The sequence below is a fragment of the Equus przewalskii genome, chromosome 13, assembly GCF_037783145.1.
Source record: "Equus przewalskii isolate Varuska chromosome 13, EquPr2, whole genome shotgun sequence".
Taxonomy (NCBI): Eukaryota; Metazoa; Chordata; class Mammalia; order Perissodactyla; family Equidae; genus Equus; species Equus przewalskii.
In genome coordinates, this window is record NC_091843.1 from 26,679,751 (window position 1) to 26,748,669 (window position 68,919).

The 68,919-nt window shown below is 53.6% G+C and overlaps 2 protein-coding genes across 7 annotated transcripts; one reads left to right on the top strand and one right to left on the bottom strand.

The window, feature by feature from the left end:
• Positions 1 to 1,407: 1,407 nt before the first annotated feature.
• Positions 1,408 to 10,653, top strand: CD74 (CD74 molecule). 2 transcript variants are annotated; one of them, XM_008517245.2, is made up of 9 exons: positions 1,751 to 2,066; positions 5,536 to 5,708; positions 5,920 to 5,999; positions 6,545 to 6,607; positions 7,400 to 7,495; positions 7,816 to 7,903; positions 8,940 to 9,131; positions 9,658 to 9,720; positions 10,019 to 10,653. In XM_008517245.2, the coding sequence occupies exons 1-8, from the start codon at positions 1,990 to 1,992 to the stop codon at positions 9,705 to 9,707; spliced, it is 819 nt and encodes a 272-aa protein (XP_008515467.1). In that variant the 5' UTR covers positions 1,751 to 1,989; the 3' UTR covers positions 9,708 to 9,720; positions 10,019 to 10,653. The 2 variants fall into 2 exon arrangements, with proteins under 2 accessions (XP_008515468.1, XP_008515467.1); XM_008517246.2 differs by lacking the exon at positions 8,940 to 9,131 and having other exon boundaries at positions 1,408 to 2,066.
• Positions 10,654 to 11,806: 1,153 nt separating this feature from the next.
• TCOF1 (treacle ribosome biogenesis factor 1) lies at positions 11,807 to 52,087 on the bottom strand. 5 transcript variants are annotated; one of them, XM_070570482.1, is made up of 30 exons: positions 51,823 to 52,087; positions 49,383 to 49,438; positions 46,408 to 46,553; positions 44,223 to 44,296; positions 43,366 to 43,444; positions 42,552 to 42,625; positions 40,475 to 40,705; positions 38,402 to 38,611; positions 37,971 to 38,186; positions 37,618 to 37,812; positions 37,285 to 37,467; positions 36,868 to 37,122; positions 36,592 to 36,789; positions 31,638 to 31,775; positions 31,249 to 31,443; positions 30,978 to 31,169; positions 30,711 to 30,902; positions 30,429 to 30,635; positions 30,143 to 30,349; positions 27,417 to 27,527; positions 23,003 to 23,189; positions 21,309 to 21,436; positions 19,540 to 19,653; positions 18,788 to 19,016; positions 18,209 to 18,294; positions 17,308 to 17,488; positions 14,583 to 15,116; positions 13,789 to 13,886; positions 13,028 to 13,071; positions 11,807 to 12,326 (listed from the first exon to the last, which is right to left on the bottom strand). In XM_070570482.1, the coding sequence occupies exons 1-29, from the start codon at positions 51,928 to 51,930 to the stop codon at positions 13,045 to 13,047; spliced, it is 4,851 nt and encodes a 1,616-aa protein (XP_070426583.1). In that variant the 5' UTR covers positions 51,931 to 52,087; the 3' UTR covers positions 11,807 to 12,326; positions 13,028 to 13,044. The 5 variants fall into 5 exon arrangements, with proteins under 5 accessions (XP_070426583.1, XP_070426582.1, XP_070426581.1 ...); XM_070570481.1 differs by having other exon boundaries at positions 13,028 to 13,068; positions 22,988 to 23,189; positions 51,823 to 52,042; XM_070570480.1 differs by having other exon boundaries at positions 22,988 to 23,189; positions 51,823 to 52,042.
• Positions 52,088 to 68,919: the final 16,832 nt, after the last annotated feature.

The following is a 68,919-nucleotide window of genomic DNA, read 5'->3' on the forward strand; positions in this document are numbered from 1 at the left end:
CGGGTGGTGCAGGCATCAGTAGTCTCCCTTTTTCATGGTTGATTAGTACCCATTGCATGGATGGACCACAATCCACTTATCCAGTGACCTGTGGATGGACATTTGGGTTGCTTCCAATTTTTTGGCTATTATGAATAAAGCTGCCATGAACATTCATGCACAAGTTTGTGTGGATATATGATTTCATTTGTCTTGATTAGCCAGCAAATTTCTTAGCAGTAAATATGTGAATAACAGTTTCATTTCTTGAGCATCTTCTCGGGTACCAGGCTCTGTGCTATATGCTTATTTAATCTAACAACTCTGCGAGTTTAGTGTCATTGCCCTTACTTTACAAAGGAGTGTTAACCAAAACGAGCAGCTTTATAGGCAAGGATAAATTTTAGAGAAAAGAGAGGCTTTATTAAAAGGTTTGCAAACCCGGGAAGTACACCTCAACCGGCAAGTTGATAGGTGAGCCCCCATCCCCCGGTATTGGGGTGGCTGGTTTTAAAGGCAAAAAGTGCAGAGTGTGCAAGGTTGAGGCTGAGTCCAGTTCTGATTGGTCTCCCTTTCCAGCTACACTTTCTCTTGTGTCCAGGGCTTTTGAAACGGCCTAACAATTGCAGGGAAAAACTATTGCATTGTTCTCTGGCTATCTGGCGACAGTCAAGGTTAAAATGTAATTTTTCATTTTTGTCCATAGCTCAGCCTTGAGGTGGTCATGGTAACCATCACATCGATTCTGGCCTTGTTCTTCTCTCTTTCTTCTATTAGGAGAGAACCAGTTCAGAAAGGTTGAGGGACTGGCTCAAGTCATACAGCTAGGATGTTTCTGACGGGATTTGAACTCAGGTCTGGCTGCATCGAAGGCTGTGTCTGCTTTTCTCCCCCCCTGGAAAATACATATCCTCTCTCCCTTGGCTCCTGACATCTAAGACTTGTTGAATCTCAGAACCACAGAGCCTTTTAAATTAAAAAAAAACTTATTAATGCAAATTTAGAAACACACAAAAGACGCAAAGATTAATAAAAGAAATATGGTATACAAGCCATAGATAGTAAGAAATAAAACCTTGCCAACACAATTAAATCCCCATGGGGCCCCTTTCCCGGTCCCTCCCCCGCCCCTCCTTGCAGAGGCCCCCACCCTCCGCAATTTGAACCCCACAATTTGAGCATCAGGAGGCAGAGAGTAGAGTGGTTAAAAACACGGGCTCCACCAATTCCTGAAGGCACGGGCCTGGGCAAGCATGTGGCCTCTCAAAGCCTCCGTGTCCCTTTGTGTAAATGGAATAATAAGGTAAAACAGTCCTCAGAGGGTCTCTGTACAGAGGAAATGAAATGAAGCCTGTGACTCGATTAGCACAGTGCAAAGGAGGGCTTGGTCAGTGGGGGCAAATATTAGGACCCGAGGCTAAGAACCACGGAGTCAGGTTCACTCAGTGCTCGAGTTAGAAGGGAGCAGAGGGAGCCCTGACTCCAACCTTCCTCCCCTGTTTTGAGGCGACATAACTGAGCAGAGAGAAGGAGAGGGACTTGCCAAAGCTCAAGCAGCCCCTTCCTGAGCCCACTCATCTATGGGTGAGAAGGGGAGGCAGAAGAAGGCATTTTCTGTGTCCAAGTGATTTCCTATCTGGGGAGTGAATATTTGCCTGTTTCTCCAACATCCTAAGAGCCTTATGAATCCAAAGGTCTGCCTGGAAACAAGTGATGAGGGCCCTGGATGGCCAATGGAAGCATGCTGGCCTTTCTACCTGCCTGGGGAGCTCCCCCTCCTCATCCTGTCCCATTAAAGGCAGCTTTGCCCAGTGGGGGTATTTCCAGCTTTGTGGCTTTCACTTCCACTTCTACTAGGTGGGCGGAGTGGCCTCCTGTGGACGAATCAGATTCTTCCTCAGCCCCAACTTCAAGAGGTGAGCCAGGGGTTCAGGGTCCCAGACACGCAGGCGGCAGCAGCAGCAGCAGCAGCAGCAGCAGGAGGCGTGGGGAAGATCCGGAGCCAGAACCATGGAAGACCAGCGCGACCTCATCTCCAACCATGAGCAGGTGCCCATCCTGGGCCAGCGCCCCGCGGCCCCGGAGAGGTATGTGTGACAGCACACAATCCTGGACCACGCAGACAGGCACTGGTGCTGTGGAAGGAGCACTGGACCGGGAGTCACAGGAGGCTCGGGTTCAGGCTCTGCTCTAACACAGCTGTTTGGGTGAATTTGAGCAAGTCTCTGGCCCTCCCGTAAAATGAGGGAGCTCCTCTAGGGCAGGGGTTTTAACTTTCTTTGCATCACGCACTTCCCGTCTGAGAATCAGAAGAGAGCTTTGGATTCTCTCCCTAGAGTTTCACACAATATCAGGGGCTTCACGGACCCCCCGAAGCTGGGCCATGAACACTGGCTTAGAAACCTTGAGCCAGATTTGGACAATGTTATGGATCTTAGATGGAGAAACACAGTTTCTAAAAGAGGATGGTAGAAGCAGCTCATCAGAGAGGAGTTTGCTCCTCATTTCCACGGGCAGGTGTATGTGTTTATATCAGGGGAGTTACAGTTGCAGGTGTCTGTAGAGGAGACGGAGATGTCTGCCATCGCAGGAGGGATTGAGAGATGTGGGAATGGGGTCAAGAAAGGGCGAGGGGGCTCTGGCTAAATTTCTAGAAGGGGCTGAGTGTTGATGTGGGTCACACCCTGCCTGTACCCCTCTTCCTTGCAGCAAGGGGCCAGCACAGCCATCCAGAGGATTCTGAGCTCCCTCTCCCAGCCCCGAGATGGTCTCATTCATGTGTGTCCTTGGAAAAAGAAGGGGGGGGGGGCGGTTAGAATGCAGCTACCCCATTTTCCCCGCTCCCCCCAGTCTCCACAAAGTAATATGCAAATCATGGGGATTTACAGCTGTGATGTCAGCTGTTGCCAGGCAGAAAGTCGTTTGAGAGAGACACTCAGAGAGGTCATGAGGAGCTGCTTTCCGGAGACAGGTAACCAGATACGCACCATGAGAGCAGTGGCCTGAGAAAATCCTGAGGAATCCCACGGCTAGGACTCTTGTGAGGGCTGGATTCTGGTCCAGGTTCTGCTACTGTCACGTATGACTTGGATAAATCACTGCTTCTCTTTGGGTCTCAGTAATAATAATAATCATCATCATCATGACAACAATAGTTATGATAATGGTTCCCGTTCACTGTATACCTGTCACCAGATGTCAATCAGTTAGTAATGACTGAGATTAGTTATGTGCCAGACACATAAGTAAATGCTAAACTAAACCCTAATTCTTACAGTAACTCTCGGAGTCAGGTCCTTCTATTATCCCCATGTTTACATCAGAGAAAATGGAGGCTCAGATTAGTAACTAATTTACCTATCATCACAGCTAGTGAATATTGGAGCCAGAATTTGAACGCAGGACTAGTCTGATTTCAAAGTTTGAGCTCACTCTATACCATCCGGCCCCCTTCTAGAGGCATGATTTGTGGGAGGGGAGGTGGGACTCCTCTGAGCTCAGGCCACCCGGTGAGTGGCAGACCCTGCGTAGGCTCAGTGTACAGGTGTGTGCCCTCGTCAAATCCTCATCTGCTTTTCTTTTTAGTTAGTTGCTGCTTCTAAAACTGGCCCACCCCGTGTGCTCAGGCCATTCCAGACCTGAGCCTGTTTCGGACCCTTTCGTGAACACTTCTGCCTGGCAACACTTGTCTCATGACTCCTGCTGGTTCTGGTTGGCTCTTGACTTTGGTCAATAACTTTTTTTTATTCAAGAAGGAAACAGTGGAAAGGAGGAAATGAAGGGAGGGGTGTGACAAGAATTGGCACTGATCCAGCACCAGAGGACAGGCCTTCAAGATGTATAAAGAGGAAGGAAACCAGATGCTAAAGTTAATTATTAGCTCCCCTGAGAATAGTACACAGTGTTACTTACGGCATTGCTAACTGTGTGCTAGGGACGGAACGAGAGTGTCACGCTTGTGATCTTTTTAACATAACAACCCTTTGAGTAGATGTTCTTGCTTTGTTACTCAGAGAGTTGACTTGCCCCTGGTCCCCAAGCTCAGGGAGCAGCAGAGCCAGGATTCTAGTCCAGGCTACGGTCTCATCTCCAATATGACTCTCTAGATTTTTAGGCCTTCTGAGAAACTGAAGTTCAGAAAAGGGTGGTGGGAGGTGGAGCTGGGACTAGACGGGGTATGGGGGTGCAGAAGGGGTGCACAGTTAGGTCATGAGCTGGAGAGCTTGAACCCAGGCAAGACCCAGGCCTGTTAGGAGTTTTTACCACTTTTTGAGGCCAGGCCACCCCTGTTCCTTAGGACGTCCAAGAAGCAGGATTTGTTTTCCTTTCCTGTCTGGTCTCCGCTTTTTCCCCACACAGGGTTTTTGTTTTCTCCTTACAGAATAACAATCCCTTGGGCTGGGCCTTGGCTGGGAAAGCTCAGAGGCTGGCAAGCAGAGAGCCAATGAGAATAAGCCATATTTGTGATGTGATGAGTTACTAGGCAGAAGTGTTTCCTGGAATTTCCTAACCGGTCCTTGCAGGTTGCTGGAGGAAGCAGGGTGCAGTCTCATCCTGACACTTTCCAGTGGGTCCTAGTAGTCCCAGCCCTGAGCGCAGTGGGAAAAAACAGATCAGGAACTCCCAAGGTCCTGGCGCAGGATCCTTACCTTCCCCCAAACCACATCCAAGGCCGACAGCTGCAAGGGCTCCCTGAGGCCTGGCCACCCTTCCCTGTGCAGTCAGCCAGTCCAGAGAGGGTGAGAAATTCTCCCAGGTCACACAGGCTCAGGCAACATACTCCTGCTGAACCCCGCCCCCTACACAGTTGCATATCACCATTTGAAATACTTCTGATCTTACTTAAAGTGAGATCACAGTCTGATCTCACTTCAAAGAGGAAAACCATCAAATCCTAGAATTGCTGAGGTGAGAGGGACCCATGTGACAGGCCCGAAGAATGGCAAGGACTTACTCAAAGACACACGGAGAGCCTGGGCAGAGGATGTGCCCCCAGAGGAAGTGGTACCTGGCCCTGCTCCCCTCTGACATTGTCCACTGCCCCCAACCCACTCCTAAAACGTCAAGGCCTCACTTCTCTTTTTCAGGTGGTCCCCCTGCTCTGCTGTCTGGGTCCCACTTCCTTCCCTTTTCTCTGATTTCACTGCAGGGGTTGGGTAGGTAGGGGGTGAAAGCTCCCTTCCCCTTTAAGGCAGCCCTGATCCTCAGGAGATCCCCTGACAGAGGGAACCTGGGGAGACCCTCCACCGTTCCTCATGGCACAGGTGGGACCGAGGCCCTGAGAGGACAAGGCCTTTGTCCCTGGCTCTTCCCGGCTCAGCCCAGGCCCAGGGCAGCTCCAGGCCTTCTACTCGGGAGGACGGCAGGGGCAGCAATGGTTGGAAGTAGGGGCGGGGGAATGTCTTCAAGCTGCGTGACCAAAGGCACTTGTTTGTGCTAAAAGTGTGTGTCTGTTAAGAATAGCTTGAGGGGGGCCCACCCCCCACTTCCAGCCAGTCCTTGGGGTAGCCACCTCCGTGGACTCTCCTCTGACCTATCCTCTCTCCCCTCCAACAGAAAGTGCAGCCGTGGAGCCCTGTACACAGGCTTTTCTGTCCTGGTGGCTCTGCTCCTGGCCGGCCAGGCCACCACCGCCTACTTCCTGTTCCAGCAGCAGGGCCGGCTGGACAAGCTGACCGTTACCGCGCAGAACCTGCAGCTGGAGAGCCTCCGCATGAAGCTGCCCAAGTGTGCGTGCCCCACCTCTGTCCTGACACCTCCCAGAGCCTCTGTCCATCACCTCAGAGACCCCCATTCCTGCACCAGCTGGGCCCACTGGCCTCTCCCTCTGGTCTGGAATTCCAGCCCCTTCTCATCAGAGCCTGAGACCTTTGTCCCCAGATCTGAGTACCTCTTCCCTGGGCACTGGGGTCACTCATACTGTACCTCCTGCCCCCACAGCTGCCAAACCTGTGAGCAAGATTCGAGTGGCCACCCCCATGCTGATGCAGGCGCTGCCCATGGAAGGCCTGTCCCACGGGGTAAGGACAACCCCAGGATGAGGAAGGGGGAGGTGTTATCTGGCTCTGATGGAGGGCAGGTGCCAAGAGACAAGGACGACAGCTGACCCAGGAAAAGTCCAGCTGGGAGGGGGTCCTGATTGCTGGGGGAGGCCAGGGCCCACCTCAGGAAGAAGAGGGCTCCCAGGTGTCGGGGAGGAAGGCCTCTGGGAACCACCCTTGGAGGAAGGCCCTGCCCTCCACCATTCCCACAGTGCTCCTTTCCCATGGCTTCTCAGTCCCTCCCTTCTCAGTGCCCCGATAGCACACATGGGGGATGTTCCTGTTCACACAACTATCTGCTGCCCACAGAGCCCTGGGCAGGACAGCTGATGCAGATGTGACCGATAAGGACATTGAGGCAGGAGGGAAAGTGATCTGCTTGAGCTCTCACAATTGGAGGTGCCAGAGCTGGGCCCACTGTGCACCTGGGACTCAGACTCTGACCTAGACCCCGGCTGCTGGCTCCGCTCTAGGGCCCCTCCTCCGTGGGCCAGTGCTGGTGACCGCATTCCTTCCTTCCACAGCCCATGCAGAACGCCACCAAGTACGGGAACACGACACAGGACCACGTGATGCACCTGCTCCTGGTGAGTGCGACCCAGTGGGCGGCCCTGCCTGCCCTGCAGGCCCCTGGCCCAGCCGCACCCCAGGGCTGCACCATGCCAGCTCACAGCGGGCGTTCCATACAGACTCACCAGATTAGTGAGGGAACGCAAGCGTGGCCCTTCAACGTTATGTGGAGTCCAGCCTCACCACTCCCTGCTTTTTTGTGTTTGAGATGGAAAAACTGAGGCCCAACGCCTGGAAGAGACTTGCTCGAGATTACCATTTTTTCCTTCCCAATTTTTTACTGCATGTCTGCTTGGTGCCAGGCACTGTACAGGCTCTGGGCCCACCGTGGGGAACAATCAGAGCAGCTCCCAATCCCATGAGACCCCAGGCTAACATGGGAGACAGATAAATGACCAGGTGATGAGGGACGTGCAGGGGCTTTGTGAAGAAAGAGGCAGAGGACCCAACCTAGCTGGGGGGTGGCAGTGGGGTCAAGGAAGTCTTCCTGGAGGAGGTGAGACCCAAAAGATGAGTAGGAGTCTGCCAGGTGAGATGAGAAAGATGAGAAGACTGGGGGTTATTGGTAGAACTAGGCCTGGAAGTTGGGTCTTCCGGCTCCCAGCCCTGGGCTCTTGTAGCTGAGCAGCTGGACTGCTCTTACAGCCTGCCCCTCCCTCGCTCCGTCATGGCTGAGGTCCACGGTCCAAGCTTGGTGCAGCTTGGTCCCACCCTTCAGAATGGAGGACGAGGGGAACATGGGCCGCACATCTCACGTTGCCTGCTAGGGAACTCTCTTGAACCTTCCTTCTTGCCTTGCTACCCTGCAGAGGGCCGACCCCCTGAAAGTGTACCCACAGCTGAAGGGGAGCTTCCAAGAGAACCTGAAGCACCTCAAGAGCACCATGGATGGCCTGGACTGGAAGGTCGGCGGGTTTCCCGCACTCGCGCTCTCTCTTTCCTGACGTCCAAAGCAGGGCCGGGAAGGGGTGGGGTGAGGCGTGGCCCAGGGAGGCCGTCCTCCCAAAGCTGGAGGAGGCTGACCAGCACTTACACAGACACGGAGTGCTTAGAGTTGAGGAGCCACCTCGACTGAGCCCCGTGGGTCTCTAAGGGGAGCCAGGCGGTACTGGCCTCTGGGGTGTTGGGACCCTGTCTGGCCCTCCACGTCTCTGTCCCCAGGAGCAAAGCCAGGCAGGGTTGCAGAGGGCTATTGAGCCTGACCCCCTGCCTCTATCCCCATTAGGTCTTTGAGAACTGGATGCATCAGTGGCTCTTGTTTGAAATGAGCAGGAACTCGCTGGAGGAGAAGCCCACTCAGGGTCCGACAAAAGGTACAGGGAGTGGGCGTGGGTGCCGGCTCTGGGAGCTCCCTCAGGGCTCCTGTGGAGCTGCACAGGTTGGGGCCCGGGGCACTTCCCCATCCAAGCACTGGACTCTCCAGCCACGCTCACCGCTCACTCCTGTCTTTCCCACCTGTTCCTTCTGGGCTCGGCTGCCCCTCAGCCCCATCCTGTCTGAGGCCCCATAGGGCAGAGGCATCCCTGCAGGAGGTGACCTCCCTTATGGAGGATCGCACTGCACAAGTGGACTGGAGCAAAAGCCACCCGTCACACCCCAGGAGTCATCACAATGGCCTTCCCCGCCCTGCACTGCACTCCACGGATTCCAGCGAGGGGGCTGGGTTCAGAGAGACCTCCTCGAGGTCACACAGTCAGTGGGTGCCAGACAAGGGGGCCTTGGAGTTGTTCCATCTGGTGGACAGTGTAGACCAGGATTTTCAGCCCTAAAGCCTTTAAGAGTGCCGTGTCCTCCTGGTGCTGTCTGATGTGCTGTGCAACTTTGGACAAGTCTCTGCCCTCTAAGCTTTGGGTTCAGAGATGGCAGATCAACGGCCCACCCCGCCATGGGCCTGACTTTTCTATCTCAGATTCATAGAAGGCACCTTGGATGCTATCTCCACCGACTCCCAGCTGATGTTTGAATCCCCTCTACAGCATCCCAAAACAAACCCCCATTTCTACTTGGCTACCCCCAGTAACAGAAGCTCAGACTTACCAAGGTGTCCATTGCTTTTCCCTAGAAATCAGAATCATAGGTGCAATTCCAACCTTTAATAGGCATTGAGTATCAGAAGAAATCAGCAAACTCTGAGATGAATTAGCCGCACAGCTCTTCCCTTCCTCTTTGATCTGGGACCCTGTTGGTCCAGACCTCAGTTTCCCTATCTGTGCAATAGGTAGAGCGAGAGTACAGTCACTTGGGCAGAAGGTATTGGACCCAAAGCATTGGTATGTGGATCTCTGGTTCTGCTGAGTCCCGGGCCCAGAGCCCGCTCACTCACTGTGTTCGCCGTGCCTGTCGCTTCAGTACTGACCAAGTGCCAGGAAGAGGTCAGCCGCATCCCTGCCATCCACCCGGGCGTGTTCAAGCCCAAGTGCGACGAGAACGGCAACTATATGCCGCTCCAGTGCTATGGGAGCACCGGCTACTGCTGGTGCGTCTTCCCCAACGGCACCGAGGTCCCCCACACCAGGAGCCGCGGGCACCACAACTGCAGTGGTAAGCAGTGGCCCCGTGCCAGGGAGCATCGGAGGAGCAGGAAGGAGCAGGAAGGCCGAGGGGCAGTAAGATCCCTCCTGGGGCACTTGGGACCAGGACATTCGAGGGGGCAGCTCCCAGGGGGCAGCCACTCTGCCATGTGATCCCCCCTTTATCCCTCCACCTACCTGCGCATTCTTCATCTGTTTGTCCGTCTGTCATTTCTCCCCTTACATCCACGCTCATCTACTTATTTACCCTTCGATCCTTTCACGGTGATTTGCACCATCCGTGCCCCATCCACTCATGCCTCCAGGAGCGCTACAGATCCACCCTGCTCATCTCATCAACTGCTTCCTTGGCCTTGCTCACTCACTTCCCCATACTTCAGCCACCACCCAGCAAGCATCTTTCCATTTGATTTGGCACCTGCTCTGGCAGGCACTAGGCCTGTGGCTAGGTTGGAAAGAACTAGCCCCAGGCCCCTTGCCAGTGGGTGCGGTAGGCTGGATGGTGAGTAACAAATGGATTTGCTGCTCCTTTGCAGAACCACTGGAAATCGAGGATCTGTCGTCTGGGGTGGGCATGGCCAAGTAGGATCTCAGCCAAGGTAAGGGCCCCTGCGGGGAGACTGATCCCCAGCAGCTCATCCCTAGAGGGGCTGACTCCCTCATGGGTGGATGGCCAGCGCAGCATGACCCCGGGCCATTCTCCAGCCTCCCTGGGTCATCTGTTTCATAGATGAGGACTGGGGGTTGTGGGGGGCTATATGATGGTCAATACTTGCACCCGAGCAGGCGGCAGTGGAGGGTGGGGAGTCCTCGACTGCTCTGAGGCCCCAGGATGCTGGGAAGGGGTAGGGACATAGGGCAACCCCAACCGTAACCTGCTGCATTGTCTCTCCGTAGTCATCCTATGAGAACAGCAGACGCAGCCGCCAGCACCCAGCCAGCCCTGCATGGCCGCAACTCCCTTGTGCCCTTCTGTCCCCCAACCCTAGGTCCTCTCCTGCCCTTACACCCAACCCCCTGCACCTGCCGTCACCCACCCTGCACCTCATTCCCTGAGACTCTGGTGCCTGGCTCTCCATCATCCTGAGACGAGAAATCACCTCAGAACAGCACAGATTAACAACGCAGGGTCCCCAACACTGCCCATCAGCAGGGACACCACACCCAAGGAGGTGGGCCAAGACCTGGGCTGACCCCCATTTCTGACGCCACAGCAGCCGCTAGCATGGAGCTCCAAGATCTAGGCCCCTGGACGAGGCAGGCAGGTGCAGGGAGAGGGGGCGACGCTCCCCCAAGTCCAACACATTTGCTCTCCCTCCCCTCTGGCTTTTGGCCTCAGCATTCCAGCCTGTTTAACTAGGGGGATGAGCCACCCTTTCTGTCCCCAGCATCACTCGGCCAGGAAGAACCAGCCTCTCCACCCACAACCCCTCCTCACTCTCTGCCAACCCCTAGTTCCCTCTGCTCAGCAAGCTTGTCACCAGCCCCTAGGGCGGCGGCTCCTGTAAGAATAAAAGGTAGTAAGTAGACCATTTCTGGCTCCTGGCTGTTCTGTTGGGATCTGGGTCATTTACCCCAAGGAGGTAACTGAAGACCTTGAACCCAGTGCTCTGGGTGGGAGAATGCAGTCCAGGGAACCCAAACACAGATGCCTGGGGGGCCGGACTGCGGGGCTTGTAGACTTCAGACACAGACACACTTGATTTCCACATTTAACACAGAGGAACACTGGTTACTTTCAAAAAGAAATAGGCTCTTGCCCATAGTTTTTTAAGCTCAAGCTCCTCTGGGTCCAGCTTCCATTGCCCCACGTCCCCATTTCCACCTCTCCTAAGAACAGTACAAGCATGACGACCAACAGCAACGACACAAGGGCCCAGCCGGCTGTTGTCAGGATGGAGCAGAGGCCCCTGCTGGCAGGCTTCTTGACTTTAAGAGGAGCCCAGAGTGAAGAAGTTCAGTGAAATCGTGCTCCACTTCTAAGTATAAAGACTTACTGTGGGTCAACGAAGCCCAAGAGAACACTACCCTGCAGCCTCTTGTAGACCAACGCTTACGGGAGAGCGAGGCTCCCCAGGGGGAGGGCAGGGCCGGGTGCAAAGCTGGGTCTCCAGCCCTCCAGCCCAGCGCTCTCTCCACACGGCCTCCTGCTGTCTCTAGCAGAAGGCTAACAGCCTCGGAGGGGATCTCCACGGCCTCTGACTGCTGGCCGTCACCGCGGCCCTAGACTTCACCCTGACACATCTTCAAGTTGGTCCACTTCTCTTCATCATCACAGCCCCTTTGTTACCCGGACATGAGGGCAACTCAGTCCTAACTGGTTTTCCTGCTTCTACTGTGCCTGCCACAGCTATTCTCCACCAGGTACCTCAAGAGGGCCTGCCCTAGCTCAGGCCTAACTTCAAAAGGGGGCTCGGAAAGCCTCCTTCCATTTCTTGCCTGGCCTACCCCAGCATCTGGAGACTTGAGCTCCCCCTTAGCTTAGATGCTACCTCCTCCAGGAAGCCTTCCCCACCCCAATTCAGCACCCTGGGCACTTCAGAGTCTCCTTCTCTGGCAAACTGTCCCACTCCCTATGGTGTCCACAGCCTCGATACGCAGTCAAGAACAAATCCTGAGTGATGTTTGTTCTGCTCCGACTATCAGCCAGACTCTCCCTTCCAAGAATAAGTCAACTGCAAAACGTTTGCCCCAGTGTACCAGGAACTTGTACCTTTCCTTCAAGTCTTTTATTTTCTGAGTTCTTACAAAAAAAGAAAAACACAAACAAAATGGGGAAGAACTGACAAACGGAGGATAAGGCCTCAGCAGGAGCTGGAGACCAAAGACATGGAAGGAGCCACAGGCTGGGCCTCGCTGGGTCTGCAGGCCAGACAGGTGGAAAGTCCGGAGGGGGCTGAGGGGGCAGGTTGGGCTGGAGGGGCGAGGGGCAGATCACTTAAAAAAATATATATATACTGTACACATCTATACGAAGCGTTGTGTGTCGGGAGGGGGTCAGGCGCGGCGTCAGTGAGTGCAGGTCACGGGAGCGGGGGGCACTTCCTCCTCCCGGCACCAGCCTCTCTGCAGGGCTCACTGGCTCAGCCAGAGCGGACAGTGTGGCTAGCTGTCTTCTTCTGGAGAGGGAGGGGAAGTCACAAATTCAATTCCAACCCATGGTGGGCAGAGGCGTGGGGCTGGTCACTGCTTGTCTGAGAAATCCCTGGGGGAAGGAAACACAGCCCGACGTAAGATTTCCCGATCAAAGAGAATAAAATAAACTCATAAGCTGGCATCTCTGAGGCAGGGGAGGGCATTAACCACCCACAGCGGACACTTCCGAGCACTGTCCATGTCCCAGGAACCGGGCTGCGAGCTCTAGCGCTTCCCTTCCTCTAGCCCTCACAGCAGCCGGGCGGTGGCGCTGCCCCAGTTACAGGAGGCTGGGGGCGGGCGGGCCACCTAACCCTTTACCCCACCCGGGAGGCACAGGTCCATGGGGATGGCTTGTTTGGAGCAAACCCTCTTCTCCCCATAGGAAATGTCCTCAAGGGACAAAATCATAAGGAAAAGGAACTAAGCTGTGGGGGAGACAGAGCTGTACCCGACCTCAAGCCTTATCCTCATCTACAAGGAGGACTAGACCAGTCCCACCTCCCTAAGGACGGGCAGCACGTGCACCTGGCGCTCAGGGTCAGCCACTGCCATCACTGTCCTGGATCCTTCTACTTCTGCAGCTCTGGCTCCCGCCATCACCCCCAGACCTCGAGGAACGGAACCTCTTTCTCCAGCCTCCCCTTCCCCTTGGGGCCTACCTACCAGGCCCTGCCTGGCTCCCTGGGACCACAGCAGATGCTGGAGCTGCCCTCCCACCCTCGCCCGGGAGAGGATGGTCAGCAGGGGTTCCCGGGCTAGGAAGCGTACCTGCCGCTTTGTGCCCCTCAGACAGTCTGCTCTGCCGCCTTCTTCTGTGAGGAGAGAAGTGTGAGAGGCTCTTGTACTTGAAGCACCTCCCCACCCATGGTGCCCCCACCAGGAGGGGATGTGACGGTTCCCTCCTGAGGATTCACGGCTCCCCCAGAACAGATATTGGGTAGAGACCCCCTACGGCAGGGACGGTGTCCTGTGTGCCCTCAAGGAAGGAGCCCAGGACTTTGCAGCAAGAGATGTTCAGCTTTTCTGAACACAGCCGAGGCCCTGCTGGCCACAGTGAGAACTGCTTCTGGATAAGGTGCTGAGGCTCCCTCTTCAGGCCATCACCGTGAAGCACACAGGTGTGTGTTTCTGCGGTGGGGATACCCTGCTGTCGGGGCACACACATCCCAGGGAGTATCTCCTCTCACCTGGAAACCCGCAACAGCCTCCCTGCCCCTTGGGGATCTCTCCTTTCTTCACCCATCCCGAGAACATCCTTCTAGCTCACAGACAAGACAGGGTCGCTTCCATGGCTTCCACACGCTCAGATCTTGTCCCCCCTCACGGCGCACATCCCCCTGGCTCTTCTCTCATGTCACAACTCATAAGCCCCCTGCACTGGACCCCAAGAATGGAAACGGCGCAGGGACCAGGCCTGTCTCACCCTGCCCTGTACCCTGACACGCACAGGATGGGGCTGATCACAGTCACCCTGGGGACAGGGTCTGGGCCCCTCTTCTGGCGAGTGACCCCTCAGGCACTCACTCTACCTTTTTCTTCCTTTTCTTCTGGATTAGTGAGTCAGGAGCTTTGGTGGAGGCCTTCTTTGCTTTCTTCTTCTTTTCCTTCTTTTCCTTGTCTTTTTTTCCTAAGGAAAGAAAGTAAACTTCTTAGACACCACGTTTTAATCTTAAGCATTGGGGTCAAAGTTGGAAGACACACAGGCAGGTCTCCCCCTGGAGAGGAACTAGAACTCACTCCTTCTGAAGCCAGGACTCCAGCTTGCCCCACACCCCGGGGAGCCATCAAAACACAGGCCCACATGCCTGTGACCACCCACGCTGGTCTGAGAGCCCCCAGGGCCAGCCTCATGACTCCTGCCCTGTCGGTGGACCACCTGGACGATTACTATTTTTCTTTAACTCACTTTTTAAAACTTCCACACATTTATTTAAAAAAGACACTTTCTATGTGTAAAATGGGAAGAAAGTATCACCTATTGTCAAGGGCTGGTGTGAGGGTGAGATGAGGCGCCCCTGCACGCAGTCTAGCACAGAGCTCAGGGAGGGGCCGCTATCACCTCTGAGGAGAAACTGCCCTCCGGGGGCTCGAACCCCCGTGAAGCCTGAAGCAGAAGTGGCTGTGCCTGCTGGCCGCTGTGAGTGAACTCTGGGCTCCAGGGGAGGCCACGCCCTGAGCCACAGGCGTCTCCCCGGCCTGCAGGCCCTGGTGCTCTAGGACCTGGCTCTGGCCCCCACGGCCCGCACAGCCCACTGCTCAGCCTCTCCCTTCTGTGCTGGCCGAGGGCTGTCCAGGCGCACTCCAGCTGCAGCCGGCCACTTACTCTTGTCAGTTTTCTTCTTCTCCTTCTTGCTCTTTGGGTTGCCTGGGTCTTCACCCACAATTGACACCATCGCCGGCTCCCCTTCTGGCTTCTCCTTGGCCCCTTGGCCAAGAGACTCCTTCTCCTTCTTCTTGATGTCACCACTTGCTCTGTCTTTCTTGGATTTCCCCTTGAGAGTCCTGGGGCCCTTTTCTGGGGAAACAGCACCCTCCCCAACCTCCCCGGCCGCGAGCTGCTTTTTCTTCTTGCTCTTGGGGGTCCTGGCAGCCGGCTGGTCTTCCGACAGCTTCCGCTTGCGACCCACCCGGCCCTTCCTGCTGCTCTCCTTGGCGGCATCCACGGCCTTCTTCCTTTCCTGCTCCAGGAGCTCTGTCAGGACCTTCACCACCGACGCCTGGACCTGGGCCTCGCTCAGGGGCCAGGGTTCGCTCAGGAGGCGCCGAGTGATGTCGCTCTGCAGTGCCAGCATTGAGGCTTGGGGGCTCCCAGCCCCGTTCCTGGGCTTCTGAGGTGTGGTGCCAGGGTCTCTTCTGCCTGCAGAGAGAGGACTTGGGGTCACGGATCCCGGAGAGTCGGGAAACAGACCTCTTGTGGGATAAGAGCCAAGGGGGTCCAGGGATAGAACTGACCTCCTCTGACAATGGTACATCTGGGGGAAGCGAGGCCCAGGGGTCACTCTGCTCCCACTGGGTCTCTGAATCACACCCTTCTGCCAGCTTCTAACTTAGAGCTCTTCTGTCTCCTCACATTAAGAACTCAAGTTCAGGTGGGGGATAGAAAATGACTCAGAATGTTAATGAAAGGGCCTGAAATCTACCAACGAAATGAAAGGTCAGAAAGGAGGGAGATGGTGTTGTCTAGAAAGGAGCCCAGAGGCCTGAGTTCTAGGTCTAACTACCACCAACTTGCTAGGTGACCTTGTTCCTCCCATGGCCTCAGTTTCCCTGTTTGCAAAATGAGGGGTTAGATAGACAGTGAGGTCCCCCATTCTAAATCATAGATTCATAATAAAAGTGAAAGCCACACAGCCATTCAACTCATGCCCGTCTACTCACAGTGGGCCCACGGCCCTCTGGTAAGGGGTCCAGGCGGTTTGGGGTGATGGGTGCGGTGCATACGCACGTGGCGGCTGACTAAGCAGGTTTACTGCCTGCCAGAGGGACTTCTGGTGCAGCCTTTGTTTAGAATTCTCCACGCCTCTGCTCTCCTTTGATAATTGTGTGCTGACTACACGTGTGAAAAAACCTTCCACAGCCCCCTCAAAACGTCTCCCTGCCGCACCCGCCTCTCACAAAGAGAGCACCAGGAAAGATAGCGAGCCGCAACTCCCTGCTGACCCGCGCCGGGCAAGTGCAGCTAAAGCCTAAGCACTGGGTGGGGGGGCATCAGCACCTGTCCCAAGGCTGCCCCTAACTTCCCAGGTGACTTGGCAGGTCTCCCCTCCATTCTGGGCCTCACAGGCACAAGAGCTCCTACACGCTGGGCTCTGAAAGGTGCCCAGGGGCTTGGCCCTGCTCCATGTCGCGAGGCTGGAGACTGTCCCCTGCAGCGTGCAGCGGGCCCCAGGGTGGGGTCTGAAGCAGCTCTGGCGAGCTGAGGGAGGTAGGCAGGGCAGGCTAGGCAGGGGGGTCCCCAGGACAGAGGGAGGCCCAGGTGAGCCCTTTGGTGCTTCGTGCAAGGGCAGAAGCCAGCTGGAGAGCGAAGCTGAGGAGGTGCCATTTGCCTTGGCAACCTCTTTCCTCGCAGCCCACTTCCCTACTTCCTGTCTACAAACACCCCAGAACACCAAGGCTGGGAGACCCTGAGAGCTGTCCCAGGTATGCCCATCTGAGATACCTGTCCCTTCGTGCTGGTGGAGTCAGAGATGGCTGATGCCCCAGGCCAGGTGATCTGAAGACTCAAGTCTGCCCTCCACATACCATGTGACTATTTTCTATGTGTGTTATGCCTCGACACCAACTGGATGCACCAACCCCTGCCCTGTATGGTTAAGACACAGGGCCCAGAGTGGCCAGGGGCTTGTCTGAGGCTTTAGAGTAAGTCAGTCCATTGCCTTGGGTCTTGGCCATGTAATGAAGACTTTTCCAAATGTGGCTCCTGCCTTTTGTCTGAGCTCCCCTGAGTTCCTACGCCCCATACCATCCCATTTGTTAGGAGAAAAGTTAACAGATACAGCTAGAGAGAGCCAAGGCCTACTCCACAAGTCAAGGTGCACCTCCTCTAAGGCAGGGGTCACCCTACCAGGTATGCTAGCATCTCATAGGGCTGGATAACCTGAATTCCAGGCTGTCCCAGACCACGGGAGCCAGACACTTGGGCGTGGGCCCCCCTGCACTTTTTTTTTTTCTTCTTATTCTCCAAAGCCCCTCAGTACATAGTTGTATATTCTAGTTGTAGGTCCTTCTAGCTCTGTTATGTAGGATGCCACCTCAGCATGGCTTGATGAGCAGCGCTAGGTTCGTGCCCAGGATCAGAACTGGCAAAACCCTGGGCCGCCGAAGCGGAGTGTGTGAACTTAACCACTCGGCCACAGGGCGGCCTCCGCCCCCTACACTTTGATGAGCACCTCCAGGTCTGACGTAGGGGTACCAGGCCTCACTCGGAGAGGCCCTGGTGACAGACAGGACCATGTTGGTGGAACTGTTCCTGAGGGAGGGAAAGAAAGGGCCCACTGCCTTGTCCCTCCACACCCTGCTGTTGTCCTTCCCTGGGGCCCTCAACTCACCTGTTTGAGGGGACATGGTGGCAGCTGGTTGTTGGGGCTCCACTTCCCGCTTGCCGTCTAGGGCATCTTTGGTAGCCGGAGTAGAGGAAACTGAGGGTTTGGGGTCTGGCCTGGGAGTGGCCTTTGAAGCCTGGGAATTGGCTGGAGTCAGCCCAGGGGTTGCATAACCTGAGAGGAGAGACTGAAGAAACCCAGTGTGAAAGAGGCCGGGACCCTGCACCACCCAGGCCCTGACGGCATGGCCTGTGTGAGGAAACCAGCTAGACCCCTAAGACCAGGCACAGCAGCCTCCCATGTGTACGTCCTGCACTATTTTAATTTAACACGTATTTTAGACAGGCACATTTAAAAAGAAAATTTCTTATTACTAATGCAAATGGAAAATCACTAGCACTTGCCATGTACAGATGACAACCTTAAGAGAAATCCCATCTGTTAAACAAAGTTTTTTTTTTTTTTTTTTTTTAAAGATTTTATTTTTTCCATTTTCTCCCCAAAGCCCCCCGGTACATAGTTGTGTATTCTTCGTTGTGGGTTCTTCTAGTTGTGGCATGTGGGACGCTGCCTCAGCGTGGTCTGATGAGCAGTGCCATGTCCGCGCCCAGGATTCGGACTAACGAAACACTGGGCCGCCTGCAGTGGACACGCGAACTTAACCACTCGGCCACGGGGCCAGCCCCTTAAACAAAGTTTTTATCTGGGAATCACCCAAAATCAAGGTAAGCCCTTTCTATAGACTCTAAGAGTCCGCTCCTCATGGGGCCTCCAAGAAGGACAGAGCCTGGCTCCACACAGACAGGACCCCGCCCAGAGCCCCGGGAAGAGGCAGGTGGGCAGGAGCTGGGCCTGGGGCTCCTGCCCCTAAACCCCTGAGGCCGCCGGCCCTCTCCCTTGCAGTCACCTGGGAAGGCGCCACCACCTCCTCCTCGCTGGACTCTGCTGTGGTCTCCTCCACCAAGGTCTCCCTCCTGGAAAGGGCTGCACCTACTGGAGAAACAGAGGGGGCCTGTTGGGAATGCCAGGTAGCCCCTGGCAGCTGGGGCATGGCAGAGCCCTCCAGGAGGGCCCCCAGGATGGCCTGATCCATCTGGATGCGCCTCACCCTCCCACCCAAGGCTCATCTGCTCCCAGTGCCCCTTTCCAAGGTCAACCGCTATTCACAGCATTCCAGGTGGGACGCCTCAAGGCCAAAACCTTTTGCTCTCATTCCTGAGGCCTCACTTATGCTTCCTCTGCTTTCTTGTGTGTGGGGTACGGCCCTGAGATTTTGGGTCAGTTATAGGAGCCTGATATCAAAAGGCAGTCAAACAGCAGAGTCAGGAGGTCTCTGATGTTATTCAGACCAATTTCCTCATGGGGCTGTACAGGGGGACCCTAAGGCCAAGGTCACTGCATGGGTAGGAGGCTGAGCCTAGGGCTCCACCAGGCCGCCTCTCCCCTCCTCCAGGCGCACCCAGACGTTTCCTCCCGGGACCCTCACCCAGCCTCTGGGTCGCCTCAGCATCCTCCTTGCTCCCTGAAGAGCAGCTGCTGCTGTCCTCACTGTCATCTGAAGTCCCAGAGGCCTTGGCTTTGGGGCGTCCCAAGGAAGTGGCCACGGCCCGCTGGACCTCAGGAACCTTGGGCTTTCCAAGCCTGTTGGTCACTTTGGCTGGCACAGGGGTGCTCTGGGGACTCGTCACAGGGAGAGTTCCCAGAGCGCTGTCAACCTAATTTGGTGAAAGGAGAAAGAGAGGAAGGAGAAATCAGGGGAAATAAGATGTGCTGCTTACCGCACACCTCCATTAAGGGCCAGGCCCTGTTGGCTGCTTCGCACTCAGGCCTTGTTAAGTCCTCCCACAAATCTCTAAGATGGGCAGCTGAGGCCCGGGAGGCAGGTGCGTGTGCTAAGGTCACAGGGCAGGGAAGTGCTGGCACTGGGACTAGGCCCCTGCCTGGGCCCTCCCTTCTACCCTCTGTGGTCTTTTTTTTTTTTTTATTTTTTCCCCTGAGGAAGATTAGCCCTGAGCTAACATCTGTGCCAATCTTCCTCCCCTTATATGTGGGTTGCCACCTTGGCATGGCTGACGAGTGGTATGGGTCCATGCCCAGGATCCAAACCTGCGAACCTGGGCTGCCAAAGCAGAGTGCACCAAACTTAACCACTATGCCACAGGGCTGGCCCCAACCCTCTCTGGTCTTTGATCATTGTCCCCCCAGATTGGGGCCTGGGTCCCCAGCTCCCCAGCTCACCCCACTTGAAGATGGGGTCCTGGCAGTAGGAGGCTGGGCCTCACTGGCTTTCTGGACAAGGACCTTCAGGGCGGCCTGGGTCAGCGGGAGATGAGCTGGGTTCTTCTTTGTCACCTGTGGACAGCCAAAGGCAGCCCTGAGACTCCTGGGTTCTCAGGATGCCATCTATGCCATGCCCTGGTCAGAGCCTGTCTGGCTGGGGTGGGAGGGGACCTGTATCTGTAAGAGGAGCCATGGGGCTGGAGTCGGGGACTGAGGGGTGGTCAGAGGGGCAATGCCACCATCTGGGCAGAAAATAGTGCCAGGCTTCAGGTTATGAGTTAATCATATCATTCTCAGAGGGTCCAAAGATGGCTCCCAGCCCAGTGAAGGGAAGCCGCTCTGGCCCCACCACTCAATCTGAGCCTTCACTGGGGATAAGTCTCCAGCCTGGTGGCTGCAACAGCCTCCTCCATGGTCTCCCTGGTGCCACTCCTGCTTCCCACATCCACCAGCAATCAGGGAGAGAAAACTAAGAACAGAACTGGGTGTGACTCCTTGCTGAAAACCGCCAGGCCCCCACTGCCCTTCAGTGGCTACGCAGCAGCCCTCAGCGTGGCCTGCTGGCCCGACCCCCTCCCCTTCCCACTTTCTCCAGCTGCCTCATCTTCTTCCAGCTCTCTCGCCCCCAAGCACTTCCCCAAATGGACCCCGCCCCTGGATTTTCCTGCCTGGAGTGCTCCCTAGTTCATCCTGGCGTGGCTGCTTCTCTTGCTTCAATGTCACCTCCTTGGGGAGGCCATCCTTGCCCATCCTTTCTGAAACAGGTCACTCCATTACTCTCCAGTTTATGCTGTTTCCTTCAAAGCGCCCACCAGTTGGTGAGTACTTTAATTGTTGGTTTCCTTGTTTAGTGGCTGCCTCCCCACTCACTTGGGGACTCCGCAAGAGCTGGGACCCTCTCTGTCTTGCTCCTGCTATATCCCCACTGCCTGGCATGGACAGATGTCAGCACCATCTGCTGGTTGAATGGCCCAGTAGACACGGGTTGTCAGGTGCAATCACCATAGCCCAGATGCCCACCCAGCAGCACGTCCTGGGAAGCTCCTCGGGCTGTAGCTTGTGGTGAGCCCTCTGAGCCGGGGGTGTCCAAGGCCCACCCGGGCCTATTCAGCTCTCTCTGCCCTCTCAGAAAAAGGGGCAGGGAGCAACAGGACAGGAAAACACACCGATGCGGCCCAGAGCACAGGGTACTAGGGGTCAGGAGACCTGAGTTCTGGCCCTGCCTAATCTGGGACAAGGCTCAACCCTCTAGCTGAGGGGTGGAGCTCAGTTTTATCGTTGGAACAATGACCCATTAACTCTATCTGCCCAGGGCTTAGATTCAGGCAGGACCGAATAAAAAATGCACTGAAAATGGTGGAGGCCGGAAGAATGCTCACAGGCACCACCGTGAACACTAAAACAGGGCCACTTCCATTCACGGCGTTTCAAATCTGAGAGGAAACCAAACAAAACAGAAGCCTAACCACGCTGGAAACGCTGATGAGGGGCTCAGGGAGCAGCACTGGCTCTGCCGGGCGCTGCGTTCCCAGCCACTCAAAGGTCATTCGGAGCTCGGTTTGGGGCTGTAGCCAGAAGGCCAGGAATGGCTCCGGCTGCTGGGGCAGCTGCTTCTAGGGGCTGGGTGAGAGCAAGTGCAGTCCAGCCCAGCAGCACGTGTGGGGGAGCAGGGGAGGGCAGGGGCCCCCGACCCGCTGGCCCGAGAGCCCTCGCTTCCCGCCAGGTACCTGCGCCTCCTGCTTCCTGCCTTCCGACGCCCGGCCGGCCTCCTCACCGCTGCTGGCCCCAACGGCGCCGGCTCGGAGAGCTGTCCGTGGGTTGGCCGGGGGCACGCTCACCACATTGGTTCTCACAGCTGAAATGGGGCAGGATGGGGCACATGTCAGGGCACAGAAGCCCCCATGGCCCTCCCAGCTGCGCAACACCTAATTTATCGGCCCTTTCTAGGGACACAGCGCCGCGCTCGGGGCTTACGAGGTAGACGCCTGCTGAATGCTCGCCCCAAGTCTTCCAGGCAGGAGCTGTCACTATCTCCCCAGTACAAGGCTCGGGGCGGTCACACGGCTGCTGCGGCAGTGACCCCGGGCTTTCTCCTCAGCCTCTCCCCACACTCGAGTCCTCCGCGGCGTTCCCCCTCAGCGGGCCAGGCTGCCACTCCTGAGCAACAGGCAGGAGCGCTGGCACCACATGAGACTCCCAAGTATTTGAAAGTCCCTCGTGAGAATCACCATGGTCATCTGCCAAGGTCCAGTGACACGATGTGCACGGAGCACTGTCTGTAACAGCCAAAAACCTGCCCAGACAACACCCTCAGCTGCTTCCAACACAGCGCCAGCTAAGTGAACTATGCTGTGTCCACCCAAAGGACGACTTTGTAGCCGGCAGGAATCATGCTGGGAATGCATGACGTCACAACACATCAAGTAGAGATCACTGAGCAGACCTACGGTATGGTCTTACTGAAAACATGGGCGTAACTTAGGGTTTTGGAACGTTAACAGTCATGAAAATGTTAACAGTAACTGTTCCAGGCAGTGGGATTACAGGTCACGTTTTTTTCTTTTGTGCTAATCTGTATTTCTTCCTTAAAGATTAGCACCTGAGCTAACATCTGTCGCCAATCTTTTTCTTTCTTCTTCTCCCCAAAGCCCCCAGTACCTAGTTGTATACTCTAGTTGTGAGTGCCTCTGGCTGTGCTATGTGGGACGCCACCTCAGCATGGCCCAATGAGCAGTGCTAGGTCCGTGCCCAGGATCCGAACCCGGGAAACCCGGGGCCGCCAAAGCAGAGCGTGTGAACCCAACCACCTGGCCACGGGGCCGGCCGCTGTATTTCCTAGTTAGCCTACCAAGATCAGGTATTAATATGCCCATTAAAAAGTGTTATAATAGCAATAATAGTAATTAACCATTTTCTTGCTATCACCGGGAGCAGCACAGATTCTCAAAAGTCAAAGAAATCCCAGATCTGCTCCTGTCTCTCACTGATAGACAGAATTCTTCCCTACAATGTCTGTTTGGGGATTAACTAACCCCTTTGCAGGCCACCAGGAATGGCAGGCTCACTACCACCTCGCCACATTCAGGCAGTCAGTTGTCACAAGCTCTTCCCTGGATTACACAGAAACCTGGTCCCTGCAGCTTCAACCCTCTGGTCTGGGCTCTGCCTTTCAGAGTCAGCAGAGAAGCCCTGGCAAACATTTTTCCTGAGCCAGCCCCTCACTGAGATGAAGCAATGCAGGGCCCAGAGACCTTGTCCCAAGCCCATGCTGACCAACAACTTGCTGTGTGACTCAGTTAGCATCCTCTCCCTCCTGGGCCTCAACAGAGGTGTGTGTGTGTGTGCTGACGGCCCCTCCCAACCGAACCTGGGGGTTGCAGCAGGGGAGTCAGTCAGCCCTGCGTACCGGGCCCGCGCTCACCAGGAGTTGAGCACTGCGTAGCGGGGACCACGTCCTCATCCTCGCTCTCTGAGGAGGAGCTCCTGGCTGTGCTCTCCGAGGCCTGGGCCTTCCTCGGGGCGCTCGCAGCCTGGGCTTGTGCGGGGGTAGCAGCTGGGCCAGCTGGACTACGATTAGGGTCGACAAAAATCAGAGGGAATTTAATCACCTTGAAAAACAAAAACAAAACACACCCCCCCAGTGATTAAAGGCATGATCAGGGGAAGGGGGAGGGGGTGGGGAGGGTTTTACAAGGCAAGGGGTGCTGAGAGCTCAGGGCAGCTGGGCACAGAGGCGACTCCAGCTGCCCAGGGCCCTCCCAGCTCACTCCCAGCCTCCAGCACCTCACAGCTCACAGGAGCCCCTCTGACCCTCACAGCAAGCCCCTGAGGTCAGCAGGATTAGCTCCACTGGACAGATGGGAAAACCACAAGTCCAGAGAGGGGAGGAGAGTTACCCAAGGTCACAGAGCCTAACTGAAGCAGAGCCAGGGCCAGAATGTCCAATTCAGCCTTCTTTCCTCTGACTGACTTCAGAGACAGACACCTGCTGAGGGGGCGTCTGAACAGCGTATCCTTTGGCTGCCTGGTCGTAACACATGATTCACCTGGGGGGGGTCGTTCACAATCTAGTGCCCCCACCAAGAGACTCTGATGTGGCCTCCTGAGACATGGCCCAGGATGCAGCAACCCAACTATATGGACCCAGTGTCTTCAATAAAGAAAGCACAAGGGGAACGCCAACAGATTAAGACTTACAGGACCCAATGCAGTGTGTGGCCCTTATTTGAACACACAATATAAAAAACATCATTTAAGAGACAATCAGGGAAATGGGGATGCTGACCGGGTAGGTCGTTTTTTCAGGTGTGATATTATACTGGGCTTGTACTCAAAAAAAACACAACAAAGTAACCCAGGAGCACTGGTGAACTGAGTGGAGAGTTTGGACGACATGAGCCCGGTCACAAGTTCAGACCCGCTAACACTGGAGACGGTTTGTCGGGGGTTCTCTACCCTGTCTTATCTTTGGGGATGCTTTTAGTTTTCCAATAAGACATTAAAAGAAAGAGAAAGAAAGCAGCAGCAGCAGCAGTTCCTTGGTATTCTGCAGACCAGCCTGGGCCTGGTGGCTCCAGTGAAATGTCCACTGTGCACGGGCACCCTGAGAGCACACGCAGCCACAAGCCAGGGAGCTGAAGAGGCTGCTTTCCACTCCCCAAAGGCCAGGTCTGGCCTGAGTCCCACTCTCTCTCTGGCCAGTAGGGGGACGAAGGGCAGCAGGAGGGAGCTGCCCAAGGTCAGGTGTGGGACCTGAGTCTCTTCCACAACTCCGCATGGGGCCCCCGGAGTGCTGGGGAAGAGGGGAAGGGAAGAGCGGAGCAGAAGGGTGCCCACCCGAGGGTGGAAGCTCTGCAGGGCTTGGGCCCTTCCTACCCCTGCCAACAGCCTCCCCCGCGGCTGCTCTGATCTGCCACTTCCAGAGCCTTCCTTCCCACATGATGAAAGAGAGAAGGATGGAAAGTGGGAGAAGGTTTACAGTTGAGGGAGGGGGATCTATATATATGTGAGAAGACAGAGGAACAGATTGTCGGGGACGAAGAGAGGCAACGAACCCACTGAGGCAAACAATAGCGTCTGGGATGTTAAAAGCAGCTCAGCAGCAAAAGCCTCCACCTCCTCCATGTTCCACCTGCCCACGCTGCCCGCCCTGGCCTCTTGGCTGCAGGGGCGCAGAGGGCCTGGCTGCAGAGGGCAGGGGCACAAGGGGTGCCATGCCCGAGCCCTGCTTCCAACCCCACCTCTCCAAGACCTCACGGTGTGGTCGAGCCTGAGCTTCATGAGCCTGTTTCCCACTTGCTGAGAGGGCTGTTAGTAATCCCAGCTGGGGCTCACTCACTGGAGGGGCTCTGATGTGCTTTGGGAACTGCAAAGCACAGTACACACAGGGGTGACAAGGGCCTTCCTTCTGGGGTCGGTTAGCAAAGGTTCATGGGGAGCTGAGGCAGCCTGCACACTGGGCTGTGCCTCCCTGTCGGTGCTGGGCAGCGAGGACCTGGAGGGAACGCGGGGACTCCCCTCCTCCTGCAGGCCCTGACGTCTGCAGAACCAAACCACCTCCTGTCGCACCCGAGCTCATCACAACTGTACCCTCACTCCAGTCTGGGGCAGAGCAGGAGCGGGGGGCTGACCAGCCCAGGCTGCTGACCCAGGCAAGGGACACAGCCACAAAGGCACCCGAGGTGGTGGAGCTCCGGAGGGCAGCTCCTCTCCAAGAGCCCCTCTCAGAACTGCCTGGGTGCAGGTTAACAGGTCCTGGGCCAGCGCCACCCCAGGGAACTGAGAAACCCCACTCTCTGGGGATGTGGCCTCGATGGTGACCAGCAAACGGATGCCAGAGCCAGGCCTAGAAGTTAGTTCTCCAGGCATAGGAGAGGAGCTCCTTCCAGGAGGAGCCTCCGATGTAACACCTTAACTTGGTTTCTCACAGGTCTCCTTTTTCTCTCTGCCATTACCTCAAAGTTTGAGAGCAGGGTCTATGTCTTTTTAGTTTGGTACCTACACCGGGCCCCAGCACAACAGGGCTGAGCCACAGACCACCCCCTTGACGTCTCTCTCAGAGCCAGAGGGTGGGCCCCATTCCCTGCAAGTGGGGACACTGAGGCACAGTGAGGGGGCTTGGGAATGGAGATACAGTCCCCTCTCTGCCTCCCAGCGTGGGGCTTTGCCCACCACCCTGGCATGGGTCCCTGTCCCCTACTGATGGGCTAATAATAAAAACAGAGCGAAACTTGTCAATAGAGAAGTGCTTGATAACTGCATAATAACGATAATAATCATAATTAGTGAGCTGGGGATTAAGGAGCTGAAAATCCCCCACTTAGGGGGAGGCTGCAGCTTCCCCAGGCTGTGCCGTCTTCCCTGCAGCCTCCCGGGGGAATGCACAAACTGCCGACTTCTTTCCCTTCTTCTTTTTTAATAGGGACTCCAGAATCTTCAGGACTAACGTACCAATTAAACGGTTCAGTTTAAGCATGATGTTCATTTTAATTGTGTTAGTCCACCCCCGCAGAGAAGGGCGAAGCGGCCCCCTCCCTCCCAGCTGTTTATATCCTGCTCTGAGAAGGAGGCAGCCTCCTGCAGGCCCCAGAGAGCCGGTGGGCAATGCCTGGGCCCTGCCTCCCTCCTTCCCTGCAGGGCAGTGCCAGGTGGTGGGTCAGAGGGCAGACGGCCTGGGTTCAGACACCAGGTCTGTCCACTTGCTACCAGCCATATGACGCTGGAACAGTTCACTCAACTTCTCTGAGCCTCATTCCTTCCTCTTTAAAATGGGAGTAACAAAGGAACCTACCCTGGCAGGGCTGTTGTGGGGATTACACAGAATAATGCCAAGTGTGGAGCTTAGCACAGGGCCTGGCACACAGGAAGCGACCAAAGTCAGTTGCAGTTGTTCATCATTATTTCCGTAATCTGTCTTATGGAAAGGCAGCGAGCACTCCATCACCGGGGGTGTGCAAGCAGCATCCAACCTCAATGATGGACTGACTAGCATGTGGTATGATATATAAGGGGAAATGGTTAAGGAGACCCCACTGGTCTAGTAGTTGCAGGATTCCAGCATCTCTGAGGGGCCCAGCAGAAGCTTCCAGGAGCGTGGGGCTAGAAGAGGACAAAGGGCAGTGCTGTCTGTGGGGAGGGCCCGGGGTTCACACAGAAACTTGGACACCAGCCTGGCAGACGTGGGCCTCGTCCTGCCCTTGTGGGCGCCATCTAGGCAGTATAGTATGTGGAGATGTGCCACAGGGGCTCGAGCAAGGCCTCAGGCCTGGCCTACGGGATTCTGACAAGGCCTGCAGAGAGGGCTCCCGGTGCACACAGGAGGCAGGGATACAAGAAGCCAGGGGACCAGTGTCTGCCCCTTCCTCACCTCCCCGTGGGTGAGGAGAATTTGGGGAAATCACTTCAATTCACTGGGCCTTGATTCCTGCTGTCGAATGGGGAACACCACGTGCCCGCCTGCAGTAACAGGCGCTCCGGTCAGGCAGCACACCGTGGGCCTGTGCCGGCGCACAGCACGGAGGGAGGATGATCACCCTGCCTGTTCTACAGCTGAAACTTCTGGGCTTCATGGTTACGGTGTGCCCTGGTTCACGGAGCTGGTGGGCAGGAGAGCTGCCCTTGACCCTACACCAGCTGGCTCTGAGGCCTGGATGTTCAATGACACTCTGCTGCCTCCCTCACGGGGTTACTGTGAGGATGTTACTAAAACAGAGGAAAGAGCTCTGGGAGCTGTGAAGTGCTGCTTCAGCGGGAAGATCCGCCCTCGGCCCCAGCGGCCCGCCCCCGTCCCCCCAGCTCTGAGCCTGCAGCGTCTCCGAGAGAGAAGGCCGGCCTACCTGGCCTGCGGGCAGCTCCTCATCGCTGCTCTCCGAGGACCCCTGTGCCTTCTTCTCCGGAAGTGCTGGGCCCAGGGTCTTGCTTCTGGCAGTTTGGGAAGCACCCTCCTTCTGAGGGGACAAGCACATGGTAGAGAGGGGACGTTGGCTGGGGGGGAGCATGACTGAGGGGCCAGGCTCAGGGAAACCACAGCCAGCAAGCAAGGCCCCTCACAGACACTGGTGCTCCAGGGAAGGCAGCATGGCCCCTTTCTGCACACACATGGCAGGTGGAGAGCTGCTGGCCCGGCATGCCCCATAGCCACTGGAAACACAGCCTCCACTCTGCTCATCCTCCTTCCGGAGCTGACTCTGAACTTGAAAGGGGTGTCTGAGTCAGGCACCATGAAAACCTGAGGGCTGGGGTGCTGTTGGCCAGGCATCTGAACGAGAGGTGACAGAGGCCTGGGACAAGGTTGCGGAGGTGAGCCAGCGGCCCCAGCACAGCTCACATCTGGCTGTAACACGACTGGTTAAAAGCAGGAGCCGGTTCAAAGTGTTCGGGTGGGTGGCTGCCATGCCCTCGTGCCAGGCATAAATGAGGGGAGCTGGGTGGGTGGGAACTGCAGTCGGGGGCCAGAGGAGGAGGTCCAGGGAGCAGTGTGTAGCCAGTGCTGGTGGTGACCAGCTCAGGGTTGTCCAGGGCAGGGGCAGAGGGGAGTTCCACTGGTGAAGGCCCCACTTTTCACTACTCAACCCAGCCAGAAAGTGGGACCTAGTTTGCCAGGGCCTCCAATTTCTCAAGAGAAGCTAGAAAATCCTGATTTGAGTGTGTTATTTCCCCATTTTTAAATGAGTCAACTACAACACACACTGCAACAGCTATGCCCCCGTGTCTTCCTTAATCACAGAACTGCAACTCTGTTCTGGTGGCCTCCACAACAAAATTTGGGGAGGGTGGGCCCTTGTCCCAGCCAATCATGGGAACTGCAGGCCCCTCATCAGGGAGTGGCTTTTTTTGGGTGTGGAGGAAGGAAGGGAGGGAGCACATGCCTTAGATCTGGACAAGGAGATAAGGGGAAGGGAAGTCAGCTGGGGGATTCTGTAGCTCTTTGGGAGATACTGCAGCCCTGCTGCGACAATGAGGCGCGTGGAACAGAGATGGAAGAAATCTGGGTCACCAATGATGCTGAGCTGAAGAAACCATCTTTACAGCAGCCTTCCCCATGGATTGTGAGATAACCAATCCCCTTACTATCTAAGCTCTTGTGAATTAGGGTTTCTCCTGCAGATTAGGACATCCTGACTGATACAGTAACCCATTTAAGACTTAAAGAAAAAAAACACTGCACAGTCCAAAACATGGCTGGGGCCCTTGTGTCTTAGTCTGGCGTTTAGGTCCCCATGTTACTGGTAACAAGCAACTAGAAATGACTGTTGCCCACAGGCCAGCCGGCCTTTGCTGAACATGCCTGACTTCACCTCCCCTCCCCTTTGCACACACTTTGCACACCTTCCCCCTGGGTGCGCGTCTCCACTTTTGTGTCTGGTGAACCCCTGGTCTTCCTTCAAGCTCAGCCCAATCATCTCCTCTTCTGGCCTCTCGGAGACCTATTCTCCCAGCTCCATCAGGGTCTCCCAGCTCCATCAGACAGAGAGCTACGGGAATATTTTCCGATAATGCAGTCACCTTGTCTTGCCCTACAGACCATAAGCTCCTTGAGGACAGAGCCAACACCTTTCACCCCTTTCTCTCTATCAGCAAGACAGAGGGCTCACTGGTCAGCCTGGTGCACTGAAGGCAGAGGTTAGTGTCAAGGCACCAACAGACTTCTCAGTGCTTGTTTTACTCATGAAGAAAACAGAAATCCAAGAAGGGGCGGAGCGTGGCCTGGCACAGGGAGTTGCAGCTTCCCTTAGGAAAGAGAAGATCTGGCCACAGGGAGGGTACCCTTCCACGGGTCACAACTGGCTAGAGCTGACAGGGACCAACTTCCTAGACAGGGCAAGGGCTCTCCAGTCTGCCCTACCTGCCACCACTCCCTACTACCTCTCCTGACACCAAGGCTCAATGTAGGTTGCCATCTATCACCTCCACGAGGCCTGTGTCAATCATTTCCATCACAAGTCCGAGCCCTGTAAGTCCTGGAGTTTGACACCCCGAACTTCTGCAGGACACAGCCACTCCCGCTGCTTTCTGCAAGCCGAGGGAAATCCAGATCAAAGTCAGTTCCTCATTCCTTCTCTCCTCCCACGCCCCAGGCCTCACATTAAGCTACACGAGCTCTCCCTGGGGAGATGTGCAGGCCTACATGAGGCCCCGGGCCCAGGCAAGGGATATGACTTCCTCCAGCTCCCGAGGGCCTCATGGTATCTGCATCACAATCCAAGCCTCCCCATGACTCTCTCTGACTGTGACATCTTTGGATTCTTGGCCTCATTTGCCTTGGCGGGAGTTGCTGACCTAACCTCCCATAGGGCTGGTGTGTCTACTCGTGTTGTGGAGGCCTTGGGGGATACGGGTGTGTCTAAAACATCTTTCATGAGGGAGGCCTTAGCTTGGGGGATTTTTACAGGTTTTGCCTAAGGAGACATGGAGGACAGCAGCTGGGGGAAAGGATCTTGGAGTCAAGAGCCTTAATCTGGTCTTCCTTCCTTATCTGGCCCTCAACCCAAGTTCTGACGAAGGAATGGGTGGCGATGGCTTGGAAGCCTGGCATCGTAGCATCTTCCTCATTAGACCTCACCTGGGCTGGTGTCACAGCTGCCGGCACTGCCCCCTCGCTGTCTGACTCCTCTTCACTGCTGCTCTCCGAGTTCTCCTCCCGCTTCCCAGCCTGGGTGGCTGTGGGTCCTGTCTTCCCAGGGGGTGCTGGGGCAGCCCCTTTCCGGGGGGATCCCTTGGTGGGGGCTGAGGCAGTTCTGACCTGGGCGGTCTTCCCTGAGGGCTTTGCCTGGAGTGAGAGGATGAGAATTAGGGAAGGGAGCCCCGAGGGCCGGCACAGGGCTGCTCTCTGCCCTCCCCAGCCTCACCTGAGCTGGCGCCGCCCCCTCGCTGTCTGACTCCTCCTCACTGCTGCTCTCCGAGTCCTCTTCCTGCTTCCCAGCCTGGGTGGCTGTGGGTCCGGTGGCTGTGGGTCCTGTCTTCCCAGGGGGCGGTGGGGCAGCCCCTTTCCGAGGGGACCCCTTGATGGGGGCTGAGGCAGTTCTGACCTGGGTGGTCTTCCCTGAGGGCTTTGCCTGGAGAGGAAGAGAATTAGGGAAGGGAGCCCCAAGGGATGGCACAGGGCTGCTCTCCACCCTCCCCAGCCTCACCTGAGCGAGCGCCACCCCCTCGCTGTCCGAATCGTCCTCACTGCTGCTCTCCGAGTTCTCCTCCCGCTTCGCAGCCTGGCTGGCTGTGGGTCCTGTCTTCCCAGGGGGTGCTGGGGCAGCCCCTTTCTGGGGGGACCCTTTGGTGGGGGCTGAGGCCGTTCTGACCTGGGGTGTCTTCCCTGAGGGCTTTGCCTGGAGAGGAAGAGAATTAGGGAACAGAGCCCCGAGGGCAGGCACAGGGTTGCTCTCCGCGCTCCCCAGCCTCACCTGAGAGGGCGCTGCCCCCTCGCTCTCTGACTCCTCCTGGCTGCTGCTCTCTGAGTCTTCCTTCTGCTTCCCCACCTGGGTGGCTGTGGGTCCTGTCTTCCCAGGGGGTGCTGAGGCAGCCCCTTTTCTGGGGGACCCCTTGGTGGGGGCTGAGGCAGTTCTGAGCTGGGGGGTCTTCCCTGGGGGCTTTGCCTGGAGTGAGAGGAAGAGAATTAGGGAAGGGAGCCCCGAGGGCCGGCACAGGGCTGCTCTCCGCCATCCCCAGCCTCACCTGTGCCGGCACCGGTGCCGCCCCCTCGCTGTCCGAATCTTCCTCACTGCTGCTCTCTGAGTCCTCCTGTGAGCCCCTGACTGGCCCCGGCTGGGCCCTGGCTGCTGCGGCATCTGCCTTTCCTCCCGCTAGCACAGACACTTGGCCCCTCACCGAGATGGCACTGCTCTGGGGGGTTCTTGCTGGTGGCTTTACCTGAATCCCAAGGAGGTAACAGTATTGGGGAAGGAAGTGGGCAGCACGGTTCCTGTTAGGTTAAGCCCCACCCGTGGTGTGAATGCTGGGAGGTTGCTCCCGTCTGTGTAGGGCCCTTGTCCAGCCTGGGGACACTCCTTAGTCATCCTCTCCACCCCACGCCCCCACCTCCTATGGCTTCTGGTCCCACTTGCCTTGGCTGGGGACCCCTGCTTGGCTTGAGCAGCTGCAGCAACCACTTTTCTGACAGCTGATGATGGCCCTGGGGCTAAAGCCGCCCTGGCAGAAGCTGGGCTGGCTTTGGTCTGAGGCGTTTTCACTGAGGGCTTCACCTGCAAGGAGAAAAGGGAATTCCGGAAGGAAGAGGGTGAGAGGCAGTACAGCAAGTAGGTGAGGACGCCAATTCTGGAGTCAGATGCCTGAGTTTGGATTCTGGCTCCTCCATTTAATAGCTGTGTGAACCTGGCAAATTTGACATTGCTGGGCCTTGTTTCCTCCTCTGTAAAATGGGAATAAGAAATAAGGCCCATCCACAGGGTGATTGTGAGGATTAAATGGGAGATTCCGTGTTTAACATAGTGCCTGGCACATAATAAGCACTCAGATAAAATCACTGTTGTGAGCGCTTTTCTTAGTGTTAGCTGTGCACAAGAGTACTCAGAGCAAAGTGTTTTCTAGACCCCTTTCAGCTAAGCAGCTACGTGATTAACTTCTGGCTAACGAAACGTAAATCGAAGATACAGTTGACTTCCTTACACATGTAGGTAACATGTGTCTTCATCCTCTCTGCTGGCTGGAATGCTGAGGCAACAGCTCAAGCTCAAGTAGTTATCTTAGTCTGAGATGGGAGCCGGGTACTCCGGATGGCAGAACAAGACAGAAAACCATTGTTGTTTGAGGTTTTCTTCAGCTTGACCTAATCTTAACTGGTGTCCAAGGAACCCCCCCCACAGCCTGTCAGGGTCTCCAGCAAATACAGCCTAGAGAGATGAGAGGGACAAGGAGCAAAATCCTCGACAGTGAGATCCTTGACAGGAGTGGGAAAGCAAGCCCTGCTAACGTGCAACAGGACGAGGCATTTGGCATCATCTCAAGGCCCCTGCCTCGTTCATAGATGTCATCTGATCAGTGACATCCCACACAGACTGGCTTCCCTCATCCACGAGACCAAGAGACATTCAGAGCCAGAACTTCAAGAAAGAAATCCCTCTAAAGCACAGGCCGAGTATGACCAAGGCCAAGGTGCATATCAGCACAGAACGCAAGTCACCCAGAGGGGAGTAATGTCTTCACACAGACATACGAAAACAAGGACACTAAGACTAAGTGTCTTACTTAATAAATCTCAATAAATTTACAAGGACTGAAATCATACAAATCATGTTCTCCAGTCACAGAAGGATTAAATTAGGAATTAAAAAAAAACAACTGCATAATTGCAGATATTTGGAAATTAATTCACTTCTAAATAACCCATGGTTCAAAGAATAAAATAAAAAATACATTTAAAAATTCATGGGACGAAGCTAATGAGTCCTTAGAGGGAAATTAATAGCTTTAAATACTTATATTGCAAAGAGCTAAAATTAAAGATTCCACCTTATGAAGCTAGAAAAAGAACTGCAAATCAAACCCAAAGGAAGGAATAATAAAGATCAGAGTGGAAATTACTGAAACAGAAAACGTGAAAATGATAGAGAAAAGTCAATGAAACCAAAAGTTGTTTCTTTGAAAAGAAGCAAATTGGGGGCCGGCCCAGTGGCACAGCAGTTAAGTGCACATGTTCCACTTCAGTGTCCTGGGGTTCACCAGTTCGGATCCTGGGTGCGGACGTGGCACTGCTTGGCAAGCCATGCTGAGACAGGCATCCCACATACAAAGTGGAGGAAGATGGGCATGGATGTTAGCTCATGGCCAGTCTTCCTCAGAAAAAAGAGGAGGATTGGCAGCAGTTAGCTCAGGGCTAATCTTCCTCAAAAAAAAAAAGAAAAGAAAAAGAAAAGAACCAAATTAATAAATCTTCAGCTAGACTGACCAAGATATAGGACAGAAGACATAAACTACCAACAATTAGGAAAGAAAGCAGGACATCACTATAGACCTTATGGAAATTAAAAGGATTATAAGGGAATATTATGAACAAATGTAACAAATTACATTTGAAAACAGACAAGTTTCTAGAAAGGCACAAATTATTAACTGCGCACAAAATTATTAAAAGGCACAAAACATAAACTGACTCAGGAAGGAAAAAAACCTGGATAGACTAATATCAATTACAGCAATTGATTTAGTAATTAAAAATCTTTCCCCACAACAAAAAAGCCCAGAGCCAGATGGCTTCACTGGTGAATTCTATTAAGAAAGAAAGAATACAATTCTAACACAAACTCTCAGAAAACAGAGGAGAGAACACTATCCAACTCATCTTACGAGGCCAGCATCACCCTGATAAGAAAGCTGGACACAGATGTCACAGGAAAACTACAGACCAATATTCCTAGTGAACAGACACAAAAATCCCTAACAAATGACTCACAAACTAAATCCAGCAATAAATAAAAAGGAGTGTCCACCATGACCAAGTGGGATTTAGTCTAAGAATGAAAGGTTGATTTAATACCTGAAAATCAACTAAAGTAATATAGCATATTAATAAACCAAAGGGAAAAAAACAGAAGATCACCTCAATAGAGAAAAAGCATGTGACAAAAATCCAACTCCAATTCATGATAAGAATTCTCAACAAACCAGGAATAGAAGGAAATTTCCTCAACCTGTTAAAGGGCATCTATGAAAAACCTACAGCTAACACACTCACCAGGGAAAGACTGCTTCACCCCCAAGGTTAGAAACAAGGCAGGATGCCTGCTCCCACCACTACCATTCGACACTGTACTGGAGGTTCTAGCCAGGGCAGTAAGGCAAGAAAAAGAAACAAAAGCCATCTAGATCAGAAAGGAAAAAGTAAAACTTTATTAGCAGACAACATAATCCGTATATAGAAAATTCTAAGGAATCCGCAAAAGCCACTAGAACTGGTAAGCAAGTATAGCAATGTCACAGGACATAAGACCAGCAAGCTCAGGCCCAGAAGGCATCACACCACTTAGCCATTCGCCCAGCACTGACGGAACATCCCCCGCCCTTCTCACACAAGGGGTGTCTTCCTATGGCATTTAAATCGTGAATCATCTCCTCCCTGAGTCTCTGGCACATTTGGCTTTCCAGAACCAACCTTGCTTTTTTCGTTTGTTTGTTTTGAACCTCAACTCCCAAATGGGGAGTTTACTCGGAGCTGGCTGGCTGTCTCTGAGCAGATCAGAGACGCTGACTCCTTTCCGAGCCCAGCAGTGCTGAGCGGCATGGTACCCAGTTAGCGTGTGCAGCATTTTGAGGGTGAGGCCACACCAGTATTATCTCATTTAATCCTCACCATAACCCCACAACAGAGGCATAATTATTATCTTCATCCTTCAGATGAAGGCAAAGAAAAGGTGGTCAGCAAGACTCCTCCTGTCAGCCCGCCTGCTTTAGCAGAGGCTCTCTGGACCTCTTGAAGCCAGGAAAGGCACCATCTTCTGAAAGGGCATCAGGCTACAAGGCTAGGCTACCAGAGAGGGATTGGCTGCTCTATTTTCACCCTGAGAGAAAGTAAGACCCAAAAGTATAACCAGTTCTGTGGATGGAAAAGCTTTGGCCAAGATATGTCACAAGGAAGTGGGCAAGGCAAAGGCTTTCGAAGCAGGTGCTCCGGGGCACAGGCCTGGCTCTGACCCTCACGGCTGGCTGAGCTGGAGCAAGTCACCAAACAACTGCTCTAAGCTCCAGCTGCCTCCTGCAGACACCAAAGCAAATGAACACACAACTCACGGTACAGGTGGGAGGCTCGGATGGGAAGACAGGTATTTCAGTGATCGCACACTGAACCTGGCAGCATCTCAAGGCCCTGCCTCATTCATAGATGTCATCCGATCAGTGACAGCCCCCACACCCCAGCTTCCCTCATCCACATGAGAAACTTTTAAGGCACTGGTCTGGAACGTGTCTGTAGCTTAGAAAAAGGGGACAGGAGCCTGCTGAGCTGAGACTCCGGGAGGCCCACGCATAGTTAACAGTGGGTCCCACAAGTTAACAGTGAGGGGGGACAGAAAAAAAATACAGAGAAATGTGTGCTCTGGTCCAGGGAAAAAAGAAGTGACTAATTTCTGAGTGGTTATTGAAAAAAAGAGTGACAATTAAAAATAATAAATGGTGGGTGGGTGAGCACAGGGAGGGAGCTATCTTCGCTTCTCCCAGCTCTTCCAGGCTGGGAGACGACTCCTGACTGCTCCACAGCAGTCCGGCCCACCCTCGGGAGCCGGAGGAGAGGGCTTGCTGTACATAGGCTCCCGGCAGGGTGTGGCAGGCAAGATCTCGTTAAATTCCCAGCATGTGAGGCTGATTTCCAACTTACAGAGAGTAAACAGAGGCCCTGATCATATCACTCGCTAGGACATGAACCTGGAGCTTGAACCCAGGCAGTCTGGCTCCAAACCCCCTGCTGTCCACCCCTACCACACTCTCCCCCAGTGATCCCCACCAGAACGCTCTGCTTGGGGCAACTCACCCAAGCCAGGCACTCTCCCAGCCCCTGGCCTTTGCACAGGCTGGTCTGTCCCCGGGAACACTCCACTTCAACTGTCCAACTCTTTCAGCCCACAGTTTAGATGCCACTTCCTCCAGGAGGCCTTCCCTCCTGAAAAACCCCTAGACACCATCACCTGCCATGCTCCGCTAGCCCCAGGCCACCTCCTCTTTCTCAACCCTACGACACCATGCTGAAATAACCTGTATACACGTCCATGCTCCCATCTAGGCTGGGAACTCCCTGAGGGTCAAGGCCACAGGAGCCCCAGAGAGGACAGCACTGGCAGAAGGGGTACTCAGCAGAGCTAGTGGAAAGCATACGGAATCACGGTGGAAGCTCAAAAGGCCACGGAGGAGACCCTGGAGCTCCGACGGGCAGAAGAGAGAGAGTGAAAATGGAGAACGAGGCTGAGCTGAGGCTCCTGCACACCCTGGGGCAAGAGCAGCCCAGACAAGCCCACCGTCAGCCAGTCCTGGGCACTGGTGTGGGGGGGATGGGCTGGCTCCCTGAGGCCTCACCTGTGCTGGAGTCGCTGCCACCTCCTCACTGTCGGATTCCTCCTCACTGCTCTCTGAGTCATCGTGCATCTCAGCTTTGACCTGGGCCACTGCAGGCCCTGCCTTCCCAGGGAGTAGTGGGGCATTCCCCTGCCCTGATGGCCCCTTGGTGGGCGCAGAGGCAGCTTTCGCTGGGGGGTTTTTCCTCACAGACTTTGCCTGGAACAACATGGAAGAGAGGTGTGTCCCAGGAGCCTAAAGGGCGGCCCTGCGTCAGCCAGGCCCAGCTGGCCTCACCTGTCCCACTGCTACAGCAGGAGCTTTCTCTTCCTCACTCTCGGACTCCTCGCTGCTTGAAGAGTCCTGCTCTGGCCTCTGGGTGCCCCTGGCCACAGCTGGGGACGATGCGCAGGCTGGTGAAGTCACTGCTTCTGCTTTCCAGGGGGCTGGTGTGCCCACTCGCGCTGCGGGGACCTTGGCAGACGCGGGGGTCACGGGGGAGCCCTTCGTTGGGGAGGCCTTGGTCTGAGGAGTTTTCATAGCAGGTTTTGCCTGAGGGCACAGAGAAGTCAGAAGCTGGAGAAGGATCCTGAACTCACGGCCCCCACCTATTCTGGGGGGAGCCCCACTGCCGTCCCTCCCCACAGCTCCCTGTGGAGCTGCCTGGGAGCGGCCAAGGGTCCGACTCTGTGGCTGCCCCTCCTGAGGCCTCACCTGGGCTGGAGTCGCGGCTGCAGGCACCTCCTCCTCACTCTCTGACTCATCCTCGCTGCTCTCTGAGTCTTCCTTCGACCTTTCGACCTTGATCTGGGTGGCTACAGGCCCTGTCTTCTGAGGGGGTCCCTTGGCGGGACCTGTGGCAGATTTGACCTGGAGGATTTTTCCTGAGGACTTTGCCTGGAGAGAGACACACAGGATTAGGAGAGGGAGCAGAGAGCATGGCTGTGTGCAGACACAAGAGACTGAGAGGGCAAGCGAATCATAATGTGCAGAGAGAGGGGCTCCCAGCATGATGGGGAGAGAAGAGCCTTACGGCCGGGGCCTGACCTGGGCTGGCGCCTCCCGCTCGCTGTCTGACTCCTCGCTGCTGCTCTCCGAGTCCTCCTCTTGCTTCCCCACCAGGACCAAGGTGGCTGTAGATGCCGCTTTCCCAGGGGGTGCTGGGACGGCACCCTTCCCTGAGGGCCCCATGCCCACAGTCGAGGCAGCTCTGACCTGCGAGTTTTTCCCCAAAGGCTTTGCCTGGGAGTGACAGAGGACAGGATCAGGGCAGGGGCTCCATAGGGGGCATGTGTCTGAAGACAGCGGGGGCAAAGGCTGGAGGTGCAAAGGAGGAGGACAGGCCACAGGAGGCTCCTCAGGCAGGGCACAGGGCCATGCAGGGCATCCTCCAGCCTTACCTGAGCTGAGCTGGAGGTTAGAGGCCTGGCTGCTGGCGCCTCCCCGTCACTGTCCGACTCCCCGCTGCTGCTCTCTGAGTCCTCCTCTGGCCTCCCCGCCTTGGCCTGAGCAGCCACAGGCCCTGCCTTGCCAGGGGGTGCTGGGGTGGTCCCTTTCCTAGGGGACTCCTTGGTGGGGACTGAGGCAGCTTTGACCTGGGGGGTCTTCCCTGAGGGCTTCACCAAGAGGAAGACAAATAGAATTAGGGGAGGGAACACAGTGGGTGGACATGGGGAGATACAAGAGACCAGGCAGAGCCAAAGACACCACACACACCACAGTGGGCAGGGTGGGGTGGAGCTCTGGGTGTGCCTGGGGCTCGCGTGGAGCAGGGGAACGAGTCCTCAGAGGGCCTCCTGGGAGGGGCACATGCTGCATGGGCTCTGCTCACCTGGAGCGGGGTCTTGGCAGCTGGAGTCTCTTCCTCACTGTCCGACTCCTCGCTGCTGCTCTCCGAGTCCTCCTCTGGCCTCCCTGCCTTGGCCTGGGCAGCTGCAGGTCCTGTCTTCCCAGTGAGTGCTGGGATGGCTCCTTTCCCAGGGGTCCCCTCGGCGGAACCTGAGGCAGCTTTGACCCAGACAGATTTCTCTGCGGCCTTCCCCTAGCAAAAGAAAAAGGGCAGTCTGTTCCCCTCCTCCTCACCCTCTGGTGATGCCTTCAGGATAAAGCCTGAGGCCTCAGTGGGGCTCACAAGACCCTCCTGCTTCTCTCCTCGCTCCCCACCTCGACTGGTGCTCCAGCCTGGCCTACCAGCTTCACACTCAGGCACTCCTGGGGCCGTCACACCTCCACCCATTTCAGCTGCCACCACTGCCTCAGCCTCCGGGTCCCAGACAGACACTAGTTCCATATGTAGTTCCCCGACACTCCTGCACTGCCCCAACGGTCACCCTGCACACAAGTCTTACGGCCTTGTCCCACTGGGCTCCCCCATCAGCGGGAGAGCTTGGTGGGCAGAGGCACCGAGTCTGCCTGACCCACTGCTGGCCCCAGTGCATATCTGACCGGGTTTAGAGGAGGCAGTATGCAAAGGCCCAAGGGAGGAACCACAGCAGCCTGGACGCGGAGAACAGAGAGGCAGTCTGAAAGTGAAGAGGGGACGGAGTGAGGCCCCCTGGGAAGCCTGGGCTAGCCTCCTGGAGCAAGGTCCCCAGGACCCAGGCCTCCTCCTTGCTGGTCTCAGCCTCTGTTCCTGGCCTCAGGGCTTTGGCAGGAGCTTTGGCAGCGAGGTGTCTTCTTTGGAAAGGTCACAGGTGCTCAGCCCTGGGCCAATCACCCCGAAAAATCAACGACTCTGAATATTTCCCTTCTAAAAACCTTCCCAAGCAGAGGGCACAGGCTGCTCCAGACAGGTTTTTTGGCTTGCTCCTTTTCAAAGTTTTTGAACAAACACGGAGAAAGTAGCTTTTACACAAAGTGCACATTTGGGCTCCTGATGAAAAATAGGTGCCAGGCAACACCGGGTAGCCCCTGGGTACAGCAAAACCGACCCAAGCTGAGGAGCAGTGGCCCCCTGCAGCTAGGGTCTACACACTGGTCTGCCACAATTCTCACTCCTACTCCCATTGCAGGGCCTTGGCACTTGCTGGGCTCCTGGCCTGGAATGCCCTTCTTCCAAACGTCCACAGGTCTCCCCCCTCAGGTCTTCACGTCTTTCCTCAGATGTCTCCACTCTAAGGCCTCCCCTGAGCGCTCTGTTTCAAACGGCCATTCCTACATCTCTCTCCACCTTACCTTCCTCTTTAACATTCACTACCATCCAGCAAAGTGAATCTTATTTATACGCTTATTTACCGAATGTCTCCCCAGTATCATTCTGCCCCAGGCCTGGGTGTGGCTGGGACCTCTCCTCTTGGACCTCACCTGGGTGGGCTCAGGGCTGCTGCCCATGGCTACCCGACCCTTCCTCCTCCCAGGGCTCTAATGCCAACAGCCTCCCAGCCTCTGGCTTTCCCTTGGGATGCACCCAGAGCCTTGGGGGCTACAGCCCTGGCCACCCACCTGGAGGAGGGGGTCCCAGCAGATGGAAGGTAACTGGATTCCTGTTAGCTAAGAAGCCATAATTTGGCCTGAGAAGCCAAAGGACCAGGCAATTAAAACTTCTCAAGTCCCTTCACAGCAGGACTAGCTGGGTCTAGGACAGCAGCCCATTTACTAGACAGGGAAACTGAGGTAAAGGGGAGATTCTGACAGAGTCGGGTACAGGCCTACCTTTTGGGAAGCAGCCATTCTAGGCTCCTGCTTGGGCAAGAAGGGCAATTTCCACGGGTGGCTGAAGCAAGCCTGGCTGCCCCTGTCCTTCAACTTTCACACCCCGCCTCCCTCTCCCCAGACTCCCCAGTCTTCTCTGGCAGAGCAGGTGCTCATTACATAGCTATTCCGCCAGTCTCTGGGGGCCACAGGAGAGCCCCAGGCTGCTGGGGGACCAGAGGACCCTGAGGGGCAGCCCTCCCCTGGGCCTCACCTGGCTGGGGGTCCCCTCAGGGGCCCCCTCCTCACTCTCAGATTCCTCCTCGCTGCTCTCTGAGTCCTCTTCTGGCTTCTTGGCCCTGCCAGCTGGGGTCACGGCACCTCCCCTGACTTGGGGTGTCACAGCTCCTGCCTTCCCAGGGGTTGGGGCTGCCCTTCTCCCTGCAGACTCTTTGGCAGGGGCTGGCGAGGCTTTGACCTGGGGTGGTTTTACTGAGGGTTTCACCTGGAACAAGAGGATGCAATTAGAGAAGGAATAATAATCTTTACTCCTGAGGGTAGAAGATGCTTCATGGTATACAAAGCCTTTTCCAAATGTCATTTGATTCCAACAACTCCCTGAGATAGATAATATCTTCACACCTGTTTTCCAGAAAAGGACAAGAGGCTCAGAGAGGTTAAATCACTCAAGACCAATACTAGGGGCAAAGCCATGACTGGAAGCCCTATCTGTGTGGCTTCAGGGGGCAGAACTTTCAACCACTGTGTCGTACACAGGGCCAGCACAGAGAGGCGCCTCTGTCAACTAGGACAGTGCATCCTGTCTGCCCCTGCGACTACAGTCTTTGGCCATCCTGAGGGCCAGGATCTGAACACCAGTCTTGCCACTGGCTCACTGAGATACCATGGGCACACTGCTTCCCTCTCTGGGCTCTTTCTTAAACTTCTCAAATTCTGAGGTTTCCAAGGCAGGCAGCTCCTTTCCATCTCCATCATCAGTTAGACCTCAGCCCTCCCTGGGCTTCTAGGGCAGCCATCCCCTCAATCTCAAATTCCTCCTCATTGCTGGGACCCTGGGCCGGCTTCTGGCCTACCAAGGCTATGGAAGTGGCTGCTGGTTTCCCAGAGCCAGGAATGGCCTCCTTTCCCTTGGCAGGGCCTTGGGGGATGGGAGCCCAGGGCATCATCGTGGCTGTATCTAGGGCCCAAAGGTGAAGATGGAATGTGGGGAGCAATCCACAACCAGACCTAGGGTAGACAGGAGTAAGGTGTCTGCCTTTGTGGGTTACTGGGTGCGGTGGGAGGTGAAGTGGGAAGTACTCTAGGCACCGGATCCATCCATCCTTGAATCCTACTGGTTCTCCCTCCATAACATCCTTCCACTGGGTGCCCTGGTGCCAGCCACCAGCACCCCTATCAGCATTACTCCCATAGCCCCCTCAACGATCTCCCTATTTTTATGTGGCACTGTCCTCCAATCCAGGCCACAACCAGGAAACTTTTTGAAATGGGCCATCTTACCTCTGTGCCTGAAACCCTGAAATGGCTTCTCACAGCCCCTAGACTAAAACCCAAACTCCTCCCATGGGTCCTCACAGTCAGGCAGTGGACCTGGCCCCTACCTGCCTCTGACCTCATCTGTGTCACTTGCCCCCTCATTCACACATTGCAGATCCTTGTTACTGCTCCTCATGGCTCTCTACTTTGGCCCTTCACAGTAACTATCACCCTTGTAGTTAAATTTCTGAGGGACCCTCCACTTCCCCACAGCAGCGGGAACCCTGCACGACTTGCCTACCACCGTGTTCCTAAGGCCTGGCACCTGGCAGGTACACAGTGAGGAATGACTCCCTGGTCACAGTTCAGAGAAGAGACAAAGCCACAGACTAAGAACCGCCCGTCTCCGGCCAAGTGCCGAGGCCTGGCATTCACCAGTGGGCCCAGAACCCCCTGAGCAGCCTCACCCTACTCACTCTGGCTGCACCACAGGATGGCCATCCTCCCACCTCGGGGCCTTTGCTCATGCGGCTCCTGCTTGAACACTCTTCCCTCCACATCCCTCCCTGATGCGGTGCCCTGGGCATCACGTCAAGGCCCTGCTCCAGCACCACCTCTCCCGGGAAGCCTTCCCTTGTCCCGCAGGCAGGATGGCATCTCTCCCACACAACCCGAGACCCTTCTCACAAGCAAAGTGCTCCCCTCCCTCCCCAGGCCTCTGCTCTTCCAGTTTCGGATCACCCTGAACCACTTGCTGAACTGATCTGGTCCCACTGGTGTGTGAAGTCCAGGCCAGGCCTCTGGGAGGGTCAGCGGTTTGCAGAAGGCAGCTCCTGAGGGTGGGTGGCAATTACCTCCACGTATGTTTCATCACTCGAGGTGGAGGTGTCCTCACTGGAACTGTCAGCCCGGCCTGCCGATGCCATTCCTGAGGGACGAAGAGGGAGGGGCCTGAGGGCCACCCTTTCCAGACTTGCCTGCTCCTCCCCAGCACTCCACCACGCCATCTAATCCGAGCCAGGTGCTGAAAACTCACTTCTTGTGTGCAGAGCGTCAGCTCCACCCTCTCCTGAAGCCCCACAGCTGAGGTGGGTACCACCAGAATCCCTATGTTCTTGTACACCTGAGGCCCTGGTAAGGGTTACAGCAGGTCTGAACACACATGCACCAGCACCTGACGGCTTAGAAAATCACCTTCCATCATCACACTGAAGCAGGAAGGGCAAACGCCTATTTTACCTGAGAAACTGAGGCAAACCCAGGCCTCTCGGTTTAGTCTCTAAGGCTCCGTGGTGGGCCCTCTACTCACCTGAGAGCAATAAACCAGAAAATGCTCCACCACCACCCAGCCTGCTCAAACTCCCTCGGGAATGCCGGACATGCCCCTGCAGGTGACCCTCCCTCACTGAGGGGAGGGGAGAATGGCCAGAGGCGTGGGGTCCTCACTGTCTGGAGACAAACCCCAAATTCCAGAATGTCCCAGAGCTTGAGAAAGCAGTGCCCAGACCTGCCTCCCCAGCACAAACTCAGGGGGCCTGGCTCCTGGAGTTCGGGGCTCCTCACCAGGCTTGGCAGCGGTTCTGAGGGCCGGGCTGCAGGCCTCCTCCTCAGTTTCTGAGAACACGATGATATTTGGCGAGGGCCCTGCCAACTTCCTGGGCGACTTACCAGAGAGGTGGGCCACTGCCTTCCCGGAGGCAGGGCGTAGCGTGGAGTTCACCGTCTTGCTGGCTTTCGCGGTCTTTGCCTACAGAGAACAAGTGACAGACACACTTGGGTATGGCCTGGTGAACGAAGAGCACAGACCACATCTGGACCCAACTCTACCCGTTCTGAGCTGCGGGAGTTTGAGCGAATTACCTCTCTCAGTCTTTCTTCATCTTTAAAGTGGGGCTAAGAAAGGTACCCCCCTCACGGACGTGTGGAGAGAACCAAATTATGATTCTTGCAAGGTGGTATTACTCGCAAAGTGGGAAGCAGCAGCCTGTTGTGGTTATCATCACCACTGCACTTCATAATTATTCTTACACATTGTTACTAACTCCTGTTACACATCCATTACATGTCTCTAACACTGCTTTCCGGATTGCCAGAAAATGATATTCTACTTTCTAAGCAGTTTCCAGGCTAGAAAATGCTTTTAGAGCTTTCAGAACCACAGGCATCCCATTCACTACGGTGTCTTCACTGCCCCGCACAGTGCCTGGAACACAACTGTATCTGTAACGATTTGTTCAGTGAACAGGTGAATGCAGGGATGAAGGAGGAAAGAAGCTGTCTATTCCAGGTGCACAATGTACCAGTGGCCCGTGGCAGTAGGCATCACCCCCATCTTACAGAAGAGGAAACTGAGGCCCAGAGAGGCGAAGGGACTCACCAAGATCACATGGCTGGTGACTCAGGCTGAGATCTGATTGGGGGTTGGGCAATTACCTACAACCCCATCCTTCTCTGACACAGGCGACTGTCCCCTACAGGGTACTTCAACTCCCATGGGCAACAGCTTGGAAGGGGGTCCCACTCACCGTGGCCTTTTCTTTCATGCTTGCAGGCAAAACTGCCCCCACCACTGAGGAGTTGGTAGATGCTAGTCTTGGGGCTGCAAGACACAAACACCCGCTGGATGAGCCAGATGAGCTTTTTCTCATCTAAGAACAGTACACAGGTTTCAGCTCACCTAACAGTTCCAGTGGTGTGGCTGCCTGGTGCTGGCGTGAGGATCTGAGGCTGAGCCCAGACTTGTGGGAAGAGCTCTCTGGGGCACCAGCCACATCCATCAGGGGCAAGAGAGAGAGGCAACATGAAAACTACATGTCTGCATCCCCAGTGGAATCCCAAGTCCCTGGTGGCATGAGACACTGAGGCCCCCAGAGGAACAAGGATTGGCTCACAGTCCTGCAGCGTATACCACGAAGGCACTGCACAACTCCAGGGGATGCCAGTCCCACAGGCTACCGCACCGTGGCCCTGAAAGTCACTCAGCAAGACAGGGGCAGTGGTCAGGCAGGCAGGCCCAGGTAGGGAAAGCTGCTCAGAATTGAAACTGTTTCTTAGTGGAGAGGTAGCTGAACCACGAGACAGGGACCTGATTAGATGAGGAGATTTCTAGATACTTGTGCTTTTACACAAGGGTGTTGTCTCCTTATATCTCAGATAGGGAAGGATTTCTAAGATAAACTGTGAAATCAAAGGATGCTGTTGAGATGAATGGCGTGATCTAGTTCTTTTCCTGGCATTTAACTCCATCTCTCTCTTTTTTGTAATTATGGAAAATTTTAAGAACATTCACAAGTAGAAAGGAAGTATATTGAACCACCCCGCTCCAACCATTATCAACTTGTGGGCAATCTGATCTCAACTGTCCTCTCATTCACCCTTCCCCATCCAGTATCATTCTGAAGAAAATGCCAGACATCGTATCAAGTTGCCTGCAAATATTTCAGCATGTTTCTCTCAATGAGAACTCTTAAAACATATAATTTATGTTTCAATTATTCATTACAATTTCATTATCAAAGCTTTAAAGATTCATTAACATCGAGTAGCCACTCAGTACGCTATCTTACAACTTTTGTTTTAAGTGGTAGGTGCGTATGGATGTATGCATGTCTGGATGGCTATATGACTGGAGGTGCAAAGGAGAAAGTTTTAAGGTTACCCTCCAGGAGAGGCAAATAGGGAGTGGGAGGGGAGCAGGGGAGGAGAGTAGGAAACCTCCCATTGTTCTTCTATACACTTCTGTACAATTCAAAGTGAACTTGGTTTGCATTTGTAATTTTAAAACATTAAGCAAGATATAAAACATATATTCAGTATGAGCTCAAATATTTTTTAAAACATGCTCAGGAAAAATAAATGGAAGAATAATTTACCAAATTGTAGGTGGCAAGAACATGGGTAATTTTTCCTGCCTGTCTTAAAAGTAATTTTCATATATTCCATAATGAATACTCTACAATGAATCCTCTATTTCTTTCACAATCAGAAAATATGTTTAAAAATTTAAAAATTACCTTCTGTGTGAACAAGGACTACTAATACAATGCAGAGAAGAATGACAATTCTTCTGTGGAGTTAGGGCTACTGTTGGTTAAAGCACAAACTGCCTTGAGAACTTGGGGCGAAGGGGCTGTGACGTCCTCACTGGGTGAGCCCTGCCAAGGCTGTCAAACCAGAACGCCCAGGACAACCTCCCAGTACTAACCTGCCACTTCCAATCTAACAGGAAGATCAGCAACTCTCGAAGCAGCCCGCAGGCCACACAGAAGAGGCGCCCGCCAGCTGCCCTGTCTGAAGTCTCTCTAGAGGTTTTTCTAAGTGTGGGCTTCTTTCTATCTTTATCAGAATCTCCAGGGGCTTCTAGAAATGCAGCTCCTGGGCACCACTGGAGGGGCTGACTGCATGTCCCCCAAATTAGGCTGTAAGGGCCCATCTAAGTTTCATTCACCATTAGATTCCCAACACCTAGGGGCACAACATTTGGCACAGAGGAAAGGCTTGAATAAATGGTGAAATAGACATGTGGGGCACTTCCAATTTTCCCTCTAAAAGGTCTTGGTCTTCCCAAGGCTCACTGAAGGAGAAGCTGGAGGAGATTCTCCCTTGAAACAATACAATACCCAACAGCTTGTTCCCAGGAGGTGCAGGGCCCTGGGCTGAGCCCCCACAAGCACCCACGATCGGGACGCCCCCAGCACGCAGGACTCTTACTGGCTTTGGAGGTTTCAGCTTCCGCCTCCTCCTCCTCCTCCTCTTCTGAGCTCTCCGAGCTGCTAATGGGGTCTGACACACGGGTCTTCTTGGCCTGCAGTGCCGCATCTTCCTCTGCCTTCCGCTTCCGGCCAACCTCTGAGGTTCTGCAGGACAAGGGTGACTGGCTATACCAACCGGGTGACAAGGACAACTCCAGATTTGAGAAGAAAGATCTTCCTACATCCTCCCACCTTCCCTAAAGGAAATGTGCGTAAAGAGAGTTTAAACAGTGATGAGAACACGGTGTAGACACAATTCTGTATCTTGACTCATTTCATAAAGTGTTTTTACAATTGTCTATTAGCCTTCGAATATAGTTATGCTCTGCATAATCATGTTTCGGTCAATGACAGACCACACACATGATGGTGGTCCCGTAAGATTAGTACCATACAGCCTAGGCGAGTAGCAGGCTATACCATCTAGGATGCATAAGTACACTCTATGAGGCTTGCACAACCACGAAATCGCCTAATGACGTGTTTCTCAGAACGTGTCCCGTTGTTAAGCGATGCATGCCTGTAACCAGGAAGGGTGGACATTATATAGTAACAGCAGCTAACAGTCATTGAGTGATATGTGCCGGCACGGGCAGGCACTTCACAGAACCATCCAGGCTCCTCCCTCCTCCAGAACTTGTGCACCTCCAGTGCCCTCTTCCTGGAAGACTCGCCCAGGTCCTTCCTGTCCTTCAGGCCTCAACTCCAGCAGACCCTCCTCAGAGAGGCCCTCCCTATCAGCCCCCTTCCCCAAGACACCCTCTGCCCTGTCATCCTGTTTCGTTTTCTTCAGAGTGCTCCGCTCTCTCGTTGTTTTACTTACTTCCTGCCCAACTCCCCCACTACAGTCAGGCCCGGGGAGGGGTGGCTGGTGGGAGTCTTTTCTGGCTCACTACAGTACCTCCAGCACACAGCATGGGTCTCAAAAAATGGACACCTAAGTGACTTGCCCAGGGTCAAAGAGCGGGTCTGGGGTATGGTCAGATAAGCACCCAGATGGCTGAGTCCCCAGAGCTTTCAAGCACCATCTCTGCCCCCACCCCCACCCGAGGCAGTCTCTGTCTATGCCCCACGTTCTCTACTAGGATAGACTCTGCTCTGCCACAGTTTAAGATGTGCTGCTTGGGTCCCTTGTTCCCAGGAAGGCCACTGGTTGGGAATCGCCTGCAAAAACAGGTTTCATTTACCACACGAATCAACTCGTTCTGCCTCTCTCCTCCTAAAAGAATCTAAGTTCCACAAGGGCAGGGATTTTTCTCTGGTTTGTTCCCAGGTACACCATGAACAGTCAGTCCTGGCTCATCGCAGGTGCTCAGTAAATACTGGGGGGAAAAAATGCCTCCAATGGCCAGGATTAGCACTTTATTTACTATTATTACCCTCATTTTACAGATGAAGACAGACTCCGAGGCCATGTTTACTCTTGGGCTTGAACCGTGCTGGGAATTACTAGGCTAGGCTGCCGCTGGTGGACGGGAGGTCCTCGTCCCACTCAGTACCCGTCACCCAGAGAAGGGGCCAGGGGCAGGGAAGGGCATGCAGTGCAGCTCACTGAAGTGATTCTCCGAGGAAGGAAGTGCTGTGGGTAACACTCAGACAACCCGGGCAAGTCAGAGAGGGTGAGGGAGAGGAAGTGCAGGCTGTGCCTGTGCTCTGAGCTCACCTCAGCAGCAGAGGAGGCCCAAGAACTGAGGGCTGACAGGGCTTTCAAAGACCTTAGCTCTCCACTGGCAACTGGGAGCCCTTCCACATCATTCCTGCTTTACTTACATACCTCTGATGACAGGAAGCTCACCACTCCACTGTAGCCTACGTCATTTTTGGATAGCTTTGATGAGCAAGTGCGTATTCAGTAGCTGAAACCTGTCTTCCTAAAGCAGGTACATATGGGTCCCACAGAACATGTCACTCCCTTTGTCCTCAAAGACGTGCAGACAGTGGTCCCACACCTGCCCCTCTGCCATCTTTTTCCATCCTAGACAATTCAGTATTCTTTATCACTCCTCATGGGGCATCACTGCAAGTCCTTCACTCACCTTCCATGCAGGTGCACAAGCTAGACACCCAGGAGTCAACGAGACACCCTCCACTCCATCCACAGATCTTGGTTTCCTCCCCTAATATTCCTGGAATCCATCGCCTACCTCCTCCGTTAGTCCTGTCTCAAGCCCCATGAGCTCCTGCCTGGAAGCTGGTGTTCAGTCTCACTCAGAGTGATCTCATCACTCTCTCCTTCACCTGCCATGGCTCCCACTGCTCTTGGGGTAAAGACAATTTCTCATCACGGATGATCAGGCCTTGCATAGGACGGGCCCTGCCGACTGCCCAGCCTTGTCTGTCCCGTGCTCGCGGTGACGGGCCTCAGCGCCAGCAGTTCCCTCCGCCAGGGACACTCCTCCTGCCTCTCCATCCTATTGCCTAGTTCACTCCCCGACTCCCTGCGCTCTCACATCAAAGCTCACCTCAGGGAAGCGTCCCCTAACCCCCTAAACGAGGCAAGGCTAACCCGTTTGTGAGGTTCTGGCTCCAGGTTCCTCTTTTTCACAATCTTTACTACCACTGTAATTTTACACGTCTTTGTTTCATTCTTCGAGGAACGCCTCCCTCCCTGACTCCAACTTCAGCTCCAGGAAAGAAGGAACCATGTCTGTCTCACATCTCCATACTGAGAACAGAGCCTGGCATTCAGTAGGTACTCAATAAATATTTGTTGATTGAATGAATAACAAGCTGTTGAGAAGCCTTTGTCCTTCAAGACACTGATTACAGCTCTCAATATCCTTTCCCACTCCCATACATGTGACCTGGCTTCCTGGGGGTGATAATGGCATCCACAGAGGGCTGAAGGGACAGATCTTAGACCAGATTAGTATCCCAGCTTCTTCCAAGCTTGGGGGTGTCCCTGCTCCACTCCTTCATCCCCGTGAGACTTACTGCTGCCAGTGCGTATAGATGTCCAGAAGGGTTACAGGCTGAGTCGGGAAACTTTTCTGCAAAGAAGTAAAGAGAAAGCAGCAATTAACCCCCCACCACAGTAAGGGTCCTCCTTGGGCCCAACTCTCCATGACCTCATGACTTGCGCAGACAAGTGGTTGAGAAAGGGATCTTTTCGCTTTGAGAAATAAGTCTGCTTGGTCCTGCCAGTACCATCCAAACGGAACAAGTATTTCCAGCTAAAACCTTTTAAGACAACAAGTTGGTGAGAGGTACCTTTGACGGACTGGAGCTGGAATCTTCCAGGCTAGCATTTATCCAGCCCCCTAGCCTCCCTGGCACTCTCTTCTCTTAAAGGCCACGAGACAGAGCTTTTTCTACCTCTGATCTTTCAACAGGCTTTTAAAGGCCAGGTGGGTCAACCTCCCCAGGGTAGTACAAACCACAGCCCAGACACCAGAGGCATCCAGGTGGCATGACTGCAGCCCACTCACCCACTGAGAAGAGACTGGGACCAAATGATGCCAGTCCCTTGGTAAAAGCAGAGCGAACCAGCTGGAATCTAGGCCTTCGGAGCCAAGGCCAGCGGTCCCACTCTCTCTGCAAATGTCAACAACTCAGGGTGTCAAGTGCCCCAAGGAGCCCCAAGGGCAGTGTCCGGGGGTGGGGGCAGAGTGGCCAAGAGGGTGCACCTGGAGCCAGGCAGAGCTCCTCTGTTAACTGGCTGGGTTAATCTCGTCACCTCTTCAAGCTTCGGGTTCCTTCTTTATAACACAGGGACAATAGCAGTACCCACCTAGCAGGTTGCTATCAAGCCTGAATGAGATGACCCAGTCAGTGCCCAGCACACGAGCCAGTAACACTGAGACTTTGAGCGTCAGTTTCACTCTACTCCGCCCCAAGTACACTGGTCTCCTCACTGTCCCTCAAATGTGTCAGGCTACCCCGCCCCCATCAGGGCTTGCTATTCCATCTGGAATGTTCTCTCCTACTAACTATACAGATCATTCCCTCAGTTCCTCCAGGTCTCTGCCCAAACATCACCTTCTCGGTGGGGCTTCTTGACCACCCTATTTATTACTGAACCTGACATTCCTTATCCCCCGTGCCTGACTTATTTTTATAGCTAACACCTACCATCACCCGACACACCATACCAGTAACTTTTTTTTATATTTGTCATCTGTCTGCTCCTGCTAGAGTGTATGCTCCATGAGGGCAGGCTACTTTTGCCCAGGCAAATGCCCCAAAGAATGGGTACTGTCTCTTGCTCCTCTTAGCTGTTAAGTGATATAACTGGAGTAAGAAGGGCAACTGAGGTCCAGCGAGGGTTGGGAAAAGCATAGATAAGGTCTTAGGGCCCATCGCCCTCTATTCTCTCGAGCAGGTCCTGAGAGCAAGCATCAGGACCAGAACCTACAGCATATTGACCCATCAGGTCAACAGCCACCATACCAGCTTAAAACCTTCCAGGGGCTCCAGATGAAGACCGAACTGTCCACAGTAGGGCTCCAGCCAGCTCCTCCACTGGCTCCCCAGAGACCTCTATCACCCTGGTACTTCACACTTCAGCCACAACGAGCTTTCCTGAGGCCAGGAAATACACCACAAGTTTCCTCCCACCACAGGGCATCCGCACCTCTGCCTGGAATATCCACTGCCCTTCTCTCAGGTCTCAAATCGACATCCACTTGCTCAGGAAAGCAGCCCTGGAGATCGCTGACAAGGGCAATCTGCCACCCCTATCTTAGCACCGTATCCCTCTCATTCTTGGCACTTAAAGTAATGTTAAGTGTACAGTTACTTTTGGGATTCTTTGATTTATGTCTGTCTCCTCTACCGGATTTAGACGGTAAGTTTTAGGAGGGCTGCGGGACCGTGCGCTCTGAGCACCAGATTAACAGCTGCGGAAAGAATGAATGGAGTAAGAAATGACCGCACCACGAGTTCGAATCCCAAAGCTGTCCGACGCAGTACAGAAGGACTGCTACGGGCCTGAGCTCCAGCTCAACTGAGGGACCACAGGCCCCTTCTCCAGGCGTTCTCCTTTGCCCTCCGGGGCTGGTCGCTATCCACCCCTCAGACTCGCAGCATCCTTTTCGCCCGAGGGGGCCGCGCCGGGCCACGTGGCCCTAGATGTAAGAGACTTTAAACTGCCGCCACCCGGAAAGGGGGTGGAGGTACCGGGCGCGGGAATTACAAAACCCTGTGCGTCCGACCACACGTCCCGACCCGCCCACTGTACAGATGGGAAACTGAGGCCGAGAGGGCCTGGAGCCGCAGGAGGGGGCAGAAGCTGCAGCTCCTTCGGCACCCCTGGCCGCGTCCCCAAGCACCGCAGGATGCGGCTTCGGGCGCCCGCGAGGCGGCAGGGGAGGGGGCGCGGACCGCCGCTCTCCAGACCCTGCACGCGGCCCTCACACACGCCCGCGCCGCTCACCTGGCCGCTCTGCTCCTTCACCTCCCGCGCCGCGCGCACGTAGCCCGCCTGCAGCAGGTGCTGGTAGATCAAGGGAAGCAGCTCCCGCCGCTTCCTAGCCTCGGCCATGCCGGCGACCCTCAGCCGGTTACCTCACCTGCACGCCCCCCTCAGTCCCCGCCCGCCACTTCCCGCGTGCCCTTAGACCTCGCGCGCCCCATTTCCGGCTCCTCTTTCGCCTGGGCCGCACGGCGCGCCGGGAAATGTAGTCTCAGCTGGAGTGACCTAAAGGGGCGGAGACTTGGAGAGCAGCGAGACATCCCATTGGCGGGGAGAGGGCGTGGTTAGACCTAGGCGCGCCCCGCGGCGAGCCAAGACGTGAGCAACTAGCTCTGCGATGCTTCAGACTGGCCCCTTGAGGAGATTAGTCTTCCATGTTAGTTCCTTGATGGTTGCGATCGGGTTTTAAATATCTCTGAACATCGTAATTTGCGTCTTTCTCTAGCTCTGAACTTTCAGTTACCCACTTGTTTATTCATTTCACACTTTTTTAGGACTCATGAGCCAGGCACTATTTGTCATCATTCATTCACTGAACAAATCGTTATTGAGCACCGTACCTTGGGCTAGCGCTCAGATAGGGTGGAGGGATAAAAAGATGAATAAGACACGGCGGCTGCCCTCACAGCTCACGGGGAAGAGAGGTACAGTCGGTAACCAAGCAACTATGGTTCAATGTCTTATGAGCTTTGTCGGGGACAGGCCCATACTTATGTGAGCAGAAAGGAGGGGCACCTAGCCCCAAAGGGACATCTAAGTTGAGGCTTAAAGATGGAGTAGGAATTTCCAGGTGCAGAGGAGAGGACTGGGATCCCAGGCAGAGCGCACTGCCTGAGTATAGACAGGAGAAGCCACCCCAGCATAGGCTGGAAACCCAAACGTAGAACCCAGTCTGCGCTGCTGGGCTGTAGACTCTGGGGGAAGCTGGAACAAGTGACAACGCAGGAGGATGAAGAAGCAGACAGGGTCTACAGCACCCCCTCCTGCCACAGAGTTTGCATTTTGCTCCAAGGGCCTTAGATAGTCTCTGACGGGTGTTATGCAGGAGGGTAACTTGGGTTTGTGTTTTTAAAAGATTTCCACGACCAAAGCATGGAGGATGGATCTGTGGAGAACAATACTAGCTGCGAGGCTGTTGTAGTTGTTGAGGTGACGTTGGCAGAGAGAGGATGAGCGAGGCTGGGGAATATTTGAATCAGCTGTTCTTAACTTCATGGACCTGTTGACAATCTGAAGAGAGCATGAACCACCTAGCCTTTACTGTAGAAAATTTTGAATATGTACAGACACATAATATTTTCCATCCAATTTCAGGACAGTGATAAGCATATACCTGAACCTCTTAGGGTTGGGAACTGCTGCTCCAGGAAGAAACAGGGATAGGACTAGACGACTGATTGAATGCAATGAGTAAGAAAGGCTAATCTGCATTCAGTCATTTAGCAAATACTTGTTGAGCACCTGCTACTGGGGATGAAAAAGTCTCCACTCCAATAGAGCTTACAGTCTAACTGGGGAGACACTGCTAAACAAATTGTCATACTGATACACTGTTATAAACAGTCAACAAATGCAGAAGGAAAAGGATAGTGTTTTCTTATGGAACAGTAGAATGTTTAAAAGCTATGTTGGAGTCACACTGTCTGGGTTCAAATGCTGGCTTTGCCTCTTGTTAACTAGGTGACCTTGGGTAAGTTACATAATTTCTCTGTGCCTTGGTTTCTTCATCTGTAAAATAGAGATAATTATCATTTCTACCTCATAGGGTTGTCATGAGGAGTAAATGAGTTCTAAGCAGAAATGCTTAGAAGACTTCCTCACAATAGTGCTGTGCCTTAAGTATGTTAGCCATTATTGTGAAAGCATTTAACGGGACGGAGGGATCTATTTTTTCTTTGAGGTTAGGGAAGGATTCCCTGAGGAAGTGATATTTGTGAGGAAATATGAACTATGTGTGGGGGAGGATGGTCGGGGGGCGAATCCTAGACAGAGGGAAGAACCTGTGCAAAGAGCCTGAGGAAGAAGGTACAGCTGAGCGAAGAGGCTAGAAAAGATCTTTGTAGCAGGGCCTAGAGGGAGAGCAAGGGGATTGGGGAGTGTAGAAGGTGGGCAGAACCAGATTGCACATTAGGGATCTTTCTCTTCATCCCAAGAGTGATAGGAAGCCACTGACAGTGTGGGCCCAAGAGGGACAGGAGGACATTTGAATTTTAATGTGACCCATGTGAATGTCCAGTGGAGAGTGGAGGAGTAGGGGTATGAGTAGATGTGGGAAGACAGGGTTAGGAGTGCAAGCAGGCATCCAGGGAGAAGAGAATGGGGGTGGTGCTGGTCGCAGAGGAGTTGAGAACCTTGAAAGGTTCCAGAGTTATCAGGAAGTAAGATTGTCAATGGAGGGTCAGGAGGGAGGGTTAGGATGGACTCTGAGGTTTCTGAGCAAACAGGCAGGCAGTGACTGTCACTGGGACAGGGAAGTCTGGAAAGGACTGGGATGGGGAGCTGAGCAAAGAGGGGAAGGCATGGAGGGGGACAAGAAAAGTGCAAGTTCCACTTTAGACGTGCTGAGCTTGAAATGCTTTTGAGACACACAAGTGCTGATGCTGAGTAGGCACTTGGCAGCCTGGGTTTGGACTCACCTGAAGATGGGAAATTGTCAGTAGAGGGATGATCATGGAGGAGAAGAACGTGGAGAGAGAAGAGAAGGTGGCCCAGTTCGGAGCTCTGAGGCACACCCACAGGTTAGGGCTGCACAAAGGAGGATGTACCTTTGAAGGCTGAGAAGGAACAGCCAGCGAGGTAGGAGAAAACCCAGGAGAGGGGGCGTAGGGAAGGGAGCCAGGGGAAGAGTCTCAGGAGGGTGGGAAGATCCATGAGGACTGCTCTGAGATGGATTGGTTTAATGACAGGCATGGGGATTGGTGGTGGCTATAGGGAGTGCTACTTCTGTGGAGTGATGGAGAAGGTCAGATGGCAGTGGTCTGAGGGAAGGAGGGGTGAGGGAGGCAGCGGGTCTTTTGAGAAGTTTTTTGTGTGGAGGGGAGGAGGGAGATGCTGTGACAGGTCACTGTGAGTGTTGTGGGGAAGCGTGTTCTACGGTGGAAGAGACCTGAGTTTGTTTACAGGCTGGTGGCAGATCAAGGGGAGAGAGATTAATTAAGGGTGTAGGAAATAGGGAGATCATCAGCAAGGGATGTTCACTAGCGTGTGCAAGGGGCTGGGATCAGGCGTGTAGGTGGAGGGGCTGGTCTTGGAGAGGAGGAGGAATGACTTCTCTAGAACCAAAAGAAGGAACAAAGAAAGGATGGGTGCAGATGTAGATGTAGGTTTGTAGTGGGATGTTAAGGGAGATTTCATCTTGAGCTTCTATTTTTTCTGCAAAGTGGGAGGCAAGGTCTTATGCTGAGAGCAAGGAAGAGGTGGTGAGGAGTTGGAAGGAAGGAGGAGAATGAGCATTCAGAGAGTGGAGGAGCAAACTGGCCCACAAAATCCCCAGTTGCCTGATAGTGTTGACAACCCAGGTGAGGTTGGTGATCATTCATGTATGTGTGTCCTGTCCTGTCAGCTCTGTGATTTCCCCCTGCCTCGCTCACCTACTCAGGTGAGGGCAGGGGGAAAGGAGTTCAAGGGGTTTACCCAGGTCTAGGACTTTGCCAGATGGCTAGAAAAAAGGGAAACAGTGTCTAAAGTGTTGGCAAAAGGGGTGCCCAATCTCTGGGCCCTGGGATCTAGGCTGGGTAGTGGAGGAGCGAGGACAGGTGCAGTTGATTTTCGGGGAGAGGGTGGAAATCTTTGTGGGCTGGGCGGCCATGAGCTCCCAGGTTACTGATTGGGTGGCTGGATGGGCCGCTCACTGAGAGAGCAACAGGGTGACGAGCATATAAATCATTGTGAGATCAGGGATCTTTTTGCACCCCTCCAAGAACCGATTTTCGCCCCCATGGGGGCATTATTGCCCCGGCTGAGAATGCACACCTTAGAATGTAAACTCCCTGATGGCAGACTCCCAGTTGTCTTGTTGGCTGCCTTATCCCCGACCGGCCGCAGTCAATAAATGCTGGCAAACGCAAGGGTGGTCACAACTTGTTTCCTGAAGAAGAGAGCAGGCAGGGTGCATGCCATGAGCATAGGCCTGGAAGCAGAAATGAGGAAGGCTTCTAGAAGGCAACGGAGAAGGAACTGGGTCATGAGTCCTTGGCTGACCTTGGAAGAAGTGGAGAACTGGTATTAAATTAAAAAGGAAAACCAGGATGGTCTAATACCTTCTGTCTGGTAACACGTTGTTTGTTTTTGTTTTGTTCCTAATAAAATTCATTTTAGGCACTTAGGCTTTGTCCTCAGCTCCTGGGAGGCTCCCGCTTCTGTGGACAATTTCTTTATATCTTTGATTTTCCAAATCATACCCTTCACCGAATTGCCTCGGGGCCCAAGCGCAAAATTAAAACATTAAGCTGATAAAATATAACATGGCAACAATTAAGACAGCAGCAAACAAAACAGCGCATTAAAAAAAATTAACTTCAGAGCATTTTTCTACCAGTTGGAAAAAGATGCCTTTGTTCGTAGTAGAAACCAGAAGCTTCCAGACCACTCAACCTCTGAGCGCCTCTCAGGTAAGCAGCATGCCTTAGTCATCTTGAATTCTCGAGCAGGGCACGGTGAGGGCACTCAGGAAATGAAGGAAGGAAGGACTGAACCCTTCTTTTCCCAGCAGGAGTGGCTCCTGCAGAGGTGAGAAGTGGCTTGATAACAAGAGAAAGGCTACTAGGCTAGAAGTCGGGAAAATACTTTTTTAGCCTGGCTCTGCTTGTGACCTTGGGCCAGTCTCTTGCCCTCTCTGATCCTCAGCATTTCTTTCGGTTTGAGCCTTTGGACAAAGGCCATTCCAGTAATGGAACTCTCAAGAGAGGCTGCCTTTGCCCTGGGACCCAGAGACTATCCCTTCATCCAATGTAACAATGGGTTCTCCCTGGACCAAGTCACTTTAGCTGGTAGTTTTCTCATGGCCTCCTTTCCTTTCATGGGATGACAATTTCTTTCTCTTTTCTTCAATCTCATTGGAGATTTTAAAGGTTTACAAAAGGTTTAACCGTTATGACTGAAGTAACAAGTCAAACAACTCAGACATATAAAGACGAAGTCAATCTTTTGATTGAGCACCCTATAAGGCATGTGACTAGTTATCAGCCCTGTTTATAGATGCAGAAACTGAGGCCCAGAGAGGTCAAGGCCTGGGCCATGCAGCCAGTGAGTGGCAGGATTTGGGCAGGCTCCAGCTGCCAGGGTGCTCTCAACATTCACCTGGACAGACAGAGGTGGGAGATAGTATGATAGAGGTTATTCACTTCTAGTTTTCTGGCTGATAAAACACTGGTGCTCTAAACACCCTAGTAAATACATCTTTACGGACCTTAATTTTTGTAGGATGGAATTAAAAGTGGGCCAGAGGGGATGCATGGGTTTATTTTAATAGCTAAAGCTGGATTAACTGCCAAAAGGGTTGTAGCAATTCACAGTCTCATCAGCGTAATTTCTTATTTATGTGGTTTTATTTCTCAGAACTGGAAGGGTCCTTGGAGAGTATGGAGCCCAGCTCTCTCCTCTTACTGATAATAGGCCCAGAGGTAGGAATTGACTTGGTGAGGTCTGCATTGGGATAGAGGCAGAGGTAGGCCCTGTCCCTTTTTGCCTGGACCACTGCCACGTGGCTCTTCCCTCCAGCTGCCTCTGCCTCCACCCTCCTCATCCCTGTCTGTTCCCCACACTGCATTTGGCATCGTATCGTTCCCCTGCTTATCAAAGCTCCCCCGGGTGAACCACTGACCCCGCGATCACATGCCTTTTAGCTTCCTAATAGGCATTCAAGCCCATCTCAGTCTGTTCATCCTTCAAAGTCAAGTGCAAACACCACCTCTTCCAGGGTGCCTTCCCTGACTGCCCCAGCTTCTCGCCTCAAGCACGGTCATCTCTGTTCTGCAATGAGGCCCCCTCTTCCAGCTGCTCCTTCTAGGAGGAGCCGCATTGCAGAAGGACCTGCCAGGAGGGGGCAGTGCACAACCAAAGAAAGGTCTTCCCGAAGGTCAAGGTCACCAGAGTGCCTGGGGCCCCCACAGGCCCTTTGGTATGCACCCCTTAATCTCCGGTGTAGACGCCTGAGGGAATAAGGGGTTCCACCCCAGTGGGGTGACCTTTGGCAAGCCCTGTCTCTCCTGCACCTCAATTTGCATCTCTGTCAAAGGAGAGGGCTGGCCCAGTCCATTCAGTTTCTCAAAGTGTGGTGACGCATGGAGTGACTTCAGGAGATAAAGAGATGGACATTTTTAAATGGAAATCAGTATGTATTTATTTTAATGTGTATTAGACGAAAAATAACTAGCACATCAAACCTGTTATTTCACAGATATTATTGCTTAGAAGGGGCATTCAAGTAAAAAAACAGTGAGTCAATGTAAAAGAAAGTGCCAATTAAATAATAGTACAGGTGGTAAGACAGCGGTGAATGGCTGCGATCAGGGAAAACATCCGTCTGTCTTTGACGTTCTAAATTCAGTGATTTGCGTGACTCCTGCCCTTGCTAGAGGAGGCTGAAGGGAGGGAGGAGCTGCCCCAGGGAGCTGGGGCGCTGGGCCTGGGGCGGAGGGCAGGAATTCAGCAGAAGGGCTGGGCCGTCTCCCACCGGCAGACCCTCCCCCACCTGGGGATGGGTAGCGTTCCTGCCCCCGTCCCGCCTTCTTTCTCAGCTTCCCTGTAGTTACCAGGGAGTGGGAGGGGCCGTGTTCTGGAAGCTCATCTGCTCCCTCTTTTCCACCCAGCACCCTGCTTGGCATAACTATTCAGGGTGATGATTAACAAGGATGCAGGAAAGCACTGGGGGTGGGGAGAGAAAACAAGGCGGTGTGGACCAAGTTTTCTCATATACCGGAATGTCCAACCTGGAATGACCCTCTAATGATTCCCAAACTTGGCTGTGCCTTGGAATCATCCTGTGATTCAAAGAAATACAATTCCTGGGCCCCACCCCAGGCAATTCTGATTACGGGGCCCTCGCACCTACGTTTTTAAAAGCTCCCCAGTGGATTCTGATGCTTCTAGGTTTGGAACCACCACCTTAGATGGCACATCTCCCTCAGTGTACCTGTCGAGACACCAAGGGGCAAAGAGGTTGTGTCACTTACCCAGAGTCACCCAGCAAATCAACAGCAGATGTCCTGACTTCCAGCTCAGTTCTTCCCACTGAGCATCCCTTGTTGAGCCTAGTCCCTGGTTAGCAAAGAGAATTCCACTGACAAATGTGGTGGGATTCCTTTGATTTGAGCCTCCTTTGCCTCTGGGCTTGTCAAGGACTTTCTACAGAAGAGAACATGCTGTGTGAGCAGCCATCTGCTCAGAAGGCCGGAAGGGGAGGTGCAGGGTGGAGGAGGATGGTAATGGAGGGGGTGGCTGGAGATGCAGCTTCCTCTCTGCCGTTGCCAGCCTGCACAATTAGCCTGCTGAGGGCAGGAGCCAATTCGGATGTATGCCACCAGTAGCTGGGTTTTCACATGGCATCCTTAAGGAACAGAATTAGGAGCAATGACTGGGAGGCAAATTTCCGATTGAATTTTCTAACTGTGATCAGTGACCTGGGAGACAACTGACCCTGGAGCAATTGTCCAGCTCCCTTTTTGTCATTTTTTATGTAAAATATTTAACATATGAAAAATAGGGACAAATACATAGAGCTCCCATGTTCCCACAATCTGGATTATGAAATAAGACATCATGAATAAATAGGAGCTTCTCAGCCCATTCCCCTCCCTCCTGCCCAGAGGGAGTCATCACCCTGTTCCCTGAAGTTGGCGAGAATCTTTCCTGCACATATTTTCATATTTATGCTACATATGTATACGTTCATAAAACATATGAAGTATTGCTTTGCAGATTTTTAAAGTTTTTGTAAATGATAGAGGATCGTACAGAGCCTTCTGCAACTTGCTTGTTTTCATTCAACACTTTGTTTGAAATTTATCCCTGTTGCTGTGCAGAGTTCTGCACATACACTGCCACCACTCTAATCCATTTCACTGGAAGGACGTACCACAGTTTACTAATCCATCCTCCTCTTAATGAACATCCAAGTTATTCCAGTTTTCTGCAATACAAAGCACACTGCCATGAGCATCCTTGCTCATGCCCCCGCACACGCCTGGGGAGGGGTCTCTGGGTGCATGAGTTTCTTCAGGTTCACCCGCCATCACCCCACTGCACCTGAAGGGCTGGCCAGCTTCTGTTGCTCCACATCCAGACTCACAATGGCAATTGTCAGACTTCGGAATTTATGCCACTGTGATGGGGACCAAATGTCTCTCATTCGTGTTTTTAATCTGTCTGTCTCTGATCAGTGGGCCTGAAAGGTTTTCATCATTTTACTGGTCGTGTGGATTTCCTCTCCTGTGAATTACTTTTGCGGTCTGGCCCGTGTTTCCTTGGGTTGTTTGTGTCTTTCTTATTGATTTGTGGAAGCTCTAATCCTTGATCTGCTGCTACTGTCTTCTGCCAGTCGGTGGCTTGTCTTTTCACTTTATTGATGGAGTCCCGAAGCACAAGGGTTTTGCATTTTAGTGTAACCAGGGGCATCAATCTCTTTCTCTATGGTCTGGGCTTCTCTGTTCTGCAGTCGACCAAGGCCATTTTGCCCAGCACAGCATCCTCCTTGGGACACCTTGTGTTGGAGTGAGAGGTGAATGGGCTGTCAAGCTGGGTCAGCCTGGGCTGAATACAGACTGAGAGATTTACAGGCTAGGTGAGCTTGGGAGTAAGTTACTTTACCTCTGGGCTCTGGCCTCCTCTCTTGTGAAATAGGGGTAGGGACAGTCTCTGGCTCTCAGGGATGCTGTGAGGCTGGAAGGAGGAGGGCAATGGCAGAAGTACTGAGACCCCGAGGGGAGGGAGGACTCACTGAGAAAAGTCTCTGGAGAAGTTGTCGCCTGAGACCTGTCCAATGTGGATGTCCCAATCTTGCCTGGACCAAAGGGATCAACACAGTCTCTTCAAATCTAACTACATCTCAGAGTGGGGCTGGGTCTCTGGAGGAATTGGGACACGTGGAACTCAGGTCGACCACTGCTTCCCTCCCACCCATGGCCCTGGGTCCTGTGCCTGTATTCGGTGACTCCAGAGGCAGGGACGTGTATGGAGTGACGTTCCTGATCTCGTAGGAGGGAGGACGTATACCATGGCTGCTGAAAGCCGCCCATTCACCCGTGGCAGCAGGCTTGGGAGAACATCTGATGGCTCCAAGGAAAATATCTGTCCTGGGGAAAGAAAAGGGCACTTTCACTCATATATAACCACATGCCAGCCCACACAAACAGGTCTCTTGAGGCCACAGCAGGAGAGCACCCCTGTTACTCCAAGTAATTTGTCCTGGGCAAGCACCCTCTTGGGGCAGAAGCATGCTGGGGGTGGAGTGGACAGAGCCCTCTGGGGTCAGCAGCCTTTTGGACAAGGCCACAGAACCCATGGTCAACAGGGCCAAAATATGCCTCCTTATTCACCCCACTTACTGACGCCAAATCACTCCACCATCGCCATCACGGAGGGGTCAGCCTGCTCAAGTGACCAGAGCTTGGGGTGGCAGTCAGGAGCGTTGTTTACAGCTGAAACTTATTTCTGGAGTAGGTGATAAATACGCATCGTGCAGAATTGTAAAGGAACAAAGAGGATGCAGAGAAAAGTAAGTCTCTCAGGTTCCCAGCCCTCTTCCGCAGCCTCCTGGGAGGAAGAATGTTACTGGAGATTATAGACATGTATGTATTTATATAACATTGATAGTGGCACGTTATACACACTATGGTAAATTTCACTTATTTTTTTCACCTCATCTTCTCTCTCAAATTTAGGACGTGGAATAAAACAGGCAGGAGTGAATGCCTGAAGAAGGGATAGATGGGGTGGTGGATGAATGAATGATGTTCATCCAGTTCAGGCTTTTTCTCAAGACTCATCTCTGACATGGGGAGGTCCCCTCTTCCTCCGGCGTGTCGCTGCAGGTGGGCGGATTCAGGCCTTCCTGACCCTGGCACAGAGCCGTAATGGGGGAACTAAGTGAACCAGGCAGCTGAACAGCTTAATTGTCATTTCCACCAGCAGATGGTTACCAGGGAAACTCAAGAATGTTCGAACTGGGAGGGGTTTTCAGGCAATGTGGAGGCAGCCTGACAGAATCTCAGTTTGGGGGGGGGTCCCATAAGTTCTTTAAGACTTTAATTTTTTAATATTTATTTCAGTGATAACCTAAAATGGTTAAAAATTATATTTTTGGATCATCTGGATGTCTGCCTGGCAACACTGCGTGGCCACGCGACTATGGCCTTGTTGGTGTTTGCATTTGTGATCACACTGGCTCTGGAATAATCAGTGACCCCACGGCCTCCTGGATAAACCAAGATTTTCACGTAGCTCTAACAGAGTAGGTTCTTACACTTTGTGTCTGCAGACCCCTAAGATCCCGGGACATATTCTTAGGATCAGGGAGAATTTTTTAAAGGCGTTTGTCTGTACATTGCCCAAGTGTGAGGAAGCCTGGTGAGGGTGAAAGGGCACGGATGGGGTTGGAGCCTGGATTCAGTCCTGCCTCTGCTTCTCCTTGGCTGGGCCCCCGGAACTCTTCGTCTCCTCTGCTTTAATTTCCCCATTAATAAAATAGGAATCAAAATGCCTTCCTTGCAGGATATTATGAAGGCAAAATGCGATAGTGAGTGTGAAAGTTCTGTCTTTATAAGCATGTTGAACCCTCTCATTTTATAAAGGAGAGAAATGAAGCTTAAAGAGGTGAAATGATTTTTCCAACATCAGTTATTGGCAGAGCTGGGCTGGGAACTGGGGCTCCTATCCCCCACCTGGCGCTTCCCCCACTGCCCCGGGCACCCAGACCGTTAGCCCTGGTGGTGTGATTCCAATTCCGGAAAGCGTAATAATAACATCTCAAGTGGGGCCCATCACTATTTGGGTAAATAGGCTATCTTTATTTTTATTTGTTAAAGAGATTAAATTAAGGAAACCAAACCAATAAATGAGCACATTGAACTCCCCACAGCAATACCTCCTTTCCTGGAGCAAAAACAAATTCTTCCTCAGGCGAAAGGTCGGACAGGAGGCATGTGGGGACGGCACACCCAGCCGAGGGCTGGAGTGCCAGAAACTTTGCTTCACCGCTTTGCTGGTTGAAGGGCCGTTGCATCGGGCACGGGGGCTTCAGCACCCGCTGCTCTGGAGGATGTGGTTTCAGGGTTGGGATCACCAGGGCAGCTGGGAGCTCCAGAAAGCAGGGACCAGGTTTGGTCACTGCTGTTTCTCCCAAGTTCAGCCCAGCCTTGCACATAGTAGGAGCTTGATGAGTGTTTAGAGGATGAAGGAATGCATGACTTGAGTCATGGTCTTTGTGTTTAAAGATTTAGAGGGGCCTCTTAGAGAAGACGTGTCTCACAAGTCCAGGCTCAAAATCAGGAGGTCAGGAAGCAAGGGAACTCAGGGTAGCAATGGCCTCCTGGCCTGGATTTCAGGACCAGGCAGGAGACAAGTGGAGCATGAGGATGTTCCAGAGGCTGATGTTAGACACAACAGGTTGATTGACTGATTTGTGGCATCAAGTCTGTTTGCTGAGCATCTTCCATATGTCAGGCCCTGTGCTAGATGCTGGGGCTCCTGAGCAGAGAAATTCCTGTATCCTGGGAACCCCCAGTCTATAATAACAAGCCCACAGTGATGAGGAAGAGTTTGTGCTCTGGAATCAGACAGATGTGAGCTCAGAACTCAGCTCCACAATGTGTGACCTTGAGCAAGCCACTTTACTTCTCTATGTCCCAGTTTCCTTCCCTGTATAATGGGATGAAGAATAACATCTGCCTCCTTGGCTGGTAAATAAGGTACAACCGTAAGTAAGGCACGTAGCACCTGGCACAGAGTGAGCACTTAGTGCCTGCTCTGCAGCATGACCATCTGACTGGGCCTGGACCCCCCTAGAGGATGGGCCCATCGCCTCCATCTGCCCTGAGCCCCAAGGGGTTTCTCTGACCTGCCAGGAGGAAGGCAGCTCAGATGGGTATCTCCCATCCATGCACCGCAAGTTATTTATAGTTGGTTTGTTATTGTGGTTTTTGCAGTTGTTGTTATTTCTACTAAGAACATTGATGTTATGAATAAACTTGTGCATTTCTCTCAGTGCATGTGAACAAGAGTTTCTCTAGGGTGTACATAATAATAATAAACAACCGGAAAGGTAAGGGCACTGAGCAAATAGGATGAATGCTCTGGAGCTGGAACCTGGTCCTGGAGCTGTCTTGTGAGGCCAGGTGTTAACCTTTTAGTTGCTGGATCATGGGGCCATTGGGAGGTCCCCTGGGAAGGAGCTGGGACAGCCAGAGCACAGAGGGGCACACGGTGAAGCAGTAGGGGAGAGACTTGCCAATTGGCATGGAATTATTTCAAAATTTTAACAACCAGTGTGGTCAAAACAGTAAGCACTGGTGTATATGTGTCTGGGAGTATATATGAGCAGGAGTAGAATTGCTGGGTTGTTGGGAAAGAGAACAATTAACCTTAAAAATAATACCAGATAGTTTTCCAAATCATTTATCCCCATAGACATTGCCTCTAGCAGTAAGCATCCAGTTGATCCACATCCTTGTCAACACTTGGGATTGTCAGGTTCCTTATATTTTTGGCAATCTGGTAGGTGTAAAATGATGTCTCATGATGGTCTTAATTTGTAGCTCTCTGAATCCTAATGAGGTTGAACATCTTTTCATATGTTTATGGGCCTAGAGCTATTTGCTTAAAGGACGTGGACCTCTGACACCACAGATATTATTCTGCTACGTGCTTTAAATGAGAACTGGGTCAAATAGTATGAACAATGGGCGGGGGGCCAGTATACCTGGGTTCCAGCCTCAGCAGGGTCACATCGCCTCTCTGTGGCCTTAGGCAAGGCGTTTGGCTTTTCTGAGCCTCAATTTTACCATCAGCCAAGTTGGGGAGAGCCTTATGCTGCTCATAGGCAGGGCAGCTAAGAGAGGGAGTGAGATCATGGAAGGAAATGTGCTTTGGGGGCTGAATAGTCCTGTACCAGGCATTAGCATTCCCTCTTTGAAGACAATTTAAGAAGGCTTTGAAGCCCAGGGGAGCAGCAGCAGCCAGCCAACCTTCTGAAAGCAGAGAGCACCAGCTCCAAGGCTCGAATGAATGTCTCCTTCCTTCCCCGCCCCACCTCCAGGCACCTCTCTACCCCCATCAGGCAGAGAAGGAACAAATTCCATTAACTCCTGGCACGTACATGCCTTAGGGACCCTGAGGGGTTTTGGGAACCAAAACTTATGCCCAGGCTGCTCTATTGTGAAGCCGGCTGGCCCCCTGGGGCTTGGTCCTTCTCTGGGAGGCCTGCCACTGCAGGCTGCTGGGCCAGCAGGCAGCCACAGATTAGCTGCCCAGGCCAAGACACAGAGTGGCAGCCACATGACAGTGCCTAACCCTTGGGTTCATGGCTCTTTCCTCCATTCCTTTTGGCCTCACATTCCTCACCTGGCCAATAGCAGGAGGGTCAGCCTAGACAGGCATTTCTCAGAGCGTGTGCTGTGAGGCATTAACCATCAGGGATGGTGGTTAATGAGGGGAGGGAAGATTCTGTGGTGAATGAGACGTTGAGTTAAATTATATTTGCAGCTAACATTTACTGAATGTGCCAGGCGCTGGGCTAGGCCTTTTCCAAGCATTATCTCATTGACTTCTTACAGCAACCTTATGAGGCAGGCACTATGGCTGGCTCCATTTTACAGGCGAGGAAACAAAGGCTTTGCAGGGTTAAGTGACTTACCCAAGGTCTCTCAACTGGTAAATGGCAGAGCCGTGATTCAAACCCAGGGGACCGGCCCCCAGATCTCCTTTTCTTAATCAGGTTGAATTGACAGGACTTGGTGACTGAGCAGATTGTGAGGTCTGGGGAAAGGGAAGGAAGAGTTCCCTTGCCCTTTCTTTGATTCAGCTCAGTGTCAGATAGTGGCCTGGTGGCTGGTGGAGAAATACAATGAAGAAAAAAACTCCCCCCTCATTACCCTCCCAGAAATTCAGGTAGGGAGGTAAATTCAGCAGAGTATGAAAGCACACTGAGGTGAGCATGGGCAGACACAGCTCGCTGGAGTGGTCTCTTCCAAGGCAAGACCTGAGAGACCATTAAAATGTGAAGAGGGCAGGAAAAGGGCGCCCCAGGCAGAGGGAATAGCATTGAAAAGGCCAGGAGCTAGAGAGCATGCAAAGTCACATACACAGTGGATTGAGGGGAGAGGGGCATGAGAGACGAGGCCTGGACATCAGCAAGAAGAAGTCACCCAAGGCCTTGACTTTGAGGCTTCCATATTGGGGCTGGGACAAAGTAGGGGTGACAATGTTGAGGAAGTACTGGGGAAACAGTGGGCTGTTGGCTGAAGCTGGGAACGTGTGAGGAGGAGCTAGGGAGGAGGCAGAGGGAGGAGGCAGAGGGGGTGGCGATAACGAGCTTGGCTTTGGCCTCCTCAATATTGGAGGGTGTCACGGCTAAGGTCTCTTCCAGTGCTGACCTTCTCAACTTCCCTGGAAGGAAGGAACATCTCCCTGCGGCCCCTCCACCCCCAAATATTCCGGGCAGGAAGGAGAGGGATCTGTTTTGTCAACGCAGTTTGCAATAAAGAATCTCATTCAGGGAGGCAAACAGCTGCTTGACTATTAATAGGCAGGGGCCTCAGCCGCAGCCTGCTGGGAGGGCCTCGGCATGCAGTTCTGGAAAGGTGAAGCGGCTCCTTCTGTCTGTCTGGATTTTGCACCCCGTGGTGGGACAATTGGCTGGGTGCTTACTTCTCGGAAGGTCAGTCCCCCTGAGCCCTCCCTGGGGCAGCTTGGAAAGGGTGTGGTCTGGCCCTGCTGTGATGTTGACTCTCCCCTTTCATGCTGGACCCAGCTAACAGGAGAGGGAGCCCAGAGGACCCAGAGCTGGCCTGAGAAGCAGATGTCCATGTGGACAGGGGAATGTCTGGTTGGGGTCTCCACAGCTGCTCTCATGGAAGGTCAGGCACCCACCCTTAAGGGGGTCACAGAGAGATCAGAGTTGTGTGGCTGGAAGGGAAGCTGGGGTCAGTCTGGAAACAGGAAGACTGATGAAAGGAACTGGGGGACAGAGAAGGTAGAGGTTGAGCCTGGGATCAGGGAGACCCCATGCATGGGGCATCCCTGGTTATGAGCCAGACCAGGGCTGAGGGGAGCCTGGAAGTCCAGACCTGAGAGGGTGAGGCCCCGGGCAGGCCACAGGCTCCTTCTGGCCGCTGCCGTCATGACGTGTGACCTCATTTGTGGCCAGCCAGATCGTCCATCTGAACAAGCTTGCGGAGAGGGCAGCTGGGAGCCCGCTAATCGAAACCCGACGGGTGTCTGCTGAGGCCAAGTCCTGTCGTGCTGGAAGCCCCGTGGCACCTGCCCAAGCGGGCAGGGGGCTCACAGGCTGGCTTTGTTCCCCTCCCTCTCAGGTGGCTGCTTCAGGTGGTGGCCACTTCAAAGAAGCCCCATGGAAAGCAGGGCCTCGCCTCAAGTTTCCTAAGGGCCCTGTCCAGGCTAATGAGATCATTAAGAGGCTCCTTGTTAAATGGGTTTAAATAGAGTTTGCCTGTATGGCCTCTGGCTCTGCCCTGGACCCTGGTTGCAGTATTTAAAAAAATTTTAATGTATGTGTGTTTGTATCTGTGTACGTACTTCACGATGTGCTTGAGAATGTGGGCTCTGGCCTCCGACTGCCGGGACTGAATCCTGCCCCCCACTTTCTGGTAGTGTGACCTCAGGCCAGTTACCTACTACTCCTCAGTGCCTCGGTTTCCCCATCTGTAAAAGGTGCCTAACCGTTGTACTGCTGATTGGGACTGTAGAACGCTCCAGTGACTCCCCACTGCCTGCAGCAGAGTGTCCAAGTTTCTTAGAATGGTCAGCCGTGGCCTCATTCCTCACCATGCCCATTTCTCACACTTGTCACTCTGACCGTACGGACGAGCCCTCTTGACCCAGCCTTCAGGTATGCTGTTTGTCCATCTTGGGACACTCTTTCCCTATCCGTCCTTCTCCTTTAGGTCTCCACTGAAATCCCGCTTCCTGGGAAGCCTCTGCTGATGGCTTGCACTGGTTCCATGTGTCCCCCAGGACTGCACCTCTACTGGTGTCCTGCCAACTTGTTGGCGTTCCACACTAGATTGTAAGCTCCCTGAGGGCAGGGACTCACCCCACTCCTCTCCAGGTCCCCAGGGCGCAGCGTTGCATGTGATAGTTTGTTAATTAGCTCCTGTCATTTACTGGCAATTATTTGAAAGATAAGGCTGTCTCTGGATCTCCTGTTCTTGGATGTTCTTTGAAGTTTCTCCCTCCCCTTCTCACTGGCCTTCACGCAGAATCCCCCTGCCTTGAAGCCTGTACCAGGAACGAAGCACAGGGGACACAGATTCAGGTGTCAAAGGCAAGCCCACCTGGAAGCAGGCTGTCATTCCTTCGTCCATGAACTCCAACCCCTTTTTGTATGTGTTTGTGTGCTTTAGGTATTATTTTTTTATTGAGGTATAATTCACATACAAGGTTATATCAGTTTCAGGTGTACAACATAATGATTTGATATTTGTATATATTGCAAAAAGATCACCACAATAAGTCTAGTTAGCATCCATCACTGTACATAGTTACCAAAATTTTTTTCTTATGATGAGAACTTTTAAGATCCACTCTTTTAGCCAGTTTCAGATATGCAATACAGTATTATTAACTACAGTCGCTATGCTGTATGTTACATCCCCATGACTTATTTATTTTATAACTGGAAATTTGTACCTTTGACCCCCTTCATTCATTTCACCCACCCTTCATCCCTTGCTTCTGGCAACTACCAATCTTTTCTCTGTATCTATGAGCTTGGTTGTTTTTTTAAGATTCCACATGTAAGTAAGATCCTGTGGTATTTGTCCTTCTCTGTCTGACTTATTTCGCTTAGCATAATGCCGTCTCCAACCTCTTGGTTAAGTCTGTCCC

What these genes read in the sequence shown, in the direction of transcription:
- CD74 (XM_008517245.2), top strand. Translation starts at nt 1,990, where the DNA reads ATGGAAGACCAGCGCGACCTCATCTCCAACCATGAGCAGGTGCCCATC. An exon ending in CGCCCCGCGGCCCCGGAGAG is followed by an intron (nt 2,067 to 5,535) that starts GTATGTGTGACA and finishes CCCCTCCAACAG; the next exon opens with AAAGTGCAGCCGTGGAGCCC. An exon ending in CCGCATGAAGCTGCCCAAGT is followed by an intron (nt 5,709 to 5,919) that starts GTGCGTGCCCCA and finishes CTGCCCCCACAG; the next exon opens with CTGCCAAACCTGTGAGCAAG.
- TCOF1 (XM_070570480.1), bottom strand. Translation starts at nt 51,930, where the DNA reads ATGGCCGAGGCTAGGAAGCGGCGGGAGCTGCTTCCCTTGATCTACCAG. An exon ending in AGCTGAAACCTCCAAAGCCA is followed by an intron (nt 44,297 to 46,407) that starts GTAAGAGTCCTG and finishes TGTGTCTTGCAG; the next exon opens with CCCCAAGACTAGCATCTACC. An exon ending in CACCATGTCCCCTCAAACAG is followed by an intron (nt 15,117 to 17,307) that starts GTGAGTTGAGGG and finishes CTCTCTCTGCAG; the next exon opens with GCAGAAGAGACCCTGGCACC.